Raw genomic sequence first — 69,335 nt, 5'->3', positions numbered from 1 at the left:
AACCATGTTGCTGCTTCAGGAGACTTGTCAGTAAAGTGGGAGTCAGAAGGCACACTAGGGGCTGCTTCTGCACCAATGTCCAGCTGGGCCAGGCTACAGGACATTAGTCAGATGCGGTGTTTCTGATGCAGTGTATGTCCCACTTGGGGCATTCCTCTGCAGTGGGGGTGAGCTGTGGTTGGCACACGCACACTCAGAGCCTCCAGGGTTTCAGTGCAAACCGATAAGCTTGAGCCATTTTGTAAAGCCATTGTGCCCCCCTCCACCCCACCCCCAACCATACATTTATTTTCCATCATGTCATTCTGTCGTACACTACATGGCACTCAAGACCCACTCCCCCCCTCCCCCCAGCACTGCCCTCCTGCCAAAAATGAGCCATCTTCTCCCCCGCCCACCCAGCTCATAACACCATTTATTTCAATGGCATTTGGTGGGAATAGTGGCCCAGCTGGCCCATGAACATAGACAGTAGAGTTTTCCCACAGTGCACCACATTCCTAGGCCTAGAGTGTCAATGGGGGGAGGGGTGAGCACTAGGCATGCTGGGATATGGTTACTTTGCCCGGGGTATGTGCACTGCAGTGTGGCTGCCAGAGCCTAGGTTCAAGCATGGGTCAGGAAATTCTTAATCTAGGGTTAAAAGCCAGTGTAGACACTCCAGCCCAGGATTCCCTGACATGGGTTAGCTGACCCAAGTCCCACTAACCTTAGGCTTACATTGCTATGTACACACAGCCTTAGTGAGTCAGTAGCCAAGTTAGGCATCCTGCATGCACCCAGGGCCTACAAATTACCGGGGCCTGGCGGTCCGGAATGGGGCCCGGCCAGTCCGCCCTTGCTGGGGGGCCCGAAAAAATTTTTTCACCGGGGCCCGAACCCGCTCTCGGCGGCCCTGCATGCACCTGACACATCATAGGAGTCCAATCTGATTACGCATCTATAATGGCCCACACGGGGTAGGTCCTGGGCATGCTGGTATGGCCTGGGGCAGGACAGAGCTATGTCTGTGGAGGCCAGGCCTGCTGGGTTAGGAACCCATCCCATGCACTGCCTGGGGGGAGCAGCACCGCTGCCACTGGGAGAGACTTCCATCACCTCTGATGGGCAAGAGCAGCCCCCAAGTGCACTGAACTGGCTGCCTCCTGGGAGACCCAGAGTAAGCAGTGACCCTGTGGCAGATTCTCCCCTGCCCCACCCTGCCCACACCGCCACCCTTGAGCTTCCAGTGGTTAGCCACATACTGTCAGCAGCAAGCTGGGGCTCCAGGGGCAGGGGGTACGAGCCACCCTGCTTCTCGGGCAGTGGTGCCCAAACTTTTCCTGTTGGTCCAGTAATGGAATCTGTCCACAAACCACCCCCCACCCCTCATTACTGCATAGTTGGCTCAGCAGAGGAGCTGGAGCTGGGGGCTGAACTGGGGATGAGGGAGTAACTGGCCTGGGGGCGGAGAGGAATAAGGGCAGAGCTGGGCTCAGGGTGGAGTGAGGGGGATCTTCCTCCGCACCCTTTGGGGGGGCTGGCCCAGCCCACCTGTGAGCCCCCAAAATGTCCCTCTGCCCCCCCCCCGGCTTAGGGGAGGCGCACCCCACCGTTGCGGGACCGCTGTTCTAGGCAGTGTGGCTGAAGAGGCTGGTGTGTGCAGGTACATGCTGCCCTCTGCTGGACAGAATCAGACCTGCTCAACTATGACTGGGAGCCTGAGCTGAAGCTACTGACTCCTATGGAGATGCTCTTTGAAGTCCCGACCCCATTTAAGCCAGTGGGCGTTTTTCCATTTACCTCAGGAATTGCCCTTCCTTGCTCGCCAGTGAGTGTCCTGACATTTGGCAACACAGAGCCCTCGCTTCTCATGTGTTGCTCAAGATAGCAGATATACTGGGGAGGGGACTTGTTGCCTATTTAATCACTGGGCTGATATTCCCCTAGCCAGCACAACCATAAGTGGCATCTAGACCAGAGAGTTCAGTGGCAGCTGGGAGGAGATGCAGGGACACTGCAGAGGGTGACTAGAAGGCGAGGGGTAGGAGCAGAGAGGAAAAGTGCAAGAGTCAGCAGCACCTTTCCCATGAATGACCCAACAGCAGGGGAAACGTAAAGACCCATTGAATCCGAGCCTGGGAATTGGTGTGAACAGAGGACACGACCCTGCTGTCTCTGAGAGCAGCCCCTCTGGGCTCCCACAGTGAGATCAGAGCTGGGAGCAGCAGCCAGCCTGGCCCATCAGCATCTGGCCAAGGACATTGGGAACGTCTCAGAGACCCAGCTGGGCAAAACTGGGACATAGGCTGATCTCAGTGAGGTGAGGAGATGATCAAGCACTTTATGAGGCGCTGCTGGGATGGGAGGGAAGAGGAGAGAGGATCATGAGGGGCAGCTCTAGGAGACAGCAGGGTCCCTTCCTCACACCAATTCAGAGGTTCAGATTCAATCAGCCTTTAGGCTTCCTCTCATTTGTGTCTTTCCTGGGAAATCGCTAACCAATAACTACTAAAAATGTTTTTTCCCTTTCCCTAATATGTGTTCTCCTACTCTGTACAGATAGATCAGCCTAGCGCTGTCTTTTCACTGCACAACTCCACAGGGTCATAGCTGGGAATGCAGCTTTTTTTTTTCCCCCAGGCTTTTAAAACTCCAAGAAACAGAAGTGCAAACATCTAGCTCAGTGCAACTCCAAGGCTGCCCAACTCAAAAAATACATACATACATAGAACAATCAGGAAAAGTAAAGGTGGGTTTTTTTTCCAGGCAACAGGAACTCAACCACTTCCTACAGAGGGAGCATTTTATATGATTGGTTAGAATACTATATATGCTCTAAATTAGTTTCCATTAGGTACAATCTGGCTGAGTTAATATTGCTATAGCAACTTTTGTTTGGGCATTTTCTGACCACTGTGCTACAATTTTCACTCTTCCCACTGGATTAGTGGAGGTTTTATCAACAAACGAGTAGATGAAGAACCAGTTGACATAATTCACTTGGAGTTTTCAAAAAGCCTGAAGCAACGTCCCTCAGAAGAAGCTATGAAGGAAACTAAGCAATCTGGGGTGAGAGGCAAAGTTCTGTCTGGGTCAGAAATTGACCAAGAAACAAAAGAATAAGAATAGGTGGTGGAATCTCCATCCTTAGAGATTTTTAAGGCCCGGCTTGACAAAGCCCTGGCTGGGATGATTTAGTTAGTGTTGGTCCTGCTTTGAGCTGGGTATTGGACTAGATGACCTCCTGAGGTCTCTTCCAATCCTAATATTCTATGATTCTATGAATAAATGATGGATTTTCAACATGGCAAAAGGCTCAGACTGGGGCCCTAAGGTTCTGGAGTTGTGAAGAGTAGTGTAAAGTCAGCTCTAGTGTGATAAATCGGAACTGTATGGAATAGGAGAATGTGCATTTCATTGTCAGTCTGAGCCACCCAGAAACAGGGATCTGGGAAAAGGAGAGAATGGGGAGGTGGCCACATTTGCCATTGACATAATTATTTAGATTAGTCAAGACTGGAGAAGACTCAGAGGAACTTCAGAAGGATCTAACCAAGGTAGGAGAATCGGAAGCGCTGGCAGATGATGTTCAATAGCAACAGATGCAAGGCAGAAGGAATCATTTGAACTATGCATCCACGATTCTGAGAGCTACATTGACTGACCATTCAGAGAAATGAGCTGGGAGTCACTGTGGGCAGTTCAGTTCAGAATTCTGCTCAATGCGCACCAGCAGTCACAAAGGCAAACAAAATGTTGGTATATTATATCAAATAATGGGACAAAGTACTGAGAATGTTCTAATGCCATTCCATGTACACTAGTGGAATGGCCTCAGCTGGAATACTCCCTTCAGTTCTGGTCAGCCTCGCTAAAAATAACCCACCAGACACAGAGTGGGGTTCTGAGATAGGGACAAATCAGCAGGAATGTCCATGGGAAGATAGATAGATAAGGCCTCCATTTCAGGAGTCAGGTGAGCTGAGCAGAAATTCCACTCACTGAAAGTCCCCTATATACACCACTACATACCTAGATAGTTACATAGCTGCTTTCTCTCCTTCCCTCAGCAGCACCTAGAAGCAAGATATCAATAGTGAAAGCATGGCAATAATTTTACCCAATAGCACATCCTTTACAGGTGTGGTACACATGTTGCAACATGGCAAACAAGTCTCTAAATTTTAAAAAAAGGAAGTAAAGAAGGGAAAAAGGCACGTAAATATAAAGAATGTCCCTGAGATTGTAAGGTGCCCTTGTAGTAAGTGTGATAAAAATGTGAATGCTTAAGATTATTTTTTTAGTTATTGAAAAGTAAAGCTTGACAAAATACAGTTCTCCCAAGGTGAGGAAGAGGAATGATTATATAAGGAATCACTTGTTATAAAATATGTTAGTTGTTGTATCAACCAGGCAAGGTACTAACAAACTTCAACAGGACTTTTATTTTTACAGTGGAAACCTCTTTACCAAGCTGCTGCAGTTGCAGCCTCTGTAACTCTCACTCAGCCTCAACTCCTCCCCCCTCCTTCCTCTCCTTTCAGACTCCCAACAGCCAGTGCTCCCAGTTCTAATAATCACATGCAGCATCTAAACACCACACTAGTCATGCTTATTGTTTTTATTTCTAGAACACCTAGATGTGTGTTAAGTGCTCTACAGCCTCCTAATGAGTTGAGGCACTCAGGCGTTAGAGGACTGGCAAGGCGCAGACTCAGGATACAGTACAACGCCATACAAGAGATCAGGAAACATTTTCTTCTCATTGTCTCATCACCCTGCCCAGATAATCTGTACAGTTGGGCAGTGAGAGCCATTGAACCACTTCAATCCAGGCATTGCAACAGCCCATTGTGGGGGGCCGGGCCCAGTCCCATGGGGGGGGCAGAGCGGGGAAGGGCGCTGGCCGGGGTCGAGTCCCATGGGGGGGCAGCGGGCGGGGGCCTCCGCGGGCGCTCCCCGCGCTGAGGGCGGGGGAGTCTGTGCCGGGATCCGCGCTCCCAGCCGGCAAGCGACCGTTCCCAGCTGGCCACGAGGCGAGCCGCCGTGTCCCCGCCAGGCATTTAGCGCGGACAGCCCGGGCTCGGGGTGCGCCGCGCTAGGCCGCCGGCTGGGGCCTGAGTGGGGCCCTCTAGCTCTCGGCGGCGTCACGTGCGCGACTCCTGGCTGAGAAGATGCCCCCCAAAGGGAAAAGCGGCGGCAAAAGTGGGAAGGGTGAGGGCAGGCGGGCTGTAGTGCCCCGGGTCGGGGAAGGAGGGAGGGATGGGTGCGCGGGCGGGCTGTAGCGCCCCGGGTCGGAGCAAGGGGGGATGGGCGGGCTGTAGTGCCCCGGGTCGGGGAAGGGGGGATGTATGGATGGGCGGGCTGTAGCGCCCTGGGTCGGAGAAGGGGAGATGGATGGGTGGGCGGGCTGTAGCGCCCTGGGTCGGAGAAGGGGGGAGGCGCGCCCCGGGGGGGGGGGAGGGGGGGGGGGTTGTAGCGCCCGGGTCAGGGGAAGGAGGGATGGGTGGGTAGGCTGTAGAGCTCTGGGCCAGGGGAGGGATAGAGGAAGATGGGCAGTCGCCTTGATGGGGTGACCATAGTCCATTCCCCCAGCCCAGGACAGTCTGTGTCCTCTCCAGGCTGTCCCTGGTCTGTGGCAAACCATGGTGCCACCCCAGGAGCCAAGCCCTGTTAACGATGGTCTGGTTTGTTCCTAAGGAGGAGCTGCTGGCGGTGGGGGCAGTGCTGAGAGGCAGGCCCCGGCCCCGAAGGGTGGGGGCAGCTCTGTGAAGGTGAGTGTGGACATGGAGGGGTAGCAGGGCTATAGGCTCATCTTCCCAGCTGCAGCCTTCAGCCAAGCACCTGGTGTGCACAGGTGGCACAAGGCCAGCTATGAAGGATACCACAGTTTGTGTGTGCCCAGCCAGGGGCTGGAGTTTGGTCTGGCTCTGGAGTTGAGGGGTGTGTTCTGGCCCACATGGCAGCAACCCTTGACTGCTCAGTAAGATCCAGAGGGATGAAGGTGCCTCTCAGAGGCAGCTGCTAAGTGCAGTCTGTCTCTGGGACTGGGTGCAGTGCTTGGGACTGGGCCACTGCCAAGCTGGTATGCCACCTGCAGCAGCAGGAGGCATGCTGGGCAGAGGACTCACCCGCTCTGCTCTGGCTGCTGTTTGGGACAGCAATTGAACGGAATGTCCTGGGCTGGAGGTGGGAAGCCCTCCAATGGACTCAGTTTTACTGTGTTGAGAAACACGCTGACGGGAACCTATTCAATTAACTGCAATAAAATGACTGTTTTGTAGGGAGCCAAGCCCCCAAAATGTAACTTCCCTCTGTTTTTGCATTCTAGGTTAGACACATCCTATGTGAAAAGCACAGCAAAATCATGGAGGCCATGGAGAAGCTGAAGTCTGGAGTGCGCTTCAGTGAAGTAGCCTCACAGTACAGTGAAGATAAAGCCAGACAAGGGGTACATATCACTGATTGTCAGGCTTGTGCTGACAGCTCTTAGGTGGACTACCTGATGTCAGGGAGGCACTATTGGCTAGTATAGAGGTGGCCACACTGCGGCACATGAGCCACATGTGGCTTTTTTACAGTTAAAGTGTGGCTTGTGAAGCCTCCCCACCCACACCCACTCCCTCCATTCTCCACCTACCAGACTGGGGCAGGGGGAGCTCAGGGCTTCTGCCTGTGGCAGAGTTGTGGGGCTAGAGGCTTCTGCCCTACTGGGGGGCAGGGGGAGGTCTTGGGGCTTCAGCCTTACAGGAGGAGCCTGCTGGGGCTGAAGCCCTGAGCACCAGCAGGCACGTCCAGCTCTTGAACTTCTGAAGAGGGTCAGTAAGTTTGGCCACCCTCATCTAGTCGTTAGCAGGAGACTGGGACTCTGGGAAATCTACCAAGTTCTCTAGTACTTATCAGTGGTGTCATAGCACTTAGCAGATAAATGAGATTGCATTGGGAAGTCTCATAGACTTTAAGGTCAGAAGGGACCATTATGATCATCTAGTCTGACCTCCCGCATGATGCAGGCCACAAAAGCTGACCCACCCACTCCTGGAATAATTCTCTCCCTTGACTCAGCTGTTTGAAGTCCCCAAATCATGATTTAAAGACTTCAAGTTGCAGAGAATTCTCCAGCAAGCGACCCCTGCCCCATGCTGCGGAGGAAGGCGGAAGAAGTCTCTTATTGACTTCTTGGATCTCCTGCTCTTTCCCCTTCCTTGAAATAAAAGTCTTTGCCTGGGCCATATTTCTCCACCTGCCCCATCAATCTAGTTTTGCAGGGAAATGCTCCCTCACAGAGGAGGGTGTGCACTCAAAGTACTTGGACTTCACATTAATCTGATCCTCTCAGGAAACTCAATCCATAGCCAGACCCCCTTGACAGAACACTATCTCTAGCCCTTTACTTCTAGGGGAATTCATCACCAAAAAAATTAAAATTCTGCTCACATTTTAAAATTCTGCATATTTTATTTGTCAAAATAACATAATATAATCACACCAGTTTCAATTATTTTAGTAATTTATTTCAAAATACCTGTCAGCAAGTATGTCTAGCAATACACAAAAACAATGAGGAGTCCGGTGGCACCTTAAAGACTAACATTTATTTGGGCATATGCTTTCGTGGGTAAAAAAACCCCACTTTTCAGATGCATGGAGTGAAAATTACAGATACAGGAATAAATATATATTGGCACATGAAGAGAAGGGAGTTACCATACAAGTGGAGAACCAATGTTGAAGGCCAATTTAGTCAGGGTGGATGTTGTCCACTCCCAATAATTAATGAGGAGGTGTCAATACTAAGAGAGGGAAAACCGCTTTTGTAGTGAGCCAGCCATTTCCAATCCCTATTCAGGTCCAAATTGATGGCGTTAAGTTTGCAAATGAATTGTAGCTCAGCAGTTTCTCTTTGAAGTCTGTTTTTGAAGTTTTTTTTGTTGAATGGCTACTTTTAAATCTGTTGTTGTGTGTCCAGGGAGACTGAAGTGTTCTCCTACTGGCTTTCTACCATTCCTGATGTCTGATTTGTGTCCATTTATCCTTTTACGTAGAGACTGTCCGGTTTGGCCAATGTACATGGCAGAGGGGCATTGCTGGCACATGATGGCATATATCACATTAGTAGATGTGCAGGTGAATGAGCTTCTGATTGTGTGGCTGGTGTGGTTGGGTCCTATGATGGTGTTGCTAGAGTAGATATGGGGACAGAGAAGGCTACGGGGTTTGTTACAGGAATTGGTTCCTGGGTTAGTGTTTGTGTGGTGTGGTGTGTAGTTACTGGTGAGTATTTGCTTCAGGTTGAGGGGCTATCTGTAAGCGAGGATTGGCCTGCCTCCCAAGGCCTGTGTGAGTGGGGGATTGTTTTCCAGAATAGATCGTTGATATGCGCTGGAGAGGTTTTAGCTGGGGGCTGTACGTGATGGCCAGTGGTGTTCTCTTATTTTCCTTGTTGGGCCTGTGCTGTAGTAGGTGACTTCTGGGTACCCGTCTCGCTCTGTCAATCTGTTTCCTCACTTCCCCAGGTGGGTATTGTAGTTTTAAGAATGCTTGATAGAGATCTTGTAGGTCTTTGTCTCTGACTGAGGAATTGGAGCAAATGCAGTTGTATCTTAGGGCTTGGCTGTAGACAATGGATTGTGTGATGTGTCCTGGATGGAAGCTGGAGGCATGTAGGTAAGTATAGCGGTCAGTAGGTTTCCGGTATAGGGTGGTGTTTATGTGACAATCACTTATTTGCACTGTAGTGTCCAGGAAGTAGATCTCTTGAGTGGCCTGGTCCAGGCTGAGGTTGATGGTGGGGTGGAAATTGTTGAAATCCTGGTGGAATTTTTCAAGGGCCTCCTTCCCGTGGATTCATATGATGAAGATGTCATCAATGTAGCAAAAGTAGAGATGGGGTGCTAGGGGACTAGAGCTGAGGAAACATTGTTCTAAGTCAACCATAAGAATGTTGGCATACTGTGGGGCCATGTGGGTACCCATAGCAGTGCCACTGACTTGAAGATACAAGTTGTCCCCAAATCTGAAATGTTTGTGGGTGAGAACAAAGTCACAAAGTTCAGCCACCAGGTGTGCCGTGGCCTCATCAGGGATACTGTTCCTGATAGCTTGTAGTCCATCCTTGTGTGGAATATTGGTGTAAAGAGCTTCTGCATCCATGGTGGCCAGGATGGTGTTTTCAGGAAGATCACCAATGCATTGTAGTTTCCTCAGGAAGTCAGTGGTGTCTCGAAGATAGCTAGGAGTGCTGGTAGTGTAGGGTCTGAGGAGAGAGTCCAAATAGACAGATAATCCAGATAAGAGTGCCAATGCCTGAGATGATGGGGCATCCAGGATTTCCAGGGTTATGGATCTTGGGTAGTAGATAGAATACCCCTGGTTGGGGCTCTAGGGGTGTGTTTGTGTAGATTTGTTCCCATGCTGTAGCAGGGAGTTTCTTGAGCAGATGGTGTTTCTTTTGGTACTCCTCAGTGGGATCGGAGGATAGTGGCCTGTAGAATGTGGTTTTGGAGAGTTGTCTGGCAGCCTCCTGTTCATAATCCAACCTGTTCATGATGACTACAGCACCTCCTTTGTCATCCACTTTGATTATAATGTCAGAGATGTTTCTGAGGCTGTGGATGGCATTGCGTTCTGTACAGCTGAGGTTATGGGGCAAGTAATGATGTTTGTTTACAATTTCAGCCTGTGCACATCTGCAGAAGCACTCTATGTAGAAGTCCAGTCTGTCATTTTGACCACCAGGATAAGTCCACGCAGAATTCTTCTTCTTGTAGTGTTGGTAAGACGGTTCCTGTAGGTCAGTGCTCTGTTCAGTGGTGTATTGAAAATATTCTTTGAGTCGGAGATGGTGAAAGTAGGCTTCCAGATCACCGCAGAAATGTATCATGTGAGTGGGGGTGGTGGGGCAGAAAGAGAGTCCCCAAGATGTTTTTATGGCTGACTTAGAACTTCCTCAGTACTTGTCCCCTAGCATCCCTCCTCTGCTTATGCTACATTGATGACATCTTCATCATATGGCCCCACGGGAAGGAGGCCCTTGAAGAATTCCACCCGGACTCCTCGTTGTTTTTGTGGATACAGACTAACACGGCTGCCCCTCTGTATTCTAACAATACAGACAACAAAGATTCAGGAAATGTTTTTGGTGGGGTTAAATAAGCTGTTACTACTCAAGGAAGACATCTTGGAGTCGTGGATAGTTTTCTGAAAACATCCGCTTGATATGCAGCAGCAGTCAAAAAAGCTAACAATGTAGGACCCCTCAGGAAAGGGATAAATAATAAGATAGTAAATATCATAATACCACAATATAAATCCATGGTACGCCTACACCTTGAATACTGCATGCAATCCTGGTCACCCTATCTCAAAAAAGATAATTAGAAATGGAAAAGGTCCAAACAACAAATATGATTAAGGGTATGAAACAGCTTTCATATGAAGAGAGATTAAAAAGATAGACTGTACAGCTTGGAAAAGAGATACTCCTGGGGGATTTCTGCACGCTGCGCATGTGCAGAACTCATGTTCCCTGCGGATTTCTTTGCTTCCCTGCAGAAAAATGACTTCTGATGCGGAAACAAAGGGAAGCCCACAAGAGCGGTCATGTACCCTTCCCTGGCAGCGTAGGCAGGTTGGTTCGGGCGCCCAGAGCAGCCAGTAGAGACGTAAATAACCACTGGGATGGGGTCGGAAGGCTGGGCAGTCATGCATGTGAGAGGGAGAGAGACACTGTCCCTCTTGCTCGCTATTGCGGCACGTTCACTGTGGAGAGTTTTGGCTGTGGGGTGTTTCTGAGGAGGTGGGCATGGGGCAGAACAGAATGTAGCAGCCTGCCTGCTTAGTGAATTGTTCTCAATGTCTTTGTGAATTCCCCCAGGAGTATAAAACAGGTGTAAAAGTTTTAAGGCTCCTTTACATTGCCAGAGTGGTGTAAAGGACAGCATGGCCTTATAAAATCTTATGGTGCTTTAGTGACTAGAACTGGTCTAAATTTTTGGACTGAAAAAAATTCCTATCAAAACGTGCCCCATTAACTGTTTGGTACTTACCTTCCTGGAGATGGTCAGTAGCCAATATAAATTGTGAGTTTCATTCCCCAGTCCTCACTTGCTCTTCAGTTGCCTATGATGCAACACTGACCATATGGCTGCATATATTTGTTGATTAATAACTAGAAATAAAGGGTCAAACCTGTCTACATTACTATCAGACAAAGGGGGTTTGGGGATTTCCTCCAGTGCTCCCCAAAAAGAAAGTGAGTAAGGAAGTATTAAATGCCCCTTCACTTAAGAAGCAGGGTCACCCTATGAAATTAACAGGTAGCAGGTTTAAAACAAAAGGAAATACTTCTTGACACACTGCACAGTCAACCTGTGCCACTTGTTGCCAGGGGATGTGGTGAAGACCATAACTAAATTTAAAAAAATAACTAGATAAGTTCATGGAGCATAGGTCTATCAGTGGCTATTAGCCAAGATGGCCAGGGATGCACCCATTCTGTAGGTGTCCCTAAGACTTTGATGCTGGGACTGGATGATGGGCTGGATCGTTGAGAATTGCCCTGTTCTGTTCATTTCCTTTGAAGCATCTGACATTGGCCACTGTTGGAAGACAGGATGCTGGGCTAGATGGACCATTGGTCTGACTCAGTTTGGCCATTCTTATGCTCTGTTTTATATAGGATTTTATACTGCGCACATTGCCATAGTATCTGATGATACTGTCATTCCACGCACATCTGTGCAGTAGTAGACAGCTGCAAAGTTTAAGGTTCCAAGCACTGAATGGAAAAAGGTCATTTGTTCTTAAAAACCCTGTTTGTTGGATTTTTCTCTCTGCTTTATAGAAATGTTACCCACTCTGTCTCACAATGCAGCTCTGGGCATGTTTTGAAATGGGTTTTTCAGACCTGGCCATTTTTGTTGGCTCTCTTTCAGGGAGACTTGGGCTGGATGACCAGAGGTTCTATGGTGGGACCTTTCCAGGAAGCAGCATTCGCCTTGGCTGTCAGCAGTATGGATAAGCCAGTGTACACAGACCCTCCTGTCAAAACGAAGTTTGGATACCACATAATTATGATTGAAGGGAGAAAATAAAATACAAAAAAGAGTGAAGCTGACACTTACTGTTCTGTTCACTGATTAGGAACTTCCCAGCAGATTTGTTGTGGGAGTTGTTAGGGTTGGGGATCTATAGGACTCAGGTGTGTATGTGCATGCATGCAGCATGTTTGGTGATGGTGTCCACACCATTTCTTTTGTATAATTTTACCCCAGTTTACAGATTATAGACGTGGCAGGGTGGGAGCCAACAGAAAGAAGTTGTCGGTACCTAGCAAAGCACTTCCACGTAATGTCTTCAGGCAGTTATTGAAATCTCCTTTGTTGTGTGGGGCATGTGAGATTCTTACTTCATGAGAACTTGAGCAGTTGAGTAGCCCTTGCTTTTCCTGGACTGCTGATGTGGATGGGTTGACCTATTGGAATAGTATTAGTAGACTTCATATAAAATCCATGGAAAAAATCTCCTTGCAGTTGCAACTTTGGGTCCATGGAGAAAGCCATTTTACCAGCCTAGTTTATCCAGGAAAATCCAGAAGTCTAATTCAGCCTCAGTTTGTAAACCTAGATGGTCTAAAGTAGTAAAGGTTTCCCTACAGTGGATTTATCAGCTGTATGACAGTTGTGCAGTAGTTTCACATTCCATTTCCATGCAAGGGATTTGGCAAATCAGAGGCACCACAATGCAAAACAGTCAGATTGGAAGGAGATTTCACTGGGAGCAATTAATGAACATAGGGAGAAACAGTCACACTCACTCCATTATATAAACTGGCTTCCTTCTTTTCCAGCAAAGGGGGAAGTATTAAACTCAAGAACTCAAAACCAACAGTCCTTGCATACATCAGGAAACAGAATTAAAAAGGAGCCCTGTCTCAGCACTTCCCTGTGGTTCCCAACCATTTCTCTCCAGGACAGAGAGAGGGGAACATGATGACCCCAGCATTCCTGCTGAGAATCCCCTCTTAGAAATTAAAACTAAAAGCACTGGACTTTAAGGAGCCCATCATATCACTGGAGCTTCTCTTGCCAGTGGGGAGTGCTCTGGATTTATTCTGAAAAGGAGGATTCTGGACTGGCTTTGTAAATGGTTTGCAGTGAGAGGTGCCATAAATACCCAAGTATAGATCAGCTTGAGAGATTTGTGTTAAACATCCTTTGGGTGAAGTGTCTGTGAGCCAGTGTTGCTATGATCACTAATTAGCCAGCTAAACTGAGGCCCTACATTCTGTTTAATGGCATTTGTCTATAAGGTGATAACTTTTGAAAACCACATCTGATCAATTCCAAGCATTAATAGGCAAAATCCTATTGATTTGGATGAAAACCAAAAACTGATTTCAAGTCAAGTCCACAGAGTGCCTATTTGGTACTGCAGGCAGAGGAAGCGCTCTGGCACCCTCTGCTGCTGCTGCCCACATACATCACAGGCAGCAGTAACTAGAGCATCACACACTTAATTGCTTATGTAGGTAAAGCTGTATATCCTTTCCCTCAACTCCCACCAATCCCCTTCAGACCCTCCAGAGCGCACACTCCTCCGCCCCACATCTGCATGCACTTAGTGCTCAGCCTCCAGGAGCAATTAAATGTGCAACCCTCTTGTAACACATTTGTAATCTGTTTCCTATCTCTTGAATCTGATACATAGGATTACTTTATTAGTGTGTTGGCTGTTGCTTTCGCAACGTGCAAATGAGAAGCCAGCCACGTAGATGTTGGTGCTGAGAATAGAAGCATATTTAAAGTGGTCACTTTGGCTTTGTGCATTACTGGAGGCAAGGGCTTAGCCACATGAGCAGGAACTGTGAAAGGAGGGAAGACTGCCTTTCCAAAGGTTACATATAGCAAAATATGTTAGACTGCCTGGGTCTATCTTCCCCAACATTGGTTTCTCAGGGGGAATTGAAATCTGGCCTCCCCTGAATTCAACCCCCTGAGATTCCACCACCAGCACTGTTCTTAAGAATAGAATAAGTTAGCACCTTTTGCATTCAGTATGACCCATTCCAGATGGGAAGTAATCTCAGGGCCCCACCTCCGCACTGATGAGTTTACAAAATATTTCACTTGATTGCTCAAGCTAGGAGGCCTAGCTGTGTACATGCCTAAGAGTCCTTGCTATTCACATCAATAATGTTGTGAAGTAGTATGGCCACAATGCTTCTCACTAAGGTCATTGTCAGTGAGACAGGTGGTTCAGAAATGAGTAACACCACAAATTAACGTAAAAACTATACAACTCTAGTTAACCAAGCTTAACTGAACATAGTGCTGAAATGCTGTGGAAGGCAGGACAGCTCAGTTGTGAGTGGTCACTGCAGTGACAGGACCCCTTTGCATCTAGTTTGGCCTTTGAACTGGTTCTAATAGGGTAGATAGTAGCTGTTGATTAATGGTACTCCAAGAGATTTTTCAGCTGTTGAAGAACCATCTACAGCTAAGTGTTCTGCAGTGGACCTGGGGAACACTTGCTGCATCACTGTCTTGTCACCATTCCCTCAGCAGAATAGGTGACTAGAGCAAAGCCACTGAAGAATGGGAAGGACAGAGGATGGGCAGAGAGAACAGTTTTGGCAACTGGAGTAGGGGTGTGATGGAAGCACATCAGATGTCCATGGAAGAGTTTGGCAATTGGAGGCAGAGAAGTTTGGTTAATGTACTTCTGCCACATGGTGCTTCTGACTCCTGTGTCCCACTGCCACAATGAACTTTCTCCATAACAATAAGGGAAAGTGACCCTTTGCAATGTGGGACATCATTTTCCTCACACTGGCATCTCTGCATTGCCCCTTGATGTCCCTTCACTCCTTAGCACAAAGGAAATAAACCAAGCATAGTTGGGCAGAGATGGCCTGGAGTGGTAGGAGAGTACCAGAGTGGAACAGTGCAATTCATTGCTGTCAGGGCACAGGGGCCCTGCTCAGTGCTTAGATGGCATAAAAAAGATCATCCTTGAAGGGTTAAAGTCCTTGTGCATTTTATGTAACAACCTGGTATGTGGATTGTGCCAGCTCTTTTCCAGACCCAAAGTCCAGAGTTTGGTCAAGAGACCAGAGGCTTAGCAAATAGTGATTAGCTAAGAGAAAAGCACAATAAACAAGATAACATTGCCTTTGCTAAGATATACTTGGTCAGTAGAAATGCCAGATGTTGAAGCAATAACTGAATAATTATGTTTCATCCAATGTTTCAAACTGAACAAAGGATCCCTGTTCCTATTGTGTTTCTCCTGAAGGGAAAACAGCCTTCCCACAAATCCCACCTTGAGTTTATGAAAATTGGCACATCAGTATAAGATATGGCATCCTTCCACCTCCCTTCCAAGGAACCAATGCCCTGCCTTAAGACATAAAGGAGACAATCTGTATTACCATATCCTTTCACTGTTTCTTTGCTTTAACCCCTAGGAATGTACCTGTTGGACAATCAAAGGAGTTGCTCCTTTCCTATGGACCCCAAATCAGAATTCAACATATATATATTTTATACTAATAACCTTTTATCAAAGTATTAATTAAACATTAACTTGCTAACTTGAGACCATGGGTGGAGACATTATCTAACCTTTTAACCATTGGGTAATGTGCTATCTTGTCTTGCTACAAAACCTACCCCGGGGTGTGGAACTGCCTACCCTGTCACTTTCCCCCGCCCATGGAAAATCTATATATTCTATTGTAATCAATTGATTGACAGTGTCTCTGAGCCTAATAAGCCAGGTGACACTCCACCAGTGCTGCGTGTAATAAACTCCTATGCTTGACCTCTACACGGTGTGGATTTATGTCCTTCATCCTCGTCAACGTCATGGTCTCCTTTGAGAACAGGACCCCGGCATTTTGCGAAGCCAGAGCTCATAAGCTGGAAAAGTACGCCCCCCCTGGCTGACACCCTGAGAGCGAAGGGCTACGAGGTGCAGATGGACGCCCTGATTGTTGGAGCCCTGGGACCCTGCAACGAGTGCGTGCTGCGGACCTGCAGGATCGGTCAACGCTACGCACGGCTCATGTGGCACCTCATGGTCTCAGACACCATCCGATGGTCCAGGGACATCTACATCGAGCACATCACCGGCCACCGACAGTACCAGGAGGCGTGAGCCAGAGTGACATTGTTCTCCCACTACGAGAAAGGGACCAAGAGACCTTCTCCGTTGGATCATATGAACTGGAACCATAAACTCCCTGAACATTAAATCTCACCAAATGAGGGTCAATCCATCCTCATCATCGTATCCACTCATTATACACCACACCCGAACATAGCCACTCTATGAACTTCATATCCTCATATCTCAATGCCTGTACTTTGACCCATCACCATTTTACCCCAAATCGGGGATATTGCAGATTATGTATTCTTTATGCCACCTGATGTTAAACCAAACTTTGCATCCTTGATAATCTGTATGTTATTCCCTGATAACCAGAAACTTCTATGCTCAAACTCTGTTCATTTTTATCATCTTAATAAAATTTTTAAATCTATTATCTTGGATTGCTTGGACTAGACACAGCTATCTCAAGCCAGAAGAGCCTGGATGAGTGAGAGGTAGCTAGCACCTGCCCCCACAACCACAGGCCAGATTTTGATCTCAAACCCCCACCCTTAACTTCCACTGAAGGCACAGGAATTGTCCACATGTCCCAGAGCAGAATTTGGGTCACATTATCTAATATGGGAGATGAGTTAGATAAGCACACAGGTACTATGATACAGTGGACTAACTGAGCCGCTAGCTGGCTCTACTACTGATTTGTGTAGCTATGACAAGCTATTTGTGCACCTGTAAGAACCAGGATGGTTATACTTACCACAGCCATGCAGGAAGCAGGGCTGTACAGCAGTGGTTCTCCACCAGGGATACACATACCCTGGAGGTACACAGGTCTTCCAGGGCGTACATCAACTCATCTAGATATTTGCCTAGTTTTACAACAGGCTACATAAGACGCACTAGCAAAATCAGTGCAAACAAATTTCATCTAGACACTGACTTGTTTGTACTGCTCTATACACTGAAATGTAAGTACAATATTTATATTCCAATTACATTGATTTATAATTATATGGTGGAAATGAGAAAGTAAGCAATTTTTCAGTAGCACCATTCTGTGACACTTTTGTCTTTTTATATCTGATTTTGTAAGCAAGTACTTTTTAAGTGAGGTGAAACTTGGGGTATGCAAAACAAATCAGATTCCTGAAAAGGGTACAGTAGTCTGGAAAGGTTGAGAACCACTGCTGTACAGCACTTCTGTTAGGAAACCAAGACATCCAGAACCCAGCTAAATTTCCTTGTCAAGTCAGAAACTTGTTGAGACTGGAAATAAGGTGTAATTTTTAGCCATTGGAACAATTTACCAAGGGTCATGGATTCTCCATCACTGACAATATTTAAATCAACATTGGACGTTTTTCCTAGCTCTGCTCTAGGAATTATTTTGGGGAAGGTCTGTGGCCTGTGTTACACAGGAGATCAGAGCAGATCATCATAATGGTCCCTGCTGGCCTTGGAATCTATGAAACTGGCAACCAAGTTTAGGACATCCTTGTGCCTAATTTTCAGAGACTCTGATCATCAAGATGCATGGCTGCTCACTACCTCTGGCAAAAGTCACACACCTATTGTCTCACAGCACAAGACAACTACAAATGCAGTCCACACAAGTGAAATTTAAGTTAATTCCTGCTTGGATTTTGCACTGGTCTGTCTAAGCAAAGGCTGAAAACTGGGCTATGGCCCATGCCCAAATAAATGTGTTAGTCTCTAAGGTGCCACAAGGACTCCTCGTTGTTTTTATTCAGTAAACATATGAATTACTTCAGTAACTATGCTCAGGCAGATGCCCCCCTTAATGTGGTATGGGGAGAAGGCACATCTGCTCTTCCAAACAGACCGCAAGAGGGCACAGCAGCCAGAAGGCTTGTTCTCATTTGAGCCTCTTATGGGAGGGGACATGCTGATTGTTGCCTAGTCCCACATTTGAATTCATGTCAGAGCATGAGCTTAACCCTGGAAAGAGATGTAGCTTAGTTACAACAAACGTGTATTTTGGTTACAAGGATTTAGGAAAAGAACCCTTGTCCCACATCACCCTTCCCCAATAGCTAGAGAGGTAGCCATAGGACAAGGCAGCATCTACCAAGACAGTGTACCAGCCTGCTCCCACCACCAGATACTCCCAACTTGGCAGTGCTTTGCTCTCTCCCATCTTCCCAGGGAAGGCAAGTTAAATCCACAGCATAGCTGGATGGGTTGAAGCTACTCTTGACTGTTCTGAAGATGTCTGTGCCAAGATGAAAAGTTCAGTAATCCCCCCATAGGAAGTTTGGGGCAGATACACAGAACTCCTAGCATAGTTAATGAGACATAACATCAAGGACACAAGTGAGTAGCAATGGGTACCATAGAACCCTTGTACTAGTCTAGTTCAGGGGCCCAGCTGAAACAGTTTCCCAGCATTAAATCAGATGACCACATGCTTCAATGACCGACATAGGCTGCAACTGTGAAGTTAGTATATTGCAAATAAAACAGACTGAGTATAGAAAGTAGTAGGTTTTTTTTTTTTTTTAAACATTTTTCTAAACATACAATTAGTGTGACTTTTTGCCTTTGTGAACTGCATGCAAAATGAAGACCCTTCTCTCCAGCACCCAAGTGCTAGTTACAAATTGCTCTTGAAACAATACCTTGCTCACAGAGATGCAATTGTAAAATTTGCTCTATCCTCTTAAAAAAATTGAGTATGGTTACCTCCCAAGTCTCTCTTGTAGTTTTAGTCTCACCTCACTGTAGCTTCTATCAGTGCCAGCCTTTTAAAAAGTCAGATCTTGTCCATTATCCAAGTAAATTCTGTAGCTTAGATCAAAGTTTTGTTTTGGTCCTTCCCCTCAGAAAAAGTGAGATTGGGTTTGTGATTGTTCTTTTGGGAATTGACTTGTAACCAAAATCCTCAACTCTGCGATAGTTGTTTATACAAATTTAAGGTTATAAGCATAACTTCAGGATCTCCATTTTTTATGTCAAGAGCTTGCAGGAAACAGTTCAATGCATCTTGTAGTTTTCCATTGTCTTTCAGTTTCTTCCCACATTCTATCAGGGCATCATAATTATCTGGTGCATGAAGAGAATCCACAGTAGTCTGATTAGCTTTCTGGCCTGCACTCTCCTTTGAAAAGCAGTCCATTTGCTCACCAGATAGCAGCTCAGGATCACCAGTAGATTCCTCTTGAGGCTCTTCCTCAATTTCATCTGCCTCAGATATGACAGACTCTGTATCGTCTAAATAACTGGTTGTATTTTCTGTATCAAGTGTTTCTCCAATAGGTTCTTCCTCAGGCTCCACAGACTCCACACTATGCTCTTCAGCTTCTTCTACCACAAGTTCTTCTTGCACCTCATCACTATCCTCTCTTTGGCTGAGAACTCCTATGGTTTCTTCAATATCCTCAACCTGGTCCAACACTACATTAATAAGAGATCTTCTAGAAGCTGTAGACCTGTTTCCTCTTGGGGAAAAAATGGGGTCTACTATAGATGTATCACATTTGGGAGTAGATGAAGTAATCCCTATCAGAGATGGGCATAGAGGGCTGTTTAAGGGTGAGAACATTTTTTCAAGCAGATTTTCATCCAAAATCATGACTGAATTATCTTCATCTTCACTATCAGAAATAATTCTTTGAGCCCGCTTCTTTTTGCCAATAGGCATGTCATCACCACTTTCCATCAAGGCTTCACTCACTGGTAGAGAGTCATTTAGCTTATCCATGGCTACGTTACAGGAATTCTCAAAATCATCATGTTCTCTTATCCAAGAATTCATTGCAGAACTGCCATGGTTTCCTACTTGGAGATGAAAGCTTGTGTTTTCTGTGCACTCCAGTAATTTTTCCCTTTTTGAGACGTCTTGCTGTCCATCTTCAGAGTCTTCCAAAACAAGATTGAAGTCAGCCTGATACTGAGAAGATGCGATAGATGTAGCCTCCAAGCTGGCTTCACTCACATGAGACTTCTGGAGTCCACTAGGGAATTTTGATATGACGTTCAATAGACTTTTGGATGCTACTGGAGAAGCTATCTCAGGATTTTCATTCCCATCATCTTTTGGGTTAGTAAGAGGATCATGAGTTTGAAGTGACATTTCTGCTTTTTTGTATCTTTTAGGATCGGCAATGACAGATCCATTAAACGAAGGTTGTGAAAACAGTGAAGAGGTAATTTGGACATCGTTTATGCTATGTGAGCAATTAGAGTGTCTTCTTGATTCAGGACTAGGACTCCCTTTGTTAGCAAATGCGTGAACTCCAAGGGAAGATGGTATAAAATTTGGATCAAGTTTTTGTTCAGGTTCATGTATATTGGATTGTTTCAATACCTTACTGCTAGTAAGTAATTCATTAACATCCATATTAGACACATCCTGAGCCGGCTTCGCTTCCCCTGAATCCACAATAACCAAACTTGTCATTCTAGCACTGACATTAGCAACATCTTCATCCTCTGTAAGATCAACAGCTTCATCATTTGCAGGTTCAACTAATACAGGTGGTGAAATAAAGTGATCTGTGTTAAACTCTGGTGATTTCTTTTTTGGTTGGGAAGACGATACTGGTTGTCTCAGCCACGCTCCCTCAGTATCACTTTTGATTCTCCCTATCAATTGGTCTTTGAGCTGAGATTCTAACTGGACCAGTTCTTGGGCCTTCTGTACCCTTTGTTTAATATACTGATGAGCTTCTTCATTCTCAGCCTGTTCTTCTTGAGCTATTTCTCGTGTATACATTAAGTCATGATCTGAAATGCCAAACATTTCCAGTGAGTGCAGATAAGCAATATGTTCATCCAGCTCTAAGTCAGTCTTTCTTTGGGTGGCATGCAAGGACTGCAGCTGAATCTGTGTTGCAGAGGTTCGAGTATCTCCTAATGTAAAGAGCTCCCTTAATTCCTGTTTAGTGAAATACCTAAATGGGTTCTTTTTGTCACCAGTAGTTTGTCTTATTAATGAATCCTTAAAGACTTGTCGCCTATATATTTTTTCTTCCACTGTACCACAGGTAATCAACCTATAAATCACTACATTTTCTTTTTGTCCAATCCTATAAGCTCTGTCCACAGCTTGGGCATCAGTAGCTGGATTCCAACTGGGATCAAAGATCACCACTCTGCTAGCTGCCGTTAAGGTTATGCCAACACCACCTACTTGTGTAGTAAGCAAAAAGACAGAGTAATCCTTATTACTCTGAAACACACCAATCCTCCTCTCTCGTTCCATTAAGTGTGTCACTGTTCCATCAATACGCATGGTCCTAAAATTTCTGTGAATTAAAATGCGCTCTAAGATATCCAGCATTTTTCTTGATTGAGAAAATACCAAAGTTCTATGCCCCTCCTCTTGCAGCCTTTCTAGAAGTCCCATGAGGAACAGCAATTTCCCAGACTCCTGAATCAGAATCTCATCAGAGAGATGATCAATTTTGTTAGCTCCTGAAAATGCATCCCCTTCATTCTCATCATCCTGCTCAGAGTAACCACCTCCTTCCAAGCCAAGTTGGCTACATGCTCGTGCTGACAATAACCTGGGGTGATCACATAGTTTCTTTAAGACATTCAGCTCAGCCAAAGGTGACCGCGTTGTCATTAACACCTCCTTCACATGATCCAAAGAGAGAAAGTTCCTGTATATTTCTTCTTGAACTGGTGCTAAATACACCCACACAATGAAGTCATTTTTCCTGGTAAGAGAAGGCATTACAGGAGCAATGTTCTTACTCTGAACTTCAGGAAGATGGATTTTCACTTCATCAGACTTGTACTTCTTTTGTATGTCTTCTTTAGTTCTTCGGAGAAAGTATGGTTTTATAATGGTCATTAGATTTTCAGAGATCTTAAGTCCAAGTGCTTTCTCTCCTGGAGTCGCATCTTTCTCCCTTGCCCTTGTAATAGGATTCTCATATTCCATTTTAAAGGTCTTCGCTGTTCCTAGGAGGGACCCCTGACATGCAAAGTCAAACAAGGACCACATCTCACGCAGATTATTTTGGACTGGTGTCCCTGTGAGGAGGATGCGATTTTTTGCAGGAATAGCATATACAGATTTAGTGGTTTTAGCAGATGGGGACTTAATTTTATGGGCTTCATCAAGAATAATATAGTCCCAGACAAACTCTCGTCCACTAAGGCTAGAAAGCTGCTGCCAGTTATTGATCAGCATTTGATATGTTGTGATCACTATGCCATTCTTTCTTTGGATTCTCTCTAGTTTTCTGTTACGCTCAGTCTTGCTGGTGCCATGAAAGTCTTTCACCCTCAGTCCTGGAGTCCACTTGGCAAACTCTCTTATCCAGTTACTAACAAGGGTGGTTGGCATGACTAGCAGTACAAACTGTATGAGTTCAGCATCAAACATCCCAGAAAGGAATGCAATGATCTGGATAGTCTTTCCCAAACCCATGTCATCTGCCAATATACCTCCTTGCCTTCCATCACGGTAGAGGCTGTATAGGAAGGCCACACCTTCTCTCTGATACTCAAAGAGTTTGTTGTGCATCTCTCCATAGATCATTAGACCACTGTTACATACATCCACAAATCCCTGCTCTTCCTCTGTGGCAAGTGCCAGCTCTGCAAGCGTTTCCTCAAGCCTTTTTATTCTGCTCCTCAGCTTTTCACTGGGATGAATTTCATTTGCAAGATTGAAGAGTTTAAGAGACTCTTCCAGATTTCCATTCCTGGCCTCTTCTTTTGCCTGAGTCACATACCTGTAGAACACAAAACAAAGGAGCAGTATTTGCAGGAGTCAAACAATTAACACAAACATGCACAAGTCCATTTGTTTTAACATTATTAAGTCTGTTGTTTGTACAGCACTTTGAATATATTAACTATCCAAGAACTTCATTATAGCAGAACAGCTGCTTTGCCATAGTTAAGGTGAAGACCGGCTTTCTGTTTAAAAGATTGACTGTTCTAAGTGCTCTAAACGCTATACAGTTAATCAGATTGCCTTGAAATTTAGTTTTCCTCATGGGGGGCACAGGATACAGTCAGTGATCCAAATTTGAGGGCATTTGACCCAGAGGTTGCTAAGGGAAAATAAAAACAAAACCGATTTTTTTAAAGTTGACATGATCTGGCAACTTTTTTTGCCCACAGCTAGAGATCAAACCAGGGCTCAGATTATCACACCAGGGTCAAAAACACTTGAGAGTATCCCAACAGAGCACATGGCACCCAACAGCACTTTGAGGGGGAAGTCAAACTAAAATATTATTTGAAAAAGAGTTTCTCTCTCCACTCTTGCACACTACAGCTCACTTGCCCATTTACACACCTACAGAATTACAGTGAACATGTGCAGAGGGGGTCTAACCATCTGGAAAACCACTTCCATATCACAGGACCTGGGTGTCTGTGAGGATATGTTATAGTAATCAAATCTGTGCACCAACCCATGCACTGTTCTTCAAATCCAACCCAGAGTAATATCTAAAGTAAAAAAGCAGGCATGCTGCTCCAGTTTGCCTCCATCAAAGGGGGATTTCTATTTTTGGGAAATGTAATCTAAGTACAGCAGAATACTCAGCAGATGCTGAAATTGTTTTTGAAAGAAAATAAATTACACATGCAAATGGTTACTGGGAGGGGAAGGTGATTAGGGATGCAAGAGTACGTGGGAAGAGAGGTTTGGGTCTCCAGTGAGCAATGGGAGTATTGTGGCAGGTAGATAAATGAGAATGGGTGGGAGAGGAGGGAAGGAGTTGGGGGACTCAGGTGAAGGATTGGGGAAGTAGGAGGGGAGAAGCCAGGAGAGGTTGGGGAATATGAGGTGTAGCAGAGGAAGTTGGGGGTTTAGGGGTGGGGCTGTCAGTCTTGAATTCTCCCCTTTCTTGTATGTGCTGGGATTGGGGGAGCCCTACCCCTCTGCAGGGGGACTGAGCCCCCTACCTGTTATATGTTCTAAAGTCTGGGGGACCCTGCTCCCCCTGGGATGTCTGAGTCCCTCTCCCTGCCCCTCCATGTGAGCTGGGATCTGGGGCGCAGGGAATGAAGGTAACAAATTTAAACATCTGAAATCCAGAAAATAGTTAAGATACATATTCCCCCTGTGTGGGGTGGAGGGATGCAGGCGGAGAGCTAGGGAAGCCTGGCTGAAGCAGGGGAAGGAGTCCCAGCTGGGGGTGAGGAGAGGGAGTGAGGGGCCCAGCAGAGTGCTCAGCTTGTGCTACATAACCAGGTAGCTTGAGGCCCTCCAGTAATAGTCTGTGACAGATGTGTGTGCGGCAGCGCTGGGCAGGAGACAACAAAGAGCAACTTCAGACATGTCCCTGGTTTCTGCAGGGCCAGCTCATGGCTTAGTGCAGTGGTTCTCCAACTTTTGTACTAGCGACCCCTTTCACACAGCAAGCTTGAGTATGACCCCCCCCTTATAAATTAAAAAAACATTTTTATATATTTAACACCATTATAAATGCTGGATGCAAAGCAGGGTTTGGGGTGGAGGCTGACAACTCACGACCCCCCATGTAATAACCTCATGACCCCCTGAGGGGTCCCGACCCCCTGGCTTAGTGGGATGGGGAGGGGCGGGCAGGGAGTGGAGGAGATACACCACCCTGCTTTCACCTGCTGACAGTTACTGTAACAAGCCTGCCATAAATCTGTCAGGATTTGGGACATAGAGCACGGATGAGATTTCTGTAAGCAATCACAGCCCAGCCCCACCTCCCGGCGGAAGGAGCACTGAGCTAGGACCATGCCAGGTTCTACGGCTGGGTGGCCTCGGGCGAGTAGCCTCTCCGTGCCTCAGTTTCCTCTCTGTACAACGGGAGAAGGCAGTAGAGCTCCGTGAGCCCCACTGCGGACCCAGGGGGGCCCCAGCCCTGCCCCTGGCTCACACGCGAGGGAGCGAAGGCACGCGCCAGGCTGAGGCAGAGCGATGGAAACGGGTAGCCCGCGGCGCTGACGCCAGAGCCCCGCCTGCCAGCGCCCCGGCCTCACCTCTCGTAGAGCCCCGCCGGGCCGGGCCCCGCCATAGCGCGCTGCTCAGGGAAGACAGCGGCCCGCCGGTCGCCGCACGATCTTTCAAAATGCCCGCCGCCTTCCCGACCTGCCCTGCGTGCGGCCGCCCCGTCAGCCTATCATCCGCGGCATGCAAATAAAAGCCGGTAACATCAGCCAATCGGCGCTTCCCGGCCGCCGCAAGGGGAAGAGCCACGATGAGTCCTGGCAAGGGAGTGGAGGAAGACCGCGGGGGCAGAGGACGCGGGAAGAAGGAGAAGGGGTCAGAGGGGGCTGTGTGGACTGCGCTTGATATTTTCTGTGGGTCAATGGAGAGTGATAGAAAAAAGGTTCCTCACCCATGTCCTTAGGTTTTCAGTCAGAAACCAATGGGAGTTAGGAGCCTACGTACCTTTGAGTATCTGGACCAGATTGTTCCTTTCAGTGTGTTCTCTAATGTCACTCAGACTAGCTCTCAAGGTCTCCCAGCACACACCTGGATGATCTGACGAGAGTGATCCCAAAAGAGGGAAATGGTGTCGGTCAGTGGTTTTCAAACTGTGGATCGCAACCCAGTACTAGGTTATGGAATGTAAGGCAGCGGGTCGTGGCAGCTTTGGTTAGCACCGCTGACTGGGCAGTTGAAAGTCCCGTTGGAGGTGCTGCCCGGTTAAGGCAGGCTAGTTTCTACCTGTTCTGACACTGCGCTGCCCCCAGAAGTAGCCAGCAACAAGTCCAGCTCCTAGGCAAGGGAGCCGCAGGACTCCATGTGCTGCCCCGAGCACTGGCTCTGCACTCCCATTGGCCAGGAACCCGCCAATGGGAGGTGGGGGGTGCCTGCAGGTGAATGCCACTTGCGCACCTCTGCCTAGAAGCTAGACCTGCTGCTGGCCACTTCCAGGGTGCAGCGTGGTCCGCGGTGCCAAGACAGGCAGGAAACCTGCCTTAGCACCCACTCTGTGCCACTGACCGGGAGCCGCCTGAGGTAAGTCTATGCCTCAATACCCTGCCCCAGCCCTGAGGCCCTTTCCTGCATCCCAAATCCTGGCCCCAGCCCAGAGCCTGCACCCCCAGCCCAGAGCCCCCTCCCACATCCTGAGCCCTCATTCCTGGCCCCACCCTGCAGCCCTCACCCCTGCACCCCAACCCTCTACCCTAGCCCTGAATCCCTCCCAAACCCCTCATCCCCAGCTCCATTGGGTCATGGGCATCAATAATTTTCTTCAACTGGGTCGCCAGAAAAAAAGTTTGAAAACCACTGGTGTAGGTGATCTGGATAGGAGGGCAGGGTTAAAAGGAGAAAGCTACAGTGTTGCCATGTTTCAGAGTAGCAGCCCTGTTAGTCTGTATCTGCAAAAAGAACAGGAGTACTTGTGGCACCTTAGAGACTAACAAATTTATTTGAGCATAAGCTCTAGTGTTGCCATGGTCATTTTTGGAAAAGTCCCAGGTTGGCCATGGTACAAAAGGCAATAGTAACTGAAATAGAGGATTTTTTGGCCCTAGGAACCAGAATGCTAGAAAGTTGTGAATATAATCATTAGTCCTTCGAGTGATTACATATATCCATTCTACTTCAGGTACGTGCACACCCAGTGCACCAGAGTCGGAGATTTTTCCCTTAGCGATACCCATTGGGGTGGTGCATTTGGTCTCTGCATCCTTGTGCTGCTGCACAATCAAGAAAAGGACCGAGCCATCCCCGACCCCCATCAATTCCTTCTTACTGCTCGAGATTGGTAGTCAGGGCTGTGATGTTGCACTCCATATGTTTTATGAAAATACACTTATGAATGTGACTATGATGTAACTGGAATATGCTTTATGCAAAAAGTCTCTTGTAAGGTATCATTACAAAGTTTATCTATGAGTGTGTTCATCCTATTTGTTTGCATGTATTATTTCTATGTCTGGAGTTAGGAGAATAAGATATAAACTTGTATTACTGATGTAAACATATTAAGTGGAAGCCATTAAGGGTGCTTCAGAATCAATGAACTGTAAATGGCTCTGTTTACTTGCAAACTTTCCTGTGTACATGTAGGCCAGCCCAGGAAGAATGGAAGCTGGGATCTCACTGTAACATGTGACTGTGTCACATGATGCTGGAATCCATCTTAATCCTTGTGCTTTTCCATTGATGAGGTGGGGATGGGGACAAGCACAGACAAAAGATTCCCACCTTGTGCCAAAGCTATAAAAGGGGGTGGAGCAGGACAAAGGGGGCTGCCAGTCATGAGAAAACCCCTGCTTACCACCTGAGATGTCTGCTGGAACTAACAAGGACTGTAACGGGGGAAAAGATTGGGCCCAGACTAGGAAGGAGTCTAGCCTGTGAAAGAAGCTTATTGGAACATCTCTGAGGGTGAGATATTACCTGTAATCAGTTTCTTAATGTGTTAGGCTTAGACTTGCATGTTTTTTCTTTATTTTGCTTGGTGACTTACTTTGTTCCATCTGTTATTACTTGAAACCACTTAAATCCTACTTTTTATACTTAATATCACTTTTGTTTATTAATAAACCTAGAGTGATTAATACCTGGGGGAGCAAACAGCTGTGCATATCTCCCTATCAGTGTTACAGAGGGCAGACAATTTATGAATTTACCCCATATAAGCTTTATACAGAGTAAAACAGATTTATTTGGAGTTCAGGCTCCCAGAAAGACTGAACACTGGGAAAGTCCCTGTTAACTGAGAAGCCCCTGGGCTGAGTGAATCTCAGCTTCAGTGAACTGCAGAGAGGCATGGCCCAACCTCTGGGTCTGTGCTGGAGCTGACTGGAGTGTCTAACTCAGCAAGACAGGAGTGGAGGGGCGCCTGTTCTGGCAGGAGGGTTGTTCTCCATGGTATCCCAGCTCATCGAGTGACAGTCTTGAGGGGAGTCTCTGTGACCAAACCCGTCACAAGGGCATGTCAGCTTGCTACTGTGAATTTTCTCCTTCCAGAGGGCTTATCTCCTGTCTGTAAATAGTTAGTAGTACTCAGTGCAGGTTTTCTTTATTTTTTCTTTATCAGTTTTGGACATCGGATCCCTACTATACAAGGAGTACCGTTGACCAGTACTGGGGTATGTCTCAATCTCTGCACTTTAAGCTTTTGCTGGCTGTAAAAAATTTATGCCGATGAGTTACCCTCATTCCAGGTACTTAAAGTGCCTTGATGAGGGTCACAGCTGAGACGGTTGCCTGATATGCAGGGACTTCCAACCCCTGATGAAGCAAGATAGGGGGTGAGACTGTGTCACCTTCTTATGGAGGCTGTCCTGCATCCACCTTCTGTCACGCTGTCTGGAATGGCTCACAACTGTGAATGCCGACCTCAGGGCATACTGTCAGAAAACAGGGCTGATACCTCCAGCTGGTGGTGTATTCTATAATTAGATTTCACCAAGCCAGTAACAGATATAATCTCCTGGAACTTTATACCAGTCTTACCATGGAGTCACAAACAGTCCCCTGAGACTCTCTGGTTTTCAACCTATTTACCATTGTGGGTCACATATGCTGTCCACAATGTGTTATGTAGTCCACATCTAATACTACCTGTATGACCCTGAGGATGTCACATGGGCCGCAGCTGTGTGCTGATTGGGCTTCAAGCAGGCCATGGTTGAGAACTGATAAAAGGTCACTTAAACCAAAAATCACACCACATAAGGTTGTTCCCAGTCCCAGGAGACCAGTGATTTACCCCCAGATCAATTGGGACTCTAGATCTTACGCTAGAAACAATGCTGATAGCCAGTTCTATAGTAAACTAACTAAAGGTTTATTAGCTAAGAAAAGGAAATGAGTGAGAGGTTAAAGCAGGTAAAATATATGTATAGGTAAGTCACTGTAATTCCAAATGGTGGCAGTGATGTAATAAACTGTGAGTTTCCAAAAAGTCCTTTCAGGGTTCCCAGATTGTCTCTGGGGATATCAGTTTTGCATTTGGTACACTTCCCTGTAAAAGTCCAAACAGTCCAGAGATGAAGGGTCTTTCCCTGAATTCATACTTCGAGCTTCTTCTCACAGAAAACAAGCTGACAGGCTCATTACCCACATGGGCTTTTCCTTTGATGACAGAGAGCGAGGAACACATTTTGAGTCTTTAACCTCCAATCATCACACACAATGATCACTTGCTTTGAAATTAGCTCTTTTCTGTTCTTCATTTGCATTCCACAAGGCACAGGTGCCCACTTCCCCTCTGCCCTGTGGGTGCTCCACCCCCCCCCCATAGTCCTATCCCTGTCCCACCCTCGCGCTGCCCCAATTCTACTCATTTCCCCCAAGTCCCCGTCCTTGCTACGCTTCCTCCACAGAGCGCGCCGCTTCCCCCCTCCCTCCTGGAAAGTCCTAAGCACTGCCAAACAGCTGTTAGGCGGCGGGTGGGAAGTGCTGGGAGGGAGGGGGGGAGGAGCGGCGATGCGGTGAGCTCTGGGGAGAAGGAGGAAGGGATGGGGGTGGGGGGAGCTTGGCTGCCGATGGGTGCAGAGTACCCGCTAATTTTTCCCCATGGGTCCTGCAGCCCCGCAGCACCCACGGAGTCGGCACCTATGCCACAAGGCCTCTTCCTGTTTCATGGGTTGTTTAGTTACAGTGGTATACACAACGAAAATGTTTGCTACTACATTATAACAGGATACAGATAAGTAAAAACAATGCAAGTAACATCCCGTTTGTTTTCATGAAGTTTAAACACCAACTACACTCTTATACATTTAACAATTACTTTGACCTATATTAATACACAAGTGAGTTGGCTTGGGGCTTTGGCCTGAGCTGGCACCTGGTCTGCCAGCGTCACACCTTCCGGCTTGGGGAAGGTACTGAGTACTTCTAGCTCAGTTAGGAGTGCCCCTCCAGACATTGCGGAGAGTCAGCACTGAGCCCCTTGTCCAGTGCAGAGAAAGAAACACAGACCACATTCCTCAAAGGAGCCAAGCCACTCTAGGAGGTCAAGGTCCCTTGTACTGTCCATCAGGAAACAAGCAGGAACACAAGGCAAAGCATCCCCTGTGAAGAGACTCTGCCCAGAACCCTAATCAAGGGTTATCGACCTGGTACTGGTGCCTGGGCCATTAAGGCTGACCCCTGCTGTGGTACCGATCCCTTCAATGATACAACAGCAGCAGCAGGGAAATCTCTCAGTACCAGGCAGTGGCATTGGAACAATTTTTATAGTGGGGGTGCTGAAAGCTATTAAACAAACCTGTAAACCCAGGATATCAGAAAAACCATTTCAAGCCAGGGGTGCTGCTGCACCCCTAGTTCCAAGAAACGTCCGAGGCCTATGCAGCAGCATGGCATCAGCTCTGTCTCTTGATGCTGGATTCTCCAGTAGTGCAGGAGACAAACTGGCTGGAATTGCTTGATCCTCGGGCTTCTGTGATCCCAGGAACCCCTAAATGCCAACTAGCAGAGGGTTCCCCATACCGTAACTCACCTCAAATCTGATACATTCATTGCCTCAACACACTCTTATCATAAATATATCACAAAGGTGTCATGTAAGGTATGAGATGTAAACAAGTGACACACTGATCCCAAAATCATTGCATGATGTACATATGGGTTGTGCATGAGTTATAGATGTGTGCTGGAAATATGTTCTTAATAAAACTAACCTACCCTAGATAAATGAATGTGTATTTACCTGTCTGACAGGCTTGGTTACAGGCAAAGAACAATTAAAATGTGATTATGTATAAGGTAAACAAAGCCACCAAACTAAACAAGTGGGGGAGAAAACTATTCAACAGAATTTGCACCCCAGGAAGACTTCCTGGCTCTTCAGGCAGAGACCATGGACTTTGAGTAATATAAGAGACGCAAAAAAGACTCAGTGGCAGGGAGAGCACAGCAGGCTGGGAGTCAGAGGCACTGGGAGACATTTGTGAGGCCCCATGAAAGGAGCAGTAAGTCAGGATTGAGGTACGTTAGCAAAGGTTTGTGGGGACCTGGCCTAAATCAAAGGTGCTGTTGGATTTTGAGGGCCTGACGCAGTTGCTTCTGGGGTAAGACCAGGGAGCTGATCTGCTCATCCACCACCCAGTGACCCAGCCTCTCCCTTAAGAAGTAGGCAAGCCTTCTTATCTTGCCTAATGGGTCCTGATTGGCTACTGCTTCCTGCCAGCCCTTTCAGCCACCAGAGGATCAAGTCTTGTTAGTTCTGCCAGTACCAGAGCTTGGAGTTCTGAACTCACTGCCCCTCTTTCCTACATGGCAATTCTCTGTGGGTGGGTGTGTCAGGGCAGTGACGCCTCCAGCAGGGGCAGAGAAGGCCGGGTACACCACGTCACAGGACCAAGATGTAAACAGCAGGGAGTGCTGTGGCCCTGGACAGTGTTTGCACTGGCAGCAGTTTGGAGGACATACACACTGCTGTATCTCAGGACAGATGTGAGGGCAGAGCTTTTCTGGGAGCCCAAGACTGCACTTACAGGGATGCTATGAGGCCAGGATTCAGGTGCACTGAGCTGCATGCATAGCACCCTCCTGTGGTACATCCTGTAACTGTCTCTAGTCCATGCTATTAGACCCTCACTCTTGTAATCATAAATAACTAACTTTCCACAACTATTTAGAGAGAGAGAGACGGTAACATTTCAAACAGGACAGTGAAAAACTTCAGAACCTGGCAGTGATGTGCACACACACATGTGCATGTAACATGAGGGGTGTGTGCGTGTGTACGTACACCAGGGTGTCCCAGATCAGTGTAGTATCAGCAGGCACCTAGCTGCAGGATGTGACCTGCTGGGCTGCAGTGATTTGTCCCATGCTCTCAGTGCCAGAGCTATCTCCTGCATTTGTACATCTTCAGCCACTAACACGGTCCCGTTGGGGTTGTTCACTGACTGGTCACTGCGGGAGAACCTTGTTTTACTGAGTAAGCTGCATGTCAGGACCCTGTTTGATCATTTTCCTCATGGGCCTGAGTCAATTTGCAATGAAAGGCTCTGCCATTTCTTCACCAGCTTGGGTGTGGATGGCGCGGTGGTTCAGTATGGCTTCAGATTCACAATTCAAGGCCAGTCACAAACAACGGCCCTGCTTCTTGAGCAAGGGCCAGCCTCTCTGCCGAGTACCTGTGACCTCAGTATCCTGCCAGTCATCAATAAGTAACAAGCAGGGGACGGGGGGGGGGGGGGAGGAGAGGGGAACTTCTTGTGACCTCACAGTCCCACCAAGCCATGACTTCCTCATAGGTACAAGCCATTGACCATGTAACTATGAGGGACAGGAACCGTCCCATTCATCCAAATGGCATGGGGATGATTTATTTCAGGCCAGCCCTCCTGCCTGTCCACTTCTGCCAGCACATTGACTCATGTGACACCACTGGGCTTCCCACCAGTTTATCTTCCTAAAACAATGTGCCTTCCAACTGTCATCAGGATCCCTGGACGTACAGGATGCAGCTCCATCCAGAATGAGCACTCAGCAAGGGAATGGCAGTGGCATTAGGAGATAGACATTAGGAGGCCAAGAGCTTAGCAGTGTTCAAAGCAGTGTTGCATAGCAAGATTATCCAAAGTTAGAGTGGTGAGGGTGCCAAATAATCAAATAATGCAGTGGTTCGGAAGGGAGTTAAACTCTTGTGAATCAGGGCATAAGCCAACCTCTAAATCATTTTTTTGCAGGGGGAGATTTGAGGTTTTCAGCCACATTACAAAATTGCTATAGAAACAGACCAAGATGGTTCATTAATTTTAATACCAGGAGGGACCACTATAGTCATCTAGTTTGTCCTTCTACGTAACACAGGCTATAGAAATTCCTCCATCAGCTCCCACAACTAGTGGTTGTATTAGAGTACATGTTTTAGAAAGATAGTCACTCTCCAAATGCTTGGAGAATCCCTCAGGAAGCTGTTCCAATAGTTAACTACCTACCTCTTGTTAAAAATCTGCATCTCAAACCCAGCACAGTACTCCCCTAGGCACAGTGACCAAGATAAGGGCAACCTGGAGAGGGAGAAGTACTGGCTGCAGCTTAAGGAAAGGAAACTATCACAGAGCAGGAGCTGATGCAACGGCAGGAAAAGAAGCAGCCAAAGAGAACGGGGTGAAGATCCGGCTACGTGTTTGCAAAGTCTCGACACCAGGAAGAGCTTCCCTAAAATACCTGTCCATTCTTTCACCTTTTACATCTTCTCACATAATAATAATAATAAAAAAACAAAACAACACCTTTGGGGGTGGGTGGTTCCAGGAACACTTTAACCTACAATGATAAAAACTAGTTTCACTCCTTCATACTTACTTGAATGACACAGAGATGATTTTATGAAAAGCAACAGAGGATCCTGTGGCACCTTTAAGACTAACAGAAATATTGGGAGCATAAGCTTTCGTGGGTAAGAATCTCACTTCTTCAGATGCAAGTAATGGAAATCTCCAGAGGCAGGTATAAATCAGTATGGAGATAACGAGGTTAGTTCAATCAGGGAGGGTGAGGTGCTTTGCTAGCAGTTGAGGTGTGAACACCAAGGGAGAAGAAACTGCTTCTGTAGTTGGATAGCCATTCACAGTCTTTGTTTAATCCTGATCTGATGGTGTCAAATTTGCAAATGAACTGGAGCTCAGCAATTTCTCTTTGGAGTCTGGACCTGAAGTTTTTTTGCTGTAAGATGGCTACCTTTACATCTGCTATTGTGTGACCAGGGAGGTTGAAGTGTTCTCCTACAGGTTTTTGTATATTGCCATTCCTGATATCTGACTTGCGTCCATTTATCCTCTTGCGTAGTGACTGTCCAGTTTGGCCAATGTACATAGCAGAGGAGCATTGCTGGCATATGATGGCATATATAACATTGGTGGACGTGCAGGTTAATGAGCCGGTGATGTTGTAGCTGATCTGGTTAGGTCCTGTGATGGTGTTGCTGGTGTAGATATGTGGGCAGAGTTGGCATCGAGGTTTGTTGCATGGGTTGGTTCCTGAGTTAGAGTTGTTATGGTGCGGTGCGTGGTTGCTGGTGAGAATATGCTTAAGGTTGGCAGGTTGTCTGTGGGCGAGGACTGGCCTGCCTCCCAAGGTCTGTGAAAGTGAGGGATCATTGTCCAGGATGGGTTGTAGATCACTAATGATGCGTTGGAGAGGTTTAAGCTGAGGACTGTAGGTGATGGCCAGTGGAGTTCTGTTGGTTTCTTTTTTGGGCCTGTCTTGTAACAGGAGGCTTCTGGGTACACCTCTGGCTCTGTTGATTTGTTTCTTTATTTCCTTGTGTGGGTATCGTAGTTCTGAGAATGCTTGGTGAAGATCTTGTAGGTGCTGGTCTCTGTCTGAGGGGTTGGAGCAGATGCGATTGTACCTCAGTGCTTGGCTGTAGACGATGGATCACGTGATGTGACCAGGGTGGAAGCTGGAGGCATGAAGGTAGGCGTAGCGGTCGGTGGGTTTTCGGTATAGGGTGGTGTTAATGTGGCCATCGCTTATTTGTACGGTGGTGTCTAGGAAGTGGACCTCCCTTGTAGATTGGTCCAGGCTGAGGTTGATGGTGGAGTGGAAGCTGTTGAAATCATGGTGGAATTCTTCCAGGGTCTCCTTCCCATGGGTCCAGATGATGAAGATGTCATCAATAGCGTAGGTAGAGAAGGAGCATGAGTATATGAGAGCTGAGGAAGCGTTGTTCCAGGTCAGCCATAAAAATGTTGGCATATTGTGGGGCCATGCGGGTGCCCATAGCGGTGCCACTGGTCTGGAGGTATATATTGTCACCAAATTTGAAATAATTGTGCGTGAGGATAAAGTCACAGAGCTCAGCAATAAGTTGTGCTGTGTCATCATCAGGGATACTGTTCCTGACAGCTTGTATTCCATCTGTGTGTGGGATGTTTGTGTAGAGAGCCTCTACATCCATGGTGGCTAGGATGGTGTTTTCTGGGAGGTCACCAATGCATTGTGACTGAACCAGGGAATAATTTGTCAGGAGTCTCTGGATAGGATGTAGCAGTGTTTTTATTTGGTAATAACTGCAAATATTTCCACAAGTCATCACCAGGGCTGCCTAGGGTTTGAACAGCTGAGCCAATATCTGCAATTTGGTTCTCATTTCAGAGCAGGGTTACCAAGCTTTTCATCCCTATTAAATATGGAAACCCAAAAGGCAGCTTAAATGAGGTGTTGGGGAGCGACTTCGAGCTTCGTAATAAATCCTGCTGTAGGAACCCAGCATTTCACAGGCACTGCCTGGGAATCACTCAGCGATTGCACCCTTTTCTGCAGGGCAGAGACACACGTCATTATCATTGCTGTAGGTGGCATGGCAGCCTCATTGGGAGAGTTCTAGAGACTCCATGTTTGTAGCAGGGCTTTGCAACCAGTCCTGGTGAGATGAAGGCCTTGTGGCATCAGCCTGTGCCTGGGTGGCCCTGATGTGAGCCAGCATGTTCCCGGCGGCTCTGAGGCAGGGGGCCTCGCCTGGCGGGCCGGTGGCTGGGTCGCCCTGCTCTGAGCCCCCGTGCGACGCCCCGTCCCAAGGACATCACAGCTGCGGGCCCAGATCTGACTGAGGCTGGGGCGGCGGGGCAGGGCGGGAGGAGCGGGCGCGGCGCGGTGCGGTGAGCTCCTCCGTCCGGCAGGGGGCAGCGGCCACCGCCGGCCCTGCTGGCGCCGCTCTGTCCGGCCCCGATCGCTGCGCGCTCGGTTCGGGTGTGAGTCGCCGGGAGACGGGGAGTGGTCTGGGCCGGATCTCTCCGCTCTCCATGGAGCCGCCGCCACCGTCCGCGGCCTGGAACCTCCATGTATCCGCCGGCCGGGAAGGGAAGCCCGAGGGGACCCCGGCGTCTGGGGGAAGGGTGCGGGACTGGCTGGGGGGGACCCAGGCGTCTGGGGGAAGGGTGTGGGGGAAGGGGCTGGTTGGCTGGCGGGACACTAGTGCCCGTGGCGTTGTTGAGTTCCTTAGCTGTGTGCCTATGCTGTGGAGGTGAAAGCAGGACGGAGGGAGCCCTGTGTCCTGAGCCTCTCCCAACGCCACGGGCAGTGCGAGTGAGTAGCACACACGGGTGCCCCGGCTCCGCAGGGAGGTTGCCTGCCCACCGTGACTCTTGCTCGCAGGTGCAGGGTTGAACACGGCTCCGCGATGGCAGGTGGCAGGGACCCTCTTTGGGGCATACTGACAGATTGGAGTCATGGCGCGGCCTTTTCATTCCCCCGCCCTCCGGGGCACATTGGCAGAGTGAAGCACAGGAATTATTCAGTCTTCACCTGGGCTGTGTTGGCAGGGGTGGCTGTGTAGAGGGTCCAACCAGGGGTTAGTGTATTGGGAGAAGGTTGGCATATCCCATGCTATTGTAGGGGGTGAGTAGGCTTTGGTGGGACTGTGTTCCTCTCCTTTATTGTTTGAGCATCTCTGCCCTTGCTCTGATTCCATTAGTCTCCCTTACTTCCAGTGTGTGGGCCTGGGTGATTGGTTAGTTCAATTATGTCTTTCTGGAATAGACTCAGCAGCATTATGTGAATATTGTTTCCTGAAGAGAAGTCTTCTGGAGTGTTGCTCTCTGGGAGATGGGGTGCATCAGGGAAATCCCCATGGTGTCACCCCCAGGGTAATGTCATACTGGAGGTTACAGGAAACATTTCATTATTTGCTTTGGGTTTTATCTCTTTATAGTAGTAAAGAAAAGAAAATTCAGATGGATTTTTTTTCCCCCTACTTGCTGTTAGTGGGTAGGCAACTATCTGGAAAGTTTGCAGTGACTCTTGGGGATGCTTTGCTCTGGGTAGCTGAACTCCTGTCTTGCATTTGGAATTAAAATCAGATCATCCCTATGCTCTTGAGTGCTGAGATGGAACTCTTAATGTCAGACTGACAACTATTGTTGTGAGCCTATTACAATTAATAGTTAAAGCTTTAACGTTCATGAAACCACATTAAAATCCATGTGAAAAGAGAAAATCACTCGCGTGTCTGAAAAGGCGATTGAAGGTTTTTTGACTTTTTTTCTTTGAGGAACATAAAGAGGAAAAAATAGGAACTTATATTGGAGCTTCCCAGGAAACGCCCTTTCCATGCAGGACTTAAGGGTAGATCTTCCCTGCACCACATACAAGTAGATGGAACAGCACTGGGGCTTGCTCTACAAACAGATTTTGTGCCAATTTAACAAGTTCACTTAACAAAGTGATTTTTTTTAAACTAAAGTCGTTATTCTGCTAGTGTGGCTACAGCCATAGTGTTATACTGGTACCTTGTGTCCATATAACTTATTCCCATACAGGAATAGCTTTACCAGTGTAAAGGCCCTTTATGCCAATACAACCCCTCTACTCTGGAGGCAGTTATATCACTAGAAGAGTTAAAGCTATACAACTTTTGTGGGTAGCAAAGGCCTGAGAAATGGAATGGCCCCTCTGCCATCAGCATATTTGCTCTTGGAGTCTTCCCTCTCACTTTGGAGTGCTGTCCTCTAAACCAGGGGTTCTCAAACTTCATTGTACCATGACTCCCTTCTGACAACAAAAATTACTACACTACCCTAGGAGGAGGGGACTTCTGAAGCCTGAGCCCTGCTATCCAGGGCTGGAGGGCCAATTCCAAAGCTTGGTGGGGCCAAAACTGAAGCCTAAGGGCTTATGCCCCAGGTGGGGGGCCTGTAACCTGAACCCCACCACCTAGGGCTGAAGCCCTTGGGCTTTGGCTTTGATCCTGGGCCCCAGCAAGTCTAATGCCAGTCCTGGCAACTCCATTTAAACGGGGTCCCGACCCACAGTTTGAGAACCGCTGCTCTAAACAGATAGAAAAGTGGCCCTGCTTCCTGGTGCTGGGTGCCCAGTCAACTCCCCAGCTCCTCTGGTATAGTCTGTGGACCCATGGCCAGGGAGTTTAGCACGCTTTCTTTATCATGTGCGGATCAGGGAGCATTTTTGGGAGCGGTTCCTCCAGATGCATATTTTTGCATGCATCTCCCCGTATGTCAGGGGTCGGCAACCTTTCAGAAGTGGTGTGCCGAGTCTTCATTTATTCACTCTAATTTAAGGTTTTGCGTGCCAGTAATACATTTTAACATTTTTAGAAGATCTCTTTCTATAAGACTATAATATATAACTAAACTATTGTTGTATGTAAAAGTAAATAAGGTTTTTAAAAATGTTTAAGAAACTTCATTTAAAATTAAATTAAAATGCAGAGCCCCTGGATTGGTGGGCCAGGACCCAGGCAGTGTGAGTGCCACTGAAAATCAGCTTGCGTGCTGTCTTCGACACGCGTGCCATAGGTTGCCTACCCTGCCGTATATCATGTGATAAATGCTCCTCCTCCTCCCTGTCCCCAGCAACGTAGAGATAGAGAGCAGGGCCTGTGGTCTATTTGGTTCCAGGAGAAATACAGTCATGAGGTCAGCAACACCTTTTGCTCTAGAATCTTTTAGTTTTTGTGCTGTTGTGAGGCTTCTCTCTGTTTCCAGGTTGATTATCCATTCACAGGAAAAGGACCCATCTGACCAGGATAACATTCCCATCAACAGCCGTTTTAGATGTGTGCAAGGTACTGACCCTCCCACACCTGCCCCTCAGCCAGAAATCCACTGTTGTTTTTCCTAGCTGTACAGATGGGGACTTCCCCATGGAACTAAAAGTCAGAACTTACAATTACAGCTTCCTACTTCTTTCTTCTCCCAAACCGGTGTGGCAATTTGGTCCATCTTGATATCAATGTTGATGTGTGGATATTTGGCTAGTTCAGCTGTCAGCATGAAGGATGGCATATGGACCCCTTAGAGGGGTGCGTTTTGGTGGCTCCCATGATGGGAGAGGGCAAAAAGCACAGAACCGGCTGGGTCTCATGAGATTCCAAGTCCCCACAGGACTTTCAGGGTAGGCTTGAGGTCTTGTGGGATTTGGCCTGGGATTTAGAGCCATAAGATTTTTTCATGGATCCACAGGTCCGGTGCTATGACCCCAGCTTTGGAACAGCCTCTGGGAGGATCCCATCAGTGAGCGAGACTCCCTAAGGGTCTCACTCTTCCTTGAGGGTAAGCCCCGCAGCTTCACCACCTCCCTGGGCTGGTTCTCTGGTCCTTCAGCACTGCTGCTCCCCATCGTGAGTTCCATTCATTGAGTCCCATTGAGGCAGACCCCTGTACAATCTTAGGGAGCAACGCCCCTCCAACAGCATCTGCAGTGACATTCAGCCAACGTTGTCAAAAACAGAAGGGTTTGTTAGTCAACTGGAATACAGCATAAAAAGTCCTTGGTAAGGACAGAGAGAAGAAAGTTACAGCATTGTCCGTCCGAGTTAGCCCAGGACCCCAGCCAAACCATGTCCCCACCCTTGGCTCCTGCTCTGACCCTCCGTGTTCAAGTTCCCAGGCCAGTCCCACCTGGACCCTCCTCAGGCCTCTGTTGTCCAGCTGGTCAAACATGGCTGGCTTCCTGTAGAGGGGGTGGGCCATCCAAGGTCATTAGTTGCTATGTGCCAAATGTCCCAGTGTTTGGCTTTGCTATTGCCTTCATGGACTTGGGGCCCCAACCCCAGATAGCTAGGCATCAGTCACACTTGCCTCACTGGGCCTCCCCAAAGAGCAAACAGCTCTTTTCTCCCACCTAGAGAACAATGCCGCATAAAGGGGAAACTGAGGCACAGTATTCATACAAAAGATTACAGAAAATTCCCACTCTATGACAAGAGCTCACCGGATTTTGCACACAATTTGGAGCCATGAAAAGAGCTATGTGTTCAGAGCCACTTCCTGTGTGCTGGTTTCCAGCAGTCAGCCCACCCTCGCTCTCTTATCCCTGTAGCTGCAGGCTTAGCTGCTAGTCACTGCTTTGGGGTGGGGATGGAATTTTTCCTCATGCCTCCAGATTTGCCAAGGCTGGCTGGCTTTTTTCACTTTCCTCACAGTGAAATCTTGGGTTTGGGGTTGGGCAGCTAGAAGGCACAGTTTGGACCTATGTGAGCGTTGTTTAGTTGTTGCATATTTGGCAGGTGCCCAGTGCTGGAACTTGCTAATTTAGGCTCCAGATCCAAAAAGGTAACATAGTGGGCATTCCAAGGGCATCTCCTTATGAGAGGGGCGCATCGTGTCTAGCCCCCTGTGGGCAGCAGGGGCCGGGGAACTATCTCAATGTGCTTGACGGCAGTGCTGTCTTGGGATTGAGGTCCCTCTTGTTTCAGCCTCTGAAAGGGGGTGGGCTGCTAGTGGGCAAGTGGAGGTGCCCAGAGACCCTCCTAGTGTGATGATTGGCTCTCACTGGGGAGCCCCCAAGAATTGGCAAAGGATCACTGGGGTGCCAGTGCCTGCCCTGGGCTTCCCCCAGTGCAACCTTATGTAATTTGACTAATAAAGTTGCGACCTGGTTAAAACCCATACCACATGTGCTTGCCTTTTTCCATGCTGTGAGCACCCCAGTATCCAACATGAATCAGTAGTGACTGAAAATCAGGGGCTATTTGTCCCCTTTTGTGACAATGTGGGTTGGGGAGCCTTGGTGTTGGTGTCAGAAACTACTGCCTGGAATGGCATCAAATGGCCCTCTACTGGCAACTCCACAGAGGCCAAAGATAGTATGGGAAATGGGGTCTGAACGGACTGAGGGCTTGTCTACATGAGAAAATTTACCAGCAGAACTATACCTTATAATTTTCCTGTGATACTTCCTGGGGGGGGGAAGAGAACACTTTTTCTGCAGTAAGTGTCCACAAGGGGCATTATACCAGTGTAGTTATGGTATGTTTCTGCTTGTAAATTTCTCCATGTAGACAAGCCAGAGACTTGTTGGTGGACCTGTGTATGTGGGGAGCTAGCACTGCTGTTACTGCTCCTGCTGCACTTGGGGAGTCAATGTCCAGGACTGGCAGGCTGGTACCTCTCATTTTAAACACACCGCTGTATAACTTCTCTGAATTTGGAGACCCATTTGCAGGGGGACCTCTGTCCAATCTGGCCCAGCCTGAGGGGTCGTAACTCTCTCCAGTAGTGCCACTACTAGTGGTGAGAGACATGGGTTGGTTCCTTTGCTGGGGCCTGGGATCTCCTTGTGTTGAGGGCAGGCATTGTGCTTGTGTTGTATGTACTGAGTCTCTGCTCCTGGACAGGGTGAACTTTCCTGATCTTTCTCTTGTTTTCCAGAGGCTGAAGAAACTCTGTTGATTGATATAGCGACAAACAGTGAGTCTGTTTTGATGAGAGCTTTCTTCAACAAATATATCATCTCTCCATCACTGACACACATTCCTTCCTGTTTCACCCACTCTGCCTCCCCCTCTTGTCTCTTCCCCTTGTGCCCTCTGCTCTACCCCTATTGCTGTCCCTGTGCTAGTTATGGATTGAAAGGCTGTAGAGGGTTGGCTGGCTTTGTTACTCTTTTGGAAAATGCTCATTACCACAGGGAGTGTGATCTAAATACTTAGATCAAAAGGTGTCACTTGGCTGAGTTTTGACTTCTCCCTTAATGCTTCTCCCAAAACCCCTCCCTGTGAGCCTGTTTGACTTTTCCCGGAACTTAACTTGCCAGCCTCTCGCTTTCCTGCTTCTGTACTATATTATTGCTCTACTCCGTGCTGCCACAGAAGCAACCCCATGGTTGGAGTGCAGGGGCAGTAGATGATGCCCACATTGGAAGTGTAACCCGATCAGGGCTTCTTAGGAGGTTTTCATACCTTGCAGGGTCCCATGGTGCTTTGCATGCAGCATAGACAGGTATAGGTAGTCTTTACTTTGCTTTGCACAGTGGGAGGTGGATATTAGGAAATACTATTTCACTAGGAGGGTGGTGAAGCCCTGGAATGGGTTACCTAGGGAGGTGGTGGAGTCTCCATCCTTAGAGATTTTTAAGGCCCGGCTTGACAAAGCCCTGGCTGGGATGATTTAGTTGGTGTTGGCCCTGCTTTGAGCAGGGGATTGGACTAGATGACCTCCCGAGGTCTCTTCCAACCCTAATATTCTATGATTCTATGAACAGATGCAATTGATGATTAGGTTATCTTTGTAGCGTGTGGGCTGCTTGTCTTGGGGATCTGGAATCACTCTAATGGTCTGAAAATGTGTGTCTACTGCTACAAATACCATCTTGGATCCCTGTCCCCATTTGATACGGCATTTGGTGCTTGCAGTGTCACTGTTTCCTTTGTGAAGGTAGCTTCCCCTGTTATTTTTGAGTGTCTTTCACACAGCAGCAAGGGAGAGAAGTAGTTTTAAAAATCAGGAAAATGGCATTGGAACCCCCTCCCACCCACAAATTAGTGGGAGTCTCGGGCACAAGAAGGACCCGAGACTGCCTCAGACTCACTTTTTAAAATAGACTAAATGTTAAGATAACAGCAAATAAATGAGGAATTCAATCATGAGCCCAGAGGAGCAAATGGCAACTAGTGGCTTGTTCACTGGAGGGGCTTAAAGGTCAAGAAGCCAAACCTGTCTGTGTCTTGGTGTGTGTGTTTTGTATGTCTGAAGCTGGCTGCAAGATCAGAATACAGGGAGACTGCACACCAGAGCGCCTCTTTGAGATCCCCGATGAGGACCGCTGCCTGGGGTTCCTCACCGAAGTGCTGAATGTACAAGAAGGTAACCACACTTACAGCCATGTGTGTGTCTCTGGGGCTCAAGAGCAGTTTCTGACAGCAATGTTTCCTTCTCCAGCCCAATCGAAAGCGCCTTTTCCTGAGCACAGCGAGCCAGCCAGCTGGTATCAGGTGGAGAAAAACCTCCCAGCTCCTCCTCAGTCATCTGTTTCAGGTACTGGAGTGAGTCCCACCTCTGCAGTCGCTACCCTGTGTTCAGGACACTGTCATAGGGCCCTTGTTTTGAATAGATGAGTGAGATACATACAAAACTATGGCCTCTGCAGGAGCTTTGATTTTCATTGTTCCTGTTAGGTAGGAGCCTGGTTAGTGCTTTTCCCCCATCCCCCCCACTAACTCCCACAAAAAATCCCACCTCCTGCTCCTAGTGTGGTGTTACCATGGATTGATGTCTTATTGACATACTGTATCTCCCTCTGCCAAAGTCCCTCTTGGTTCATAATTGTCTCTCCACCCCTTTGTCCATCTTCTCACTCTCTGCTCCCCCTTGCCTCTGTCAGCATCTCTTCCCCTCACCCTCTTGGCACCATCAGGGTTGGTATAACACTGCTACCCCTTGCCCCTCCCACATTCCTGTGGAGATCTCTCTTCCCCCTCCTGGAGTTAGGTTGCCCCCTCTAGGTTCTTGTTAAGCTGTTTTTTGAAGAACATCTGCCTGGGCCTCAATCTCACCAGCCAAGCTTCTGTCATTACAGGGGTTCTAGGCTTTGAAGATCATTTCAATGCCATAAGTTTGGAGAAGAAAAGAAACTTACAAAACCAGCAAATGGGATCTCGCCGGGAGCCCCCGCCCCCTCCTCCTCCTCCTCCGCAAAATAGGCAGTAAGTAGCATCCCAGAGCTGTTGCCTTTACTCTCCAGTATCCTAGGCAGTAACCCCAGTTTGAAGTCTATGGTTGTCTCCTGTCTAGGTTTCATCGAGAGAGGGAAAGTGTGGCCAGAGACCAGCCAAAAGTAACCAACACCATGCGCAAGCTGTTTGTGCCCAACACGCAGTCTGGGCAAAGAGAGGGTCTCATCAAACACTTGCTTGCCAAAAGAGAGAAGGAATACGTCAACATTCAGAGCTTCAGGTCAGCGCTGCCCCCAGAGCCATAGCCACGAGGCACAGTGTATGTAGGAGTAGTGAGAAGCAGAGATTTTCCCAGCTTCTGTGGGCTACTGCCTTGAACCCAGCCCAGGTCTCAAAATCAGCTTCTGCTGATGGATGGCCTATGCGAAACAAGTAGTGGGGTTTCAGTCCAGTTCATAGGTGGCCACAGTACAACCCTACAGCCATCATATTGGCACTTCCCGGTGTCCTTATGGGTAATCGCAGCCCAGGGGCTGGGGGTTGAATTCCCCCAAGCAGAACTGAGGCATGTTGGCAGAGGTGCAGTAACGGGAGCTTGCACTGCTGTTGCCCATGCTGCATTGTCCTATGAAGACAAAGGGCTTCATGGTTGCCAATCTGGTGCCTTTTTGCCACCATGGAATTCACTTTCAGCATGCAGAAAGCCTGGTGTGTATCATGTAGCTAGGCCCCCAGTGAGGTGTCCCTTGCTTTGCAGAGCTTTGTGACATCCTTAGTACATTAGAAATGTGGCATGCACAGAATTCTCTGTGTTTTACAGTCTTTGACAGAGCTCTTCATGTTATGTGTAGTTCACACTCCTTAGCTAGTTCATGGGCCTTTTTACACAGGACCCTCATGCAATTCAGACACTCCCTGTCTTGATGTTGTGTGCATTAGAGAGTCTGGACCTATTCAGTAAAGCCCTGCCCCAGCAGCATGGCTGCTCTTGTGTGTATTGCAGGTTTTTTGTGGGAACGTGGAATGTGAACGGCCAGTCTCCGGACAGTGGATTGGAACCCTGGCTAGTCTGTGACTCAGACCCCCCAGATGTCTACTGTATTGGGTGAGGCGTGAACTCCTGTTCACTTACACATACACATCTTCAGTCTCACTCCCTTCCCTTGGACACTGGTGGATTTTATTTATTTCAAATTCCAGGCTTCCTAGTGGACTCCAAACTTTACACTGGTGCCTGGCATGTACCCTGGGACTCAAAAGGGAGGGGAATCTCCTTCACAGGGCTGGAGTAGTCAGGACGATGCAAAGAAGCAGCCAAAAGTCAAGTAGACTTCTTGAGCTAACAGAGACCCAGCTCATCCCTGCCATTAGGAAAGCAGGCCAGACTAATGCCCCTCAGGGAAATGGTCTCTGGAAGGGGCCTGTAAGACACTGCAAGAGAGCCATGGTGCCTTCTTTTGAGCTAGGCCCAGTTGACCTTCCTCCAGGAATGACCATAGAGAGATTCAGACTGGACCTCCTGCAGTGCCATCTTCTGATGGGGGTACAGAAGGGAGACTGGTTTGGGGGAGAGGGGAAGTGTCCTAAATAGACTTGTTTTTAGTTTCCAGGAGTTGGACCTCAGCACAGAGGCTTTTTTCTATTTTGACTCTGTGAAGGAGCAAGAGTGGCTGGCTGCTGTGGAGAAGGCCTTGCACCCCAAGGCGAAGTATAAGAAAGTAAGTCCTATTCAACCATCTCCTCTGGCATCCAAGCTGGTGGGACTGGGAAGGGGGGCAGGAATGAAGCTCACACTTTCCCAACTCAGATCGTCCATATGTCACCCAACCAAAATGGCCAAGAGCAGAGTCCCCAGGGATGTGTACCTGACACCGCTAATGGAATAGTTTTCCAGGCAGGGAGAGCCACTGTGGGACTAGAATAAATCTGGAGATAGTTGTAGGGCAGAAAAATCCTCCAATGACACCTCCCTGGCCATTTGGTGGGTGCCTCATGAGTGGGGCAACAACAACCAAAAAATGCCTCCAGAGAGCTGACAGGACATGTACTCAGTGTGAGATGTGCGCCCTCCTACAGGCAGGCAATAAGAGGCAGAGGTAGGTCAAATTCCACATTTGCCTTGTTCTGGTAGCGCCGCAACTATAAAAAACAGGTGTATCTTGTTCTAAGGAGCCAAGTGAATAGCTTTTCCTTGAAGGAACAAAATTGCTTGTATAGGGGAAGTTAGCTGGGAGACTGTGCCTTGGGAAAGAGTAACTTTAGTTGTAATGTTGCTAGCTGGCTCCTTCCTGACGTGTCAGGACTGAGTCACTACAGCTTTTCTTGCTGGCGTAGCAGGCCTTCTGGCAGGTGGCTCTGTCTTAAGACATCAATTAATTTCCCCTTTCTCCTCCCCCACCATGTTTTGCTGTGACATCCATGCACTACTATTTTTTGTAGAGCCCTGTGACACAAGTTACAGGTGCGGAAAGCAGGCAAGTTGAGCACTTGGGGAATTGATAAAAGAGGCCTGGTCTCCCCCCTCTTGCGTTATTTAAATTTAAAAACAGTGTTCTCCATCACATGTATAAGGCTGATCACACAGGAGATAGCTGCAGGCAAGGTGGAAGTGACTGAAATCATAGATAAGGTTCATGGTTAAAGATGCAGAATTCAGAATCCTGCAAAATATTACAATGTCTCTAGCTCCTCCTCCAGTGAGGGATTGTAACACCTGCTGATGGGACATTTCTGTGCACCCTCTTGATGTGGAGGTTTCCTTCCCATTAACATTAATAACACTTTGCACTTCTCTAGTGAGCATTTCAAAGCACTTCACACTGGCCAATTATGCCTCACAACCTACTGAGCTGGGGGAAGTAACACCCCCATTTAGAAGATGGGGAACTCCTGGACTGGGAGGTAAAGTGACTTGCCCCGAGTCACTCAGAAGAGACAGTGGCAGAGCCAGGATCCATTCAGCAAGAGATGGTGCACACAGGTGCCATGTTAATGGTTGTAGGATGAGTTGAACAGTGGAGAATGATCTCCTTTCTTCCATCTTGCAGAAGGAGCAAATGCTCTCTGGGAGGCAGGCAGTGCGTAGGACCCCAGAGATGCTGCCTGTGGTGCCTGCAGGTCAGGCATATCTGACTCTGTGGATGCTTCACTTGCTGGCTGTTTCCCCTACATTGAAATCACTCATGCAAAGAGTTGTGAATTTAAACAGTGAGCTCCACTGCCAGTTTGTTGTACTTCTGTATAAGCACAGGGGGTGAGAAATCAGGGATTGCATTACAGCTGATCTGGAAACTCATGGAATTTTTATTTATTTATTTTGCAGGTGCAGGTGGTCCGTCTGGTTGGGATGATGCTGGTTGTGTTTGCCAGGAAGGATCAACTGAGTTATATCACAGATATCATGGCAGAGACTGTGGGGACTGGAATAATGGGGAAAATGGTGAGTGCTCTTGGTCAGTGGGTGCATGGCCTCTGAATAGCTGACTCTGGTGTATGTTTGTGTGAAATGTGGTCTGTGGTACAGTGTCTTGCCTTACTCTCTCATCCCTGCTGCCTCTTTTTCTGTCAGTATGCCTCTTGTTTTCATTGTCTCCGTGCCTTTCCCCAGCTCTCTCCTGTTCAATCTGTTACCCAACCTCTTTTGTGTGTGTTTGTGTAACAGTCTCACCAGTAACTCTGTCACCAGGGTAACAAGGGCGGTGTGGCCGTGAGGTTTGTATTCCACAACACCACCTTCTGCATCGTCAATTCCCACCTCGCTGCTCATGTGGAAGACTTTGAGCGACGGAACCAGGATTACAAGGATATCTGTGCCCGGTTAAGCTTCCTGCCCCCTGACCAGGGCCTGCCTCAGCTGAGCATCATGAAACACGAGTGAGTCTCCGATTCCACATTCCTTCTCCAAAATCTGGGAAATCTTAGCTAGAAATTGCTACCAGCAAGAGCCCAAGTGTAGACAAATCTGCAGATTAATCGACAAGGTGAGGAAAATGCCAGAGTCTTGTCTACACTAACACTCCTGTTGGTGCAGTTGAACCAGTGATTGCACTGGTGGGCAGTGTTCTTGTAGTAGTTCACAGGGCCAGCCAGTCTCTAGTACCCTTCCCTTGCAAGAAGTCTGTAATGTGCTCATCTCAGCAGCTGGCACTCTTGAGTCAAAGGCTGATTATTACATAGTTGTGGAAAACCTAGGGTGTTTCTAGAACAACAGGCAAACTGTGGGTTTTATTCCAGGTTTTTCTGGTTTGTTCATTTTTGAGCTCTTGTTACTTGGAAGGATTTACATGAGCAGCTCTCTCAGTCTGAAAGGTTTTTGATTCCAGAAATGGGCTCAGATTTCAATCTGTGAATATAAATGTTGTAAAAGGCTAAGAAAATTGAGTGTGTCAAAGTTTTTGTTATACCTGTTGGGAAGTGATGAGAAGGCTATAGGACTGTCTGAAAGCCTATGTCTGAGGGCAACAGGAAGAGTCATTGGTGTGGTGATTGCAGAGAGGGGTGTGATTAGCGTGTGGAACAATGAGATAGGACAGCCAGGAGCGCCACCAGCTTTTCTGCCACCCTAGGCGGCGGAAGGTCCCGCCCCGAAATGCTGCCCCCCACAGAGGCGGCGGAAGGTCCCGCAGCCAAAATACCACTGTGGTTGTAGCACCCTAGGCAACTGCCTAGGTCGCCTAATGGGTTGCGCCGGCCCTGAGGACAACTGCACTTAGATCTTTGTGGATTTTTAAGAGACCTGCATGTGCGTCCTACCAGCTCAGCATCAGTCTGTGTTCTCAGCATAGATGCATTGGGTTGGTCAGATCTCGGTAATGTATTAAGTACTGGAAAAGCAAACAAACTGGTAGACTTGTATGGGATCCAAGGCCAGAAGCAAAAGGCCTAACTGTTCTTATGTATGCCTTACAGAAGTGCAAGCTTTTCCTTGTGGGTGATGTGTGCGCCTTGTGTTGGTGGGATAAATACCACTGCGCAGTGAATCGTGTTGTACCTCTTATTTGTTTCATTTCATGAAAACATTGGTGGGTTTTACCACTTTGTTTTCAGGCTGAGGAAAAACGTCAGCAGCCCTTCCCGAGGATAGTGGTGGATTCTCCATCACTGGTATTTTTAAATCAGGATTGGCTGTTTTTCTAAAAGATCTGCTCTGGTTCACACAAACATTATTGTGGGGCAGTTCTCTGGCCTGTGCTGTCCAGGGAGTCAGACTGGATGGTCACAATGGGCCCTTCTGTCCTTGGAATCTCTGAGTTGTTAGCTAGCTAACTGCTCGATTCCATATAGATCACCCACCTTTGGGATGCTGTCTCTGTAGACACTTACAGGAGTGGCAGCTACTATCATATTTTGATTCTTTTATCTGTTCTGTTGTGCTCTAGCTATCCCGAGAGACCCCCTTTTCAACTTGACATCCCCATCTCTCTCTCCCAAGGGAGTTCTATATGAACTGTGGGCTTTTCTTTTCCATGTTTGCCTTTGTGTGTAGTGTTGTCATCTGGCTGGGAGACCTAAACTACAGGTTGTGCCTCCCTGATGCCAGTGAGGTGAAAACTCTGATCAGTAAGAATGAGCTTCAGAAGCTGTTGACATATGACCAGGTGAGTGAACTTCAGCCATGTGGGTCAAATTGGGTCATCCTGTTTTAATATATCTCTGCGCTTGGGAGGGCTGGCATGTATCCTGTGGTGACGAGATCTAGACTCTCGGGTGTTTTTGTTACTTGCCGTTTTAGTTCCCATTAAAAATATTAAAAAGTGTCTCTGGCCGAAGGATGTGATGTTTAGGCTGTAGGAATGTGTATGAAAGCTAAGAGATACACCCTGCATGCTCAACAGCTCCTCTCACCAGCTCTTGAGGACAGAGGCGGAACAATGACAGAGGTCAGTCACAGCTCGGAGGGACCCTGGAAAGTGTGTTGCAGGAGCACTGGAGTTTCCTGCCTGTAACTGAGGCCTTGTGTGCTCCTCAACAAGCTGGACCTGAGTTCTGTGACGGGCCTGGGCTGTGCAGTATGTCCCTGCAGCACATTGGAAATTCCAGGGCAGCGTTAGATACATTTCAAAAAGGGGGGGTTATCCAGTGAAACACAAAAGGAACAATACACTCAGTGCAGTGTCCCTCAGAGCATTTATGGTGATAGTAACTCTGACTTCATGCTGCCTCTTACATCTTAATTTCCAGGATGCCACAGAATTTTGTATTGAAAATAACAAACTGAATTTTTGATGCTCTTAGAGGAACTTAGGAGCTTTTGCAACTGGATAGGAGATTTATGAGAGCTGGTTTGGCATTGTCAGCCAAGTGCACCAGCTGTAGGTTTCTGCTAAAATGATCACCAGTGAAGTAGTTAGCAATGGAGTTGCTTAACTGTCATCATTAGGTTTCAAAGTTAACACTTGGTTGAGATGAACGGAGCAGTTCATATCTCTCTTGTCTATTGGTTCATGCTGTCTACATACTCAGGCAGGCCGCACTATGTCAGTTTGCACCTGGTTTATCTTTCGAAGGTTTTCTTTGCACTCAGAGTAGCTCTGTTTGTAATGAATGTGTCTGTCTGGGGGCACAGTTCTGTCAGAAGGGGTGGGTTCTGTGACAGAGTCCATGGCTGTGGAGTAAAAGGGCCCTGCCTGTAACTCTGCTCTGCGGAGTTGTGAAGACTTTGCTGTTATGCTAATAGGCTGTACCTTTTTGCCTCTAGTTGAATATTCAGCGGACTCATAAGAAAGCTTTTGCTGATTTCACAGAGGGAGAAATTAAATTCATCCCCACGTACAAATTTGACTCTAAAACAGACCGCTGGGATTCCAGGTAAGTCTGTTGATGATGGCCTGTTAACCTGTGATGCCAACAGTATCTTGCCACACAGCTTCTTTCCCTGGCTGAATTATTAGGCTCTGATCCTTCTCCTGGAAACACGTCTGGAACCATCAGCAACACATTGAATAACCTAGTGGATCCCTCATAAATGGACTAGACATTACCTGGGACGGAGCTCTTTGCTGATGCAGAATGTCAGTGAGGCTAATGAATGAAACATACAGTTGATATTCCTCTGAGAGGTGTGGGGAGTACCTCTGAGGACAGAGAAACAACACAAAAGGCACTTGAGGGGTTAGGAGTAAGTGCAGATAGTCTCAGAAAGAGTCAGCTTTGCTGTAGTCTGGTGGGCCTGGAGACAGAAGAGTCAGCCATGCCGAACTCTGGTTTAGCCTTCAGCACAGGCTCTTTGATTCCTCTGCCACACAAAGGCAAGAAATATTAACAGGAGACAGAAATGATAGTCCTGACCTAGGCTGGCACTGCAGGGTCCTCTTCCCCCAGTAGCTCAAGGATCATGGACCTCCCTTAGCCTCAGGGGCACCACGGGTCCTACCTGCCCCGTTGCAGCCTTCTGCTGCTGCTCAGGAAAGTGTCTCTCTCTCTACTGGCTCTTCCTCCTCCCTTACAGAACTGGGTCCTTATATCTTCCAGCTGGGAATCAGAGCCAATCATTAGCTGCTGCTCAACTGGATCCCAACACCTGTCCATTGGGCTTCTCCTTAGGCCAGGGCTTGCTGCTCCCTGGCTCTGCAGGCCCTTAAAGGGGAAGATTGCCCTGCTACTCTTGCCCATGCAAGCTCATCTGGGGAAAGATAATCCAAAACACAGAGACTCGAGGACCCTGGAAAGCAGGAACAGCTGACTAGACATTCAGCAGTGGGGGCAGTGGGCAGTAAATTAAACTGTAGCTTGCACCGGAGTGTGGCAACAAAAGAAGCTAATGCAAATTGGGGCCACATATACAAAAGCCTCAGGTTATGGTGATAGCCCCCGCTGAGCCCATTCCACTTCTTATCACTGCAGTACCAGCAAGATGTTAACAGGTACTAAGAAGAGCACCCCCAGTGATTGCGGGGACAATGAATAGATCTGGGGCACTAAATCCATGTATATGGGCTAGCTGACAACTGAGGCAGAGAGCCTAACTAGGTATTAGGAGGGTGCCACCCCCAGTGTAGGACTGTAGCCCTGGTAGGGGGCAGAGAGAAGAGAACAGAAGTAAGGGGATGCGGTTTCAGAACGGTACCATTTCGGATGAGGAAAGTGGTGAGAGCCCCATCACTCGAGATGCTGCCTTAGAAAGTGTGTCCTGCAGGGACCAATCTGGCTGAGGAGGGGAATGGTCAGATGGACAGGAGGACTGTCTGATTGCCTTGTAACTTGTATATCTGCAGCGGGAAGTGTCGTGTGCCAGCCTGGTGCGATCGAATCCTCTGGAGAGGGGGGAACATTAATCAGCTGCGGTACCGCAGTCACATGGACCTGAAAACCAGCGACCACAAGCCAGTCAGCTCGCTGTTCCTTATTGGGGTAACTGTCACTTGATATGCTGGGGGAGAACGCTTGGTTGAAGTTCCAAGTTAAAGGATCCATCTGCTGAAGCAAGGGATACAAACAACCATGTTTGTATTGATTTAAAAAGGAGGGGGGGTGAGCAGAAATGAGTAATAGCCGCTGGGCAGCCTCACTTACCTCAGTTTCTGCAGCAGGGGACTCATAAGAGCTGCTGTTCTCATATGCAGCACAGATTGGCTGTGCAACTAGAGCAGTTTTGTGCCATGGTGACACAGACAATGGTTGGAGTTTACACAGCAGACATGCAGAGTATTCAGCAGGAAGGCTCCAGCCTTTGATTGCGTTAGCAGTTTTTCTTAGGCTCTGACGTGTGACCCAACGTGTCTGCCACTGGGACTGGTGCGCTGAGCTGTTTGCAGCTGGCTCCTTCTTAGGGCCATGAGCTACCTGTAAACAATTGCACCCACTCCCATGATGCTGCTTCTGCTCTGCTTGGAGAAACAGGAACTCTGGGGTGTTTCTGGCTTAGTGGGGCTATGAATGGCTGAATATATGCTGTGGGAGGGAAGAGACTTGAGATCCCTGGCCTGTTGGGTGGAGCCAGCATGTGTGTCCAGTATTCTTCTCCCCCACTTCTGAACTAGGGTGGTCTCCTAGACATCTCATTGCTTTCTCCTCTTACCCAATCAAGCAAGCTGAAATCCTAAGGAATTTTCGGTAAGACTGCAGAGTGCCTGTGCTACTAGTTGCAGGCTGCCCTTAGAGCATTTCCTGCAAATAGCAGATCCTTCCTGGTGCCCATTGACCAGAAAAAGACACCATTACTGCAGGTATAATAACTTGCATGAAATTACCCATGAGACTTGGAGGAGCAACTGGGCCAATCTTCAGTCTTCAAAGCTGCACACACGAAATGCCCAAGAATCTCCTCAGCTTCTGCTGCAGTTACTTACAAACCACTAAGGGAGTTTACACTATTGAGGCCTATACCTTCAGTGAGTATGATCTGATCTCCTGCAGGTGAAGATTGTGGATGAGCAGAGGTACCGGAGGTTGTTTGAGGATATTGTCCGCATGATGGACAGAATGGAGAATGACTTCCTTCCTTCACTGGAGCTTAGCCGGAGAGAGGTGAGAACAGAAATGGATTCTTTGTCTGCTTCCTGAAGACCAGCAGCTGCAGAAGGGCTAGAATTTCTCTAAAAGGACTCTGAGGCTCTGGTCTACACATAAAACTTAGGCTGACCTAGCTGCGGCGCTCAGGACTGTGAAAAATTTCACGCTGTGAGTACCACCATTAGGTTGATCTAACACCAATGTAGACACAGGTAGATCAACAGAAAGATTCTTCTGTCAACCTAGTTATCACCTATGGAAAAGCTCCTTCCATCAGTGTAGGAAGCGTCTACGTTACGGTGCTGCAGTGGCACAGCTGCACAGCCTATAGCAGCTATAGTGTAGACATGGCCTGATAATGTTTTATTAAACTCCAACGTGGACAAATGTGCCAAAAACTAACTTCAGTTACCTCCCCACAACCAGATATTGGGTTAGAAATTGTGCATTACCCAGACCTCTCAGCAAGCACGCTGATAGGGTACACTTACAGTAACTCCTCACTTAACGTTGTAGTTATGGTCCTGAAAAATGCAACTTTATGCGAAACTATGTTAAGCGAATCCAATTTCCTCATAAGAATTAATGTAAATGGGGGGTTAGGTTCCGGGGAAATTTTTTTCACCAGACAAAAGACATTATATACATATACAGTATAAGTTTTAAACAATTTTAAACAAACAGTTTAATATTGTACACAGCAATGAATGATTGTGAAGCTTGGTTGAGATGGTGGAGTCAGAGGGTGGAATATTTCCCAGGAATGTCTTGCTGCTAAATGATGAACTAGCACTCGGCTGAGCCCTAAAGGGTTAATACGTTGTTGTTAATGTAGCCTCACAGTCTACAAGGCAGCATGGACTGAGGCAGGAGGGAGGAAACACAATAGATGCAGGGCAGTAGCTGCAAACACTTCCCTGCAAAAACTGAACATGATGATGAGCCCACGTTATCCAGCTGGAGCGCACCAATCCCTCCTCCTGACAGCACATGCACAGCTGCACAGGTGCTGACTTTCCAAAGTGCTGGGGGGGTGCATGCATGAGTGAGAGTGAGCGAGAGAGAGATGTGCATTGCCCTATTAAGGATGCTGACCCCACTTCAAGTACATTGCCCTTTTAAGCAGATCAGCCAGTTCAGACGGGAAGCAACAGTTTCCAGCAAGCTCCCTCCTTTCTGTCCCTGAGCCCTGTCCCCCTCCTCCACTTTGTGGAGAGGGGGTATGGATCGGGGACATCAGCACCCCTCTCCCCCCCTCCTCCAGCAAGTAGGAAGCTCCCAGGAGCAGCTCCAAGGCAGGGGGCAGGTCAGGAGCAGCACGGCAGTGGGGGGGAGGGACAGCTGAACTGCTGCTGGGCAGCTGCCAAGCCACATACCTTACAGGGAATTTAGGGGTTCTAATCCCCACAAGGAGGGGCTGTTCTTCCAGAGAATCCTGCAAGCGGTGGGCAAAGCAGGCAGCTGCCAAAGATGTTATAAGGAAGCACTGCGCAACTTTAAACGAGCATGTTCCCTAATTGATCAGTGACGTAACAATAAAAACAACATTAACTGGGACAACTTTAAGTGAGGAGTTACTGTACTTCCCATTGTTGATGGAGATGCGGAGTCCTTATACCTAACTGTATTCCCTGCAGGTAATAAGAGTTGTTTTCTCTTTGCAGTTTGTGTTTGAGAAGGTGAAGTTCCGGCAGCTACAGAAGGAGAAGTTCCAGATCACCAACAACGGGCAGGTCACCTGTCACTTCTCCTTCATCCCCAAACTCAATGATAGCCAGTACTGTAAACCATGGCTTCGGGCCGAGCCCTGTGAGGGGTATCTGGAGCCGAGTGAGTTTTATGCACTGTCTCTGTAGTGTCTTGGCTAAGGCCACCACCATTCTGTCCTTTCCCTCTCTCCTGCTGTTTGTCACCATTCCCACCCTCATGCACCGTCTGTCTCCCTTTCCTCTTTGGATTTCTGCCACTCTGACCAGCTTTCTCCTGTGCTGTGTGTCTGTCCATGGAGGTCTCCATTACTTTTCCACTGTGGGGTTCTGTGCGTCCATGTGTGCCGCTTGCCTGTTTCAGATGAGACTGTGGACATCTCACTGGACGTGTATGTCAGTAAGGACTCTGTGACCCTCCTAAATTCGGGTGAGGACAGAATTGAGGATATCCTTGTCCTTCACCTGGACCGAGGCAAGGATTACTTCCTCACCATCAGTGGGAGCTACCTGCCCAGCTGCTTCGGCACCTCCCTGGAGGCTCTGTGCCGAATGAGACGACCAATCCGCGAAGTTCCTGTCACCAAACTTGTCGATCTGGTAAGGAGCAGTGGTCCTGAAGCTCCTAGGAGCTTGCTCCCTGAGATTTGCACTGTGGTTTATTAACCAGACACTGAACTGCCCCCCTCCTAAAAATGGCTGCACTTCCCAAGGGCTAACCTCCCTCACTTGGGTAATGGTCCTGGCTTGCCACTGCTTCCCCTCCACATGCTGCACCCTGGCTTTCCTCACATTCCCCTAAGGACTATTCACTGCTCTGTGCCTTCAATCCCACCCTCTCTTGATGGCTTCGCTTCTAATATTTAATGGGCTGAAAAGCTAATCCAGACCCTCATAGACTATCAGGATGGGAAAGGACCTCAGGAGATCATCTAGTCCAATCCCCTGCTCAAAGCAGGACCAATCCCCAGACAGATTTTTGCCCCAGATCCCTAAATGGCCCCCTCAAGAATTGAACTCACAACCCTGGGTTTAGCAGGCCAATGCTCAAACCACTGAGCTATCCCTCCCCCCAAATGGTCATGGTCATGGTCATGTTCCTGCTGCGTCTTCAGAATTGCCTGGGTTTCCTTATGGAAACCTTTTATTTTAGGGGGTGCTGATTATGATCATCTCAGGGCACAGCGTAAGAGGAGTCTGTCATTTCCAGACATTGCCTCCAAGCAGTCCTGTGAGTAGCTGTTAGAGAGGCTGTCAGAAAATGCCAGAGTCTGGCCCTGATTTGGGTGCACAAGGAAATACAGGTCTTTTCCAGATGCTGCCAGTGACTTACCTGAACAAACTGTTGGGCCAAATCAGCCCAAATAAAGCCAAAATCAATTCCCCATATTTATTCTGGCTCTGGACTTATGGGGCTTGCCCCGAGGCTAAGAGACAAGCTCAGAGAGAGTGATAGCAACAGACGGTATCGATAGCACCCTCAACACACATGATGGCTTCACACCAAACATGCACATTTGGCAGATGTGCTTGTTCGATGTATGAGCAGAGTGATCTTGAGTTCCAGAGATTGGGCTGTAGGAGGTCATGAGAGGAGATCTGTTATCTCTCTGGTGTTGTTTGGTTTAGATAGTGAAACTAGCCTACTGCATCAAAAGCTCTGCTCAGATTAAGGCCAACTTGACTTGGACTGTGACCCAGAATGGAGATAATCTCTAAAAGACAACAGGACAGAATGGTTGAAGGAAGGTCTGGAAATTGAATTGGTGTGGAATAGCAAGTGTATCTGGAGACGTGTTTGTGCGTGGTTCTCTCCAGTTCTGAATGTGCTTGCAGGGGCGAGGTGATAATGATTTGTTGTGATTTAAGAACCGGCACCATTTCTGCTGTCAGCTGGAATGCCAGTCCAGGACCCAGAGCAGCCTATTGGAGGGTTTGCATCCACAGGAGCAGATGGCGTTCACACAGCAAAATTGAAAAAATAAAAAAACTGTAACTGTACTGACCACAGAAAGGGGCAGGCAAGCAGAAGGCCAGTGCCCTCATGGGACAGGCAGTAAAGTGAGCCACTCTCTCTCTGCGATTAAAAAACAAGGAGTCCTTGTGGCACCTTAGAAACTAACAAATTTATTTGGGCATAAGCTTTCATGGGCTAGAGCCCACTTCATCAGATGTATGAAGTAAAAGATACAGGAGCAGGTATAAATACATGGCTGTCGGGTGTTGCCAGAGCCTAAGATTATGTTGCCTATCTCTGCTTCCAGTCACCTAGTGCTGTGGAAGGGGAGCCCACTTTGTCTAGATTTTGGGGGTTCCTGACCCCAGGCCCCCTTGGGCTTTGCTGCCTTTCCATGGTGGCTGAGGGGTCCCTATGTACACAGGCTGGAAGGTGCGGGAGAACCCTGCTAGTTGAAAGAGGAGGCGTTATCATGTAGTACTGTTAAGTTTAGGCTGACTTGCTCTGGGCCTTTGGAGCATGCTTTTTCCTGCCCCTAATTGCACAAAGTTCCTCATGGCCGTCTTTAATTCACCCTCTGAATTATGCATGCAGAAATAGTCACAGAAGAAACTGGGCAGGTCAGATTTTACAGGGACACTTGATGCTGATTGTGAAGTCTCGGGGAGTGGGCAGAGAAATCTTCCAGGTAGGCGCCTGTTTTCACCTCTGGCCATGGGTGTCTGCTGTGTGCTAAGCAGTGCTACAGGGTCACTAGGGGTGCTCACTGAAGTCCTAACAGGCCTTTACATCATGTGAGCAGCATTCCTGCTAATTGGGATCTAAATCTCCTGCTTCAGCTTTAACAGCAGTGGTGTCAGCAAAACATGTGAGAAGTAGCTGCCAGTCAGTGCTGGTGGGGTGTCAGGTTGCCAACTCTGTTTCTTTTCTGCTTAATCATAAATCAGGTTCTCTCTGTTAATGATGTTCTCCTCTCCTCTCTCTCTCTCCTCTCAGGGAGAAGACAGCTTCCTAGAGAAGGTAATGCAAGCCAGTGCTGAGGGGGCTTTCTCAGTGGTTTTTGTTTGTACTCGCTGTAAAAAATGAGAACTCAGACTTTCCCCATTTTCCTGGCAAGGGCAGGGAGTGTCGGCTCCAGATGTGCCAGAAGGCACTGCTGTGGGCCTAGAACAGACAGGTACACTCTACAGTACTGAATTAGCCCCTGCGTCCCCTCCTCAGAGCTGTGGGGGAAACAGTCAAAGTCCTTACTCCACAATGACACTTTTGGACACAGTAATCCTTCCTGATGGGCAGGGGATAACACCTCTTGTGGTGAATGAGTAATTCACACTGGGCGATGCTTCTCTCCTGTCTGTGGGGATTTACAGTCTGAGCAAATGTTTAAACATTACCTTGTACCATGGGAGCAGCTGTTCTAAGTAGGATTAATACGTGCAGCATCCTACAAGCAAACCACAAACACTAAACACATTCTTGTAACACTATCTGTTTTAACTGTACTAACCCACAGGCGAGCCAGAGTCCAGCTATGCATTTTTCAGTGTTCAGTGAGGCCTGGGTCTTGGCATGAGTTGGCACCTGCCAGTGTTATGCAGCCATCACATCCATGTAATCCCTTAGCCCTGATCTACAATAGCAAATTATCAACTCCCCCAAGCAACACAGTTAAACTGCTTTAATTCCTGGTGTAGACAGCACTAGTTGATGGGAGAATTCTGTCAGGGAAGTGGGCTGTAGCCCACAAAAGCTTATGCTCAAATAAATTTGTTAGTCTCTAAGGTGCCACAAGTACTCCTGTTCTTTTTGCGGCTACAGACTAACACAGCTGCTACTCTGAAACCTGTCCTGATGCCAACAGGAGAACTCCTGCTTGCTAAGTGTAGATGAGCCCTTAGATGGGATATTTCGTAACAGCCTGTGGTGTAGATTCAGCCCTGGGCTAAGGATTTCAAGCTCTGGCCTTTGCTTTACAGGATCAAAGTTGTAGTTGGAGCATGCTCACTGCAGTGAACATGCTGCTCCAGATCTGTGGCCTTGCGTGTTTAGAGCCATGAGAGAGAGAGAGAGAGAGAGCGAGCCTGCCTTCACCTGCACATGATTTCTATAGGGTTACCATATTTTAGTTTTAAAAAAGGAGGACACTCCACGGGGCCCCGGCCCCGCCCCAACTCCGCCCCTTCCTTGCTCCCAGCCCCGCCCCTTCCCCAAAGTCCCCGCCCCAACTCTGCCCCCTCCCCTGAAAGCTCTGTCCCCTCCCCTGCTTCCCGTGAATCAAATGTTCGCGGGAAGCCTGAAACAGGGAGGCAGCAGGTAAGCTGGGGTGGGGTGCGGCGCGGCCCAGTCCGGCCCCCCGGCTGAGTGGCTCCCTTCAGCGGCCGGACGGCCCAGGCCAAGAGGCTCTGGCCCCGGCGTCTCCTTCCCGGCTCGGCTCGGACCCTGGGGCGCTGGTCCCCGGCCGAGCACCGCCAGCCTGGCCCTGGCCCCGGCTGAGCACCGCCACCCCCTGCCTGGCACCGGCCTGGCACCACCGCCGGCCAGGCCCCGCACCCCAGGCCGAGCACCCCCGGCCGAGCACCGCCGGGCCCTCCCTCCCTATTTTCCCGGACATGTCCGGCTTTTTGGGATTTCCTCACTGACAGGGATTTGGGGCCCAAAAAGCCGGACATGTCCGGGAAAATCCAGACGTATGGTAACCCTAGATTTCTAGCACTGTAAAGCTAATGAGTCCTGCTTATTCAGACAGCCTCTGTGAAAGTGCGTCCTGTGATTGTGGGGAATCCCTACGGCTGCGCATGGGAAACCCTATCCAGCAGGGCTGGAAAAAGACAGTTGCCAAGCAAGTGCACTTGGTGATTGGATTGCCACGTGCGTGTGTGGAGATGGCAGGGTTTGATCTGGATGGCAGGTGCATTCCCAACAACAGTGCCTGCTGGTCAGCGCTGCATGCAGCTACCAGAACTCCTCCAGGGTGATCTAAAACCGGGAACACACACTGTGGGTGAAGCCCTTTCCCTTGGGAAGTGAATGGAGAGTCCAAAGCAATGTAGTGTCTCAGCTGCTTCACGTGAGTAGCAAGGAAAATGAGGCAAAGGGAGGTGTGGGCACTCTGTATAGAGTGGACCCTGAATATAGCTATTCACCACCAGCAGGGTGGGCATTGGGGGCAGCGAACGGGGGCAGTTTAGCAGGCTTGAGAACAGGCATGTCAGAGTGCTAAGGGCGTTAGTGAATGACTGTGCTAAACCCGCAGTCATGGGCAGCTAGCTGGGCGGGAAGGAAACAGCAATGGGATTGAACCTGGATAAATGAAAGCCAGTACATCTGAGGGGAGGGGAGAGGAGAGAACGTGTGATCTAAACCAGGGATTCAGCTATAGAGCAAAAGGGGCCCGTAGTATGAGAGCACGCTAGGGCTGCTAGCAAACAGCCAGTTCTGTAGCAGCCAGTGGGACCTTGGGGCTGAATGTGCAGAAGCACCACGTGGCAGGCCAGACGAAGTCTCACTACGCAGTGCCTGAGCCACCAGAGAGCAGGGACCTGGCATCCTGTTCCGGATGGTTTGGGATGTCGGCCTTTTAGAGTGAAGAGAAGAGCAGCAGGGGCTAGATTAAAAGGAAATATTTACTGGGACTTGCAGCTACGGTGTGGGAGCTGGAGCCATCTACAAATCCCGGGGGGTGTAACTAAGGGGATGGCATTGCCCAAAGGAACAATGAGCAGGTTCTCTGCTGCTGAGATGTGTTAGCCTGACAGAGGCTTGGAGATGCACAGGGAATCCCATCACCATGTCAGCAATACCTGCCCAGTGTGTATTGCTGGGCCCTCTTCAGCATTCTCTGGGGCAGGGGAATGCTAACTCCCTAGCTTGCAGTGATCGTGTAGCTGTGTCAGTCCCACTTCCCAGGATATGAAAGAGAAAGGGTGCGGGAGGTTCTTCTTATTCAGCTTCTGTTGGTGCAAGAGAGGAGAGAGAAGCTTTTGAGCTACACAGAGCTCTTCTCAGGGCTGGCTAACTGCTTGGCTGCAATTTGCTGGTTTCCTTTCTAAGGACGGCTGATGTGAGAGAGTGAGCAGCTCCTAAGGCAGCAGGTGACTAGCTCTCTGCAGAAGCAGGCTGGATGTAGGAGGCAGCAGCATGTGTCCAGCCCAGAGTGCTGTGGGTCTCCTTGCCTGAAGGTGGAGCTGGGCAGGAAGTTAGATTTGGCTCTTGTCTTTGGTGGGGGTGGGGAGAAGAAGTTGAGGAGGGTTCTTTTGGGGGGATAGAAAAGTGCCCCCCAAAAGAAGGGGCTGTTTGTGGGTGTTACCCCTTCTCCAGGTGCAGAGGGGAATCTAGGCCATTGTCACATCTTCCGGCATCTCCGGGCATGCTGAGCGTCAGCTGGCTTGCCAGGCTTGCTCAGAGACTGGAGACAGCATTTGGCACTAGCTGGTTTGGGTGAGAGCTCTAGAGCCAAAGGTCAGCATACTGCGTGGGAACTGGCTAAAGCTCCCTGATCCTGGGGCCAGGCTATTCAGCCCCACGGCCACTGGAGCAGCCTCACGGTAGTGCTTTGGCCACACTCTGCCTGCCAGCAGGGAATGCTCAGCATGGATACCTGCCAGAGCAGCAGAGACCTGTGCTTGTCACTGGTGGGGTTTGTGGGCTCTGGCCTGGCTGGAAATATTGCACTGAAGCCTTTTGCATTCTGCTGGAGACAGGCGGCCTGGAAGGGGGGCAGGTTTGTATTGGCCACTCTAAAGGGTTATTTTCCTGCCTCGCCCAGGAGCCTTTTGCATTCCCACCCTTGCTACTAGTGGGTCAGGTGATCCACGCAAGCCAGCCTGGTCTGAAGGGGGCTAAGAGGGTGGGTGTGGAGGAGGGTTAGGGTCTAGGGGAAGCTGCATGGTGCAGATCTCATGTGAGGGGAGGCTGGGCTGTGCGTGGTCCTAACAGAGGGTTGTCACCCGAGTGAGCGGGGGGAAGGAGCGGAGCCTGTTGGAGTGGCAGCTGGGCTGGGGCGCAGTGGCCCAAAGCAGGGCTGGGGTGGCTGGGTGCTGGGAAGGCAGGTGGGAGCTGACTGGCCTGGGTGAGTACCAGTAGGGCACATGCTCGCCCAGGTTCTGGTGGTGGTGTTGGTGTCTTTGCTGTAGAGGGACTGGGGCTCCCTGACCCTGGGTTTGCTCTTTCCCACCAGGAGAAATCACTTTTGCAGATGGGCCCCTCTGACAGCGAGGATGCCAGCGAGAGACCCCTGCAGGTGCCCAAGGAGATCTGGCTACTGGTGGACCACCTGTTCAGGCACGCTTGCCACCAGGTGAACAGAAAGGGACCGTGCACGGAGAGCTGGTGACCGGGGGAGACACTCTGGTTCAGTGAGTCGGTAGTACTCCTACCATGACTCAGGCTGGGTGTTTGCAAGGCCGAGGCTGGTCCTCAAGGGCTTGGCCATCGCGCCTCTGCTCAGCCTCAGCCCAGGCTGTCCTGGAGCCCGTGTAGCCTCCCTCGGCTGTGCTGTCTGCCCTGCACCTCTCAGGAGGGTGCCCTGACTGCGCTGTCATTGGCAGGAGGACCTGTTCCAGACGCCTGGCATGCAGGACGAGCTGCAGCAGATCATCGACTGCCTGGACACCAGTATCCCCGAGACAATCCGTATCCTTCACAGTCCTGAGGGAGGATCCTGGCTCCCTGCCCCTCACAGGACTCAGCTTACCATGGAGACCCTGCTCTCTTGCCTTCCCTGGGGCAGGCTCCCTGCTAGGGGAGCTGCCTCCATCTCACCCCTCTGCAGGGAGCCACTCGAAAACACCAAAGCCCCGCGGGGCCCCGAGTCAGAAGAAGGGGACCATATACAGGAGATGGCTGTGCTCTGCACAGGAGGTGCTGAGCGATGCCTGCAGGGAGCTCTGGGAGGAGCCTGATGAGAGAGCAGAGATGCAGGTGAGGGTGGAGGAGGAGAGACAAGAGGAGACAGGGCGGGGGTTGGCTGGAGCCCTTAGCAGCAGCATTTTGGATTTTGGGAGAGGAGGGGGGAGGCTCCAGCATGGAGCAGGGCTGCAGCAGGGATCTGGGGAGACGCTAAAGCCCATGCTGAGGACGGTGCTGGAAGTGGGAAGTTAGGAGGATAGTTGAGCTGTTAACAGCGAGGGAGATGAAGGGGCCGGATGGGGATGAGCTCCGTTTTGGAAATGTTCTGTTTGTGATGAGACATCCAGGAGGTGTGCACGGCAGTGGGTGTTGGAGGGAGGGTGGGGGTGTGCACGGGGTATGTGTGCGTGCATGAGGGAGTGCAAAGCAGAGGGGCCAAGGGTGGGTACTGTAGGGTGTGTGTGGTTGGCGTGCACAACAGGAGTGTTGAGGGGTGCACAGCAGGGGCTGTCGGAGAGGGGTGGGGGGTGCACACACACATGGAAGGTGCAAGGCAGAGGTGTCAGAAGGGACAATTATTCCCCTTCCCTGCCCCCCCAAAAAAGTGTCCTGATTTTTTACACTTGCTATCTGGTCACCCTACCCCCCTCACATCCCCAGCTGTACACCCCCCTGCTGTGCACCCCCCCACACCCTGCTGTACGCGCGCACACACACCCCTGCCGTACACCTCCTTGACACTCCACCCTGCACCCTTGCTGTACGCACCCCCTCCGTCACCCCCCACCCACCTTCTGCGGTACGTACCTCTGGCACCCCCTCACATCCCCTGCCGTACGCACCCCCGTCCCTTCTGACACCTCCGCCTTGCACCTTCCATGTGTGTGTGCGCCCCCCATCACTGCCAAAGTCCAGGGGCTGGCATGACAGTGCTTCCTGGGGCAGCTCCCAGCAGTGCACCCGCTCACCGGCAGGAGCCTGCAGGGGGTTTCTACGTACTGCACCGGCTCCCTCCTGCCCAATCAGAGCTGCGGGGACGGGGCTTGCAGGCGCTGGCAGCGGGCAGAGCACACTCCACCCACCCACCCGACCCAACCCTAGGAGCCAGCGGGACCTGCCGGATGCTTCCCGGGAGCCGCCCCAGTTAAGCACCGCCGGGACTCCCCACCTTGCCCCCCCCCCCCGGCAGGTCCCTCTGGCTCTTAGGGTCGGCGCCCCGTGCGCGGGGCAGAGCGCCGAAGAGCACCTCCCCGGGCTCCCACCATCCCAGGAAGTGCAGTGAGCTGGCGCGGCTGTGAGCTGGGGGAGAAGCCCACCCCAAAGCGGCAGTGCAGTGCCACTGGAGGAGCCGCCGCCACCTGGCTCTGGGTGGCTGGAGGGGGCCCCAGCACCGCCCCACAGACTGCATAGCTCTGCTCCCCAATCACCGCGCAGACAGCTCCCTGCGGCGCACGGGCTCCGTTCAGTGTTGGGCGCCGTGCGCGCCAGCCAGCTGGGTAAATAGCTCCCTGGCCCCCGCCACGCAGCCACCCTGCCCGGGCTGCTGCCCGCCAGCAGTCGTGACCCAACAAGGGCGTTTGGCCGGGGATTGCGGCCTGCAGTGGCTGGAGGCAGGGAGGGCACCGAGGGGTCCGCGGCAGAGAGCAGGGGCAGGTGGTGCCTCGATGTGGGGCAGTTTCCCATGTGTGCCCCTCCCTCCCCCTGCCAACTATCTCCCTCAGCGGGAGTGGGGGTGGTTATAAAGCCAGGCGGAGAGTCAGTGGCCACTTTGGGTGAGTCTGCACCACAGTTTAAGCGCTGGGTTAGTGGGACTTGTCAGCTGAGCTGTGTTAGGGAGCCCTGGGCTTAGGGTGACCAAATGTCCTAATATTAGAGGCTTTGTCTTATATTTGGCGGTGATGGGGAGCGGTCCCCAATATCGGGACAAAGGGCGTCCCGACCAATGTGCAGTCGGGATGTGGGACAAATGTGTTAAAATCGGGACTGTCTCGATAATATCGGGACATCTGGGCACCCTAGAGCGGGGTGTCAGATGGGGATGGGGGTGCATATGCCAGAGGGTGGGTGGCGGTACATGGCAGGGGTGTTTGAGTGGGTGGAGGTGAGTACGGCAGGCTGTTGGGGGGTCTATGATGGGTGCTGGACGTGGTGGGGGTGCGTACGGCAGGAGGTGGGGGGTACATGGCAGGGGTTTTTGGATGGGAGTGAGTACGTCAGGCTGTGGGGGGGTACACAGCAGGGGTGCTGGAGGGAGTGGCAGTGCGTACGGCAGGGTGGGGTGCACGCCTGGGGTGCTGGAAGGGGCAGGGATGTGTACGGCAGCGAGTGGGGTGTGTGCACAGCGGGGGTGTCGAAGGGGATGGAGGTGCATACGGCAGGGGATGTGAGGGGGTGACGCAGGGGGTGGGGGGGTCGAGTGCATGAGTGTCAAGGGGATGCACAATGGGGGTGTAAGAGGGAGCAGGAGTGTTCATGGGGCATGTTTGCAGGAGTCTCGGAGGGGGAGGGGATGTGCACAGTGGGGGTCTCGGAGAGGGACGGGGTGTGCACAGTGGGCTGTGCAGGGCCCTGGCTGTTTGAATAGAAGGGGGTAGTGGGAAGCACAGTTGAGGAGGCTGCCTGAGGAAAGGTGGAGCCCAAAGCCAGAGAAGGGTGGGGGAGGAGGCTGAAGGAGGGGTGGCAGAGAGACACCAGTCATGGGGGCGGCTGGGCACTGCTCAGGGTGGTGCTGGAGGAGATTGCTCCTTGACTGGGCGTGGCACAGCGGGCAGCAACCACTCGGTGGCTGAGGCACTCCTCATCTTCCTGGAGGCTCTGCCGGAGCCGGTCATTTGTTACGAGCTGTATCAGCGATGCCTGGACTGTTCCCACGACAGTCGGCTGTGTCGACAGGTGTGCGCCTCCCTCCCCCGTCACAGGGCCGCTGGGGCTCCCCCCTGCTGCAGTTAGCAGCACTGGCCTCTGAGGCTGGAGCAGGCTCTGCCACTGCCCCCTCACGCACCCAGGCCACCTGACTGCAGTTAGGGACCCTCTGGCCCAAGGCCCTCTCCTGGGGTGGGTGGCCAGTGTTCTGTGGCGGCACGTGCCTGCCGGGGGGGCTGGGGAAGCTGGCTCTGGAGGTTTTGGTCCAGCAGCTGCAGGCACATACATCTCCTCTGACATGCGCCTGAGGCAGGGGCTGAGCCTGGAGGGCTCCTCCTCACAGGAGTCCTGCCCTTGAGGAAGGCCAGTGAGGCCTGGCAGGTGGTGCTGGGCATCCCAGAGCTGTGGCAGTCTGGGAGGGGCACACAGCCTGATCTGGACCGGCAGGAGGGGCCGTAGCAGACTGTGCAGGCATGGGGGAAGGAGGAATGCATGCTGCTGGGGGAGCTTACCTTTCCCCCCTTGCAGGTGATTTCTCACCTGCCCCGGTGTCACCGCAACGTGTTCCGCTACCTGATGGCGTTCCTGCGGGAGCTCCTGAAATACTCGGAGGACAACAATGTCAGTGCCAATATGATTGGTAAGAGCCCAACCCGCCCCCATGCCTGCTGCCGTCTACGTAGCCTCCACACAAGCCCTTGCCCGCATGTCTGATGCAGGATTTTGCCTCTTTGCAGCCACTCTGTTCACCAGCCTCCTTCTGCGTCCTCCATCCAACCTGATGTCAAAACAGACTCCACAAGACCGCCAGCGTGCCATCAGCTTCCTCCTCGGCTTCCTGCTCGGGGGGGACGAGGAGTGACCTCCCTGCCCCCGATGCGTGGGACCTACTGCCTGTGGTTTGGTGGGGGCCAGGCCCACCCCATAGCCGTGGGGCGGGGGAGGGGAGGTCTCTAAGCTATGCTACAGGTTGTGTTTATCATCAGAAAGGAAGTGGCCTCCCATTCTTCGACCCTGCTGTACTTACACTGCAGAGGACTTGTACACTCATCACACTGCCACCCAAGCCAGAGCCCTCCACGGGAGGGGGGCTGTGCGTGAGCCCAGCTCTCTGGGGATGTGCTGGTTCATTCCCCAGCATCCTTTCCCTGCCAGTGGAGTTATTTATGGGAAGGGCAGACCAGGAGCTCCCTGAGGGCCTGGAGGTTGGCCACGGTGTCCCCTGGCTGGACTCTGCTGCTCTGTGTGTATATGTATGTGCACACATTGACACCTGTGTGTCTTGCCAGCTGTGCAAAGGGGCTTCCCTGAGTGTGCATCCCTTGTCTTGGACCCAGTGTGTGCCAGCAGCAGCACTGAAAGGGTTAATCAGTCCTTTGGCCTCTCCAGTCCCTTCAGCGCTGCATAGCCTTTCCTTTCCGCTCTGTGGTGTGTGATGCGGCCCCTGCATTGCTCACCCTGCCCCTCCCCAAAGCAGGGTAGCCTTACTCTGGCTTGTTGGCACCTGGCCCAGTGCTGGGGCAGTGAGCAGGGGGGCCCTGGCCTGGCTTCTGGGGTGCCAGTGGGGTTGCTGGTGGAATAATGGGGTGATGGTGCAGCCTCACTGGGGAAGGCTGCAGGGAAGTGGGGGAGGCATCTGCGTAGTTGGGATGGGGGGACAGTTTAGTCTCCTGCGAGAGCGTGGCAAGGGCTCAGCCTCCGGGGGGTGGGCTGGGGTAGCTCAGTGGGGCTGTGTGGGCATTTGGCAGGGCTTCCACTTCTCTGGCAGGTCAATGCTGCAGCTAGTGGCTGCGGCAACCCTACACCTCCTCCACGCTCGCCCATGGTACGCTCCAGCCCTCCGCTGTCAGCCACCAAGGAGGGGATCATCCTTCCTGGGTGCGGTGCTGGTTGGGCCCCCGCCCCAGCCCTGTGCTTTCTGCTACAGCTGAGCCCAGCACCTTGCTCCTGCCTCTGCATGCTGGGCCCACTGCTGTCAGTGCAGAGCCCTTGCCCTGCTCTCCAAGGGGATGGAAGATCCCAGGCTCTTTGGCACTTGTTCCCCTTTATGTGCTGATGTTCACCTAAAGCTGAGCCCTGGGAGGGGAGGGGGGATGTGCCCTGCCTACTGCCTGGGGAAGAGACTAGTTGGGGGCCTACATCATTCACCCCTCTGCTGCTCCGTTTCTCCTGGGGCAGGGAGGAAGAGCTGAAATCCTGGGGGGGGTGCTGCTGCTCCCAGTACCAGTGCTGGTGGGGTTCTCCGAGCTGTGTGCCTCCTGTCTGTGTCTGAGGCTGGGGAGGGGTGCATGCGGGAGGGGGTCACCAGAACACTAAGACTTACCAGCTTTGGCCACAGGCCCAGCCCGGGCAGCTCCAGCACCAGGAGCTGAGGTGTGGGCTGGAGCCACAGGAGAAAGAAACCTCAGGGCCCAGGGAACTCAGTAGTTTGGGGGGAGGGAATGGGTCCTGGTCAGCAGCAGGCCCTGGGGATTCAGTGTCTATGGTAAGTGTCTGGAGGAAGATCCTACCCCCCTGCCCACACACACAATGCCAGGATAGGGGAAGGCCCATATTTCCAGCCCCCCAAGAGAGGGCTCTGCACTCAGGCTGTCCCGTGGGGCTCTCCCCTCTGTTTCCTGTGCTGCTCTGTGCGTTGTCCTGTTGCTCGGGGCTCCTGTACCTTGGGCTGTTTCTTTTTTATTACATAATTTATTAGAAAACTCTTTATTCCAAATAAATCCATTGTGCAATGAGTGAAGTGGTGTTATGAGCCCCCAGACCTGCCTTCCCCTGTGCTGCCTAGCAGGGCAGTAAGTGCTTTGGGCTCTCCTAAGGCAGCAGCTTGGAGCTGCACATCATCCCTGGGCCTACGTGGCATGCATGGCACAAGGGGCTTATGCTCACCACTGCTGCCAATGGCACCTGCTTGTGGAACCTGCAGCCCGGCTCAGCCTGGGATGGTGTTGGAGTGTCTGCCAGCTCACCTCTGCACCATGCACCAGGGTGCCTATGCTAAGGCCTGGGCCTCGCCATCCAGCTGGTATCCCAGACAGTGGAGGAGGCTGAAGGTAGCTGATCCAAACTGGAGTGCTCCCCAGGCCTGGCTGTGAAGTTGGCACTGCCAGGCAGGGCTTCAGGACTGGCTCCCTCACCATCACTCAGCACTGCCAGCAGCAGCTGCATGTTTTCTGGGATAGGAAACCTTCCAGGTGTTGGGGGAGAATGGCTGAGGGGCAGCCCAGTTGAGGATTCCCAGTGAGCAGAGTGCTGCAGCTGATGCAGGCACTTAGCAGACCTGGCCCTGCAGCATGCTCCAGCCTCTGGTGCACTCCTGCTCCAGGCCACTCTACCGAGAAAGGGAGCCCTAAAGTCTGCTCCTGAGCCTGGCCGTGCCCCAAAGAAGGGGGCTGGGATCCAGCTTCTTGGTAGGAGTTCCCATGTGCCACCCGCTTCCCAGCACCGTGCTCCCCTTTCTCCCAGGGCAAATGTCCTCATGAAGCTGCCCAGCAAACCTGCCCTGCTCCCCATCAGCAAGAAGGGCAAAGTGCAGGTGCTATAGGTGTGGGGTGGGGAGCCTCCACACAGCAGGAGGAGGCAGGAATCCTGGCACTGTGTGCCCACCCCCGCCAAGGAGAAAGTACCTGGGTTAGGGACACTCCAGGGGGCCCCGGCCCCGCCCCAACTCCGCCCCCTCCCCAAAGTCTCCGCCCCCTCCCCTGCTTCCCGCGAACATTTGAGTCTCGGGAAGACTGAAGCAGGTAAGAGGGAGTGTGGGGGGAGGAGGCGCGGCCCAGGCTGGCCCCGGCCCTGGGGTGCCGGCCCCCAGCCGACCACCCCCGGCCCGCCCAGCACTGTGGTCCCCGGCCTGGACCCCGGGCCCCCGGCCGAGCACCCCCAGCAACGCACCGCCGGTCCCCAGCCTGGCCCCTGGCACCGCCGGCCCGAGCCCCCGGCCCGGCCTGGCACCGCCGGCCCAGCCCCCATGTCCCCGGCCCGGCCCCCGAGTCCCCGGCCCCGGCGGAGCCCCCGGCCCGGCCCCGCCAGAGCCCCCGACCCGGCCCTGGAGCCCCCGGCCAGGCACCGCACCACCGGCCCGGCCCCGCTCTGCCGGCCCGGCCCGGCCCGGCCCCCAAGCCCCCTGCCTGGCCCGGCCCCCAAGCACCCGCACAGCCG

The 69,335-nt window shown here is 50.0% G+C and overlaps 3 protein-coding genes across 8 annotated transcripts; 2 read left to right on the top strand and 1 right to left on the bottom strand.

Annotated features, from left to right (window-relative positions):
* The first annotated feature begins 4,975 nt into the window (after positions 1-4,975).
* On the top strand, positions 4,976-12,095 carry PIN4 (peptidylprolyl cis/trans isomerase, NIMA-interacting 4). 2 transcript variants are annotated; one of them, XM_034782025.1, is made up of 4 exons: positions 4,976-5,187; positions 5,683-5,756; positions 6,314-6,433; positions 11,919-12,095. In XM_034782025.1, exons 1-4 carry the CDS (start codon positions 5,157-5,159, stop codon positions 12,075-12,077), a joined length of 384 nt encoding a protein of 127 aa, XP_034637916.1. In that variant the 5' UTR covers positions 4,976-5,156; the 3' UTR covers positions 12,078-12,095. The 2 variants fall into 2 exon arrangements, with proteins under 2 accessions (XP_034637916.1, XP_034637915.1); XM_034782024.1 differs by having other exon boundaries at positions 4,980-5,196.
* A 6,475-nt stretch (positions 12,096-18,570) lies between these two features.
* Positions 18,571-25,113, bottom strand: ERCC6L (ERCC excision repair 6 like, spindle assembly checkpoint helicase). Its single transcript, XM_034782611.1, has 2 exons — positions 25,051-25,113; positions 18,571-22,811 (listed from the first exon to the last, which is right to left on the bottom strand). Exons 1-2 carry the CDS (start codon positions 25,083-25,085, stop codon positions 19,004-19,006), a joined length of 3,843 nt encoding a protein of 1,280 aa, XP_034638502.1. The 5' UTR covers positions 25,086-25,113; the 3' UTR covers positions 18,571-19,003.
* A 10,573-nt stretch (positions 25,114-35,686) lies between these two features.
* OCRL (OCRL inositol polyphosphate-5-phosphatase) lies at positions 35,687-67,916 on the top strand. Of its 5 annotated transcripts, XM_034780984.1 has the most exons (24): positions 35,687-35,787; positions 35,961-36,031; positions 38,449-38,528; positions 41,116-41,154; positions 42,439-42,549; positions 42,625-42,720; positions 43,262-43,388; positions 43,477-43,638; positions 44,362-44,463; positions 44,962-45,076; positions 46,681-46,797; positions 47,044-47,231; positions 48,844-48,955; positions 50,056-50,165; positions 51,572-51,707; positions 52,713-52,823; positions 54,473-54,638; positions 54,879-55,114; positions 57,468-57,491; positions 61,648-61,767; positions 62,018-62,102; positions 65,083-65,210; positions 65,709-65,820; positions 65,918-67,916. In XM_034780984.1, the coding sequence occupies exons 1-24, from the start codon at positions 35,749-35,751 to the stop codon at positions 66,040-66,042; spliced, it is 2,712 nt and encodes a 903-aa protein (XP_034636875.1). In that variant the 5' UTR covers positions 35,687-35,748; the 3' UTR covers positions 66,043-67,916. The 5 variants fall into 5 exon arrangements, with proteins under 5 accessions (XP_034636875.1, XP_034636877.1, XP_034636876.1 ...); XM_034780986.1 differs by lacking the exon at positions 57,468-57,491; XM_034780985.1 differs by lacking the exon at positions 35,961-36,031 and having other exon boundaries at positions 35,701-35,841.
* The last annotated feature ends 1,419 nt before the right edge of the window (positions 67,917-69,335 follow it).

Source organism: Trachemys scripta, chromosome 9 (genome assembly GCF_013100865.1).
Source record: "Trachemys scripta elegans isolate TJP31775 chromosome 9, CAS_Tse_1.0, whole genome shotgun sequence".
NCBI lineage: Eukaryota > Metazoa > Chordata > Testudines > Emydidae > Trachemys > Trachemys scripta.
Note: the sequence above shows the minus strand (reverse complement) of the source record. Positions and strands in the feature narration are given on the sequence as shown.

What these genes read in the sequence shown, in the direction of transcription:
- PIN4 (XM_034782024.1), top strand. Translation starts at nt 5,157, where the DNA reads ATGCCCCCCAAAGGGAAAAGCGGCGGCAAAAGTGGGAAGG. An exon ending in CGGCGGCAAAAGTGGGAAGG is followed by an intron (nt 5,197 to 5,682) that starts GTGAGGGCAGGC and finishes TTTGTTCCTAAG; the next exon opens with GAGGAGCTGCTGGCGGTGGG. An exon ending in AAGATAAAGCCAGACAAGGG is followed by an intron (nt 6,434 to 11,918) that starts GTACATATCACT and finishes GCTCTCTTTCAG; the next exon opens with GGAGACTTGGGCTGGATGAC.
- ERCC6L (XM_034782611.1), bottom strand. Translation starts at nt 25,085, where the DNA reads ATGGCGGGGCCCGGCCCGGCGGGGCTCTACGAGAG. An exon ending in CCGGCGGGGCTCTACGAGAG is followed by an intron (nt 22,812 to 25,050) that starts GTGAGGCCGGGG and finishes TGTGTTCTACAG; the next exon opens with GTATGTGACTCAGGCAAAAG.
- OCRL (XM_034780982.1), top strand. Translation starts at nt 38,291, where the DNA reads ATGCTCCTCCTCCTCCCTGTCCCCAGCAACGTAGAGATAGAGAGCAGG. An exon ending in AAGACAGCTTCCTAGAGAAG is followed by an intron (nt 57,492 to 61,647) that starts GTAATGCAAGCC and finishes CTTTCCCACCAG; the next exon opens with GAGAAATCACTTTTGCAGAT. An exon ending in TCAGGCACGCTTGCCACCAG is followed by an intron (nt 61,768 to 62,017) that starts GTGAACAGAAAG and finishes TGTCATTGGCAG; the next exon opens with GAGGACCTGTTCCAGACGCC.